At 39.1% G+C, this 72,089-nt stretch overlaps 4 protein-coding genes across 4 annotated transcripts in view; 2 read left to right on the top strand and 2 right to left on the bottom strand.

Annotated features, from left to right (window-relative positions):
• Positions 1–9,904, top strand: part of camkk1b (calcium/calmodulin-dependent protein kinase kinase 1, alpha b) — a gene marked incomplete at both ends in the record, with an annotated part of 15,947 nt that extends 6,043 nt beyond the window's left edge. The window contains 3 exons of the mRNA XM_083887288.1: positions 6,158–6,261; positions 8,419–8,469; positions 9,823–9,904. Coding sequence (XP_083743414.1) covers positions 6,158–6,261; positions 8,419–8,469; positions 9,823–9,904 — 237 coding nt within the window. The remainder of the gene's footprint in view (positions 1–6,157; positions 6,262–8,418; positions 8,470–9,822) is intronic.
• An 11,165-nt stretch (positions 9,905–21,069) lies between these two features.
• ywhag2 (3-monooxygenase/tryptophan 5-monooxygenase activation protein, gamma polypeptide 2) lies at positions 21,070–28,122 on the bottom strand. Its single transcript, XM_083886600.1, has 2 exons — positions 27,823–28,122; positions 21,070–24,585 (listed from the first exon to the last, which is right to left on the bottom strand). The coding sequence occupies exons 1-2, from the start codon at positions 27,907–27,909 to the stop codon at positions 23,929–23,931; spliced, it is 744 nt and encodes a 247-aa protein (XP_083742726.1). The 5' UTR covers positions 27,910–28,122; the 3' UTR covers positions 21,070–23,928.
• A 16,014-nt stretch (positions 28,123–44,136) lies between these two features.
• On the bottom strand, positions 44,137–50,026 carry ca4b (carbonic anhydrase IV b; the record flags this gene model as incomplete). Its single annotated transcript, XM_083887043.1, has 8 exons — positions 44,137–44,307; positions 45,648–45,811; positions 46,025–46,091; positions 46,354–46,446; positions 46,587–46,732; positions 47,416–47,580; positions 49,565–49,624; positions 49,960–50,026. The coding sequence occupies 8 exons, from the start codon at positions 50,024–50,026 to the stop codon at positions 44,137–44,139; spliced, it is 933 nt and encodes a 310-aa protein (XP_083743169.1).
• Positions 50,027–57,876: 7,850 nt separating this feature from the next.
• On the top strand, positions 57,877–65,704 carry LOC310924313 (extracellular calcium-sensing receptor-like; the record flags this gene model as incomplete). Its single annotated transcript, XM_083886013.1, has 6 exons — positions 57,877–58,109; positions 58,204–58,501; positions 58,593–59,405; positions 59,806–60,033; positions 60,120–60,243; positions 64,791–65,704. The coding sequence occupies 6 exons, from the start codon at positions 57,877–57,879 to the stop codon at positions 65,702–65,704; spliced, it is 2,610 nt and encodes an 869-aa protein (XP_083742139.1).
• Positions 65,705–72,089: the final 6,385 nt, after the last annotated feature.

The following is a 72,089-nucleotide window of genomic DNA, read 5'->3' as shown; positions in this document are numbered from 1 at the left end:
TCAGGGCAAATGGATCATTTCCAGAATTTCAAAAATTTATTAAAATTATTCCTTAAGAGGTTTGCAAATATTTTCAACGGATCCCTGGTCAGGGCGATGCCGACTATTATGATGGTAAATTTCAAGTCATTCCGAGATACTTTTTATTTTTGAGAAGAAAGTCAGCTCACTGTCAAAGTGCATCAGGGCAAATGGATCATTTCCTGAATTTCAAAAATTCATTAAAATTATTCCTTAAGAGCTTTGCAAATATTTTCAACGGATCCTTGTTCGGGGCCATGCTGACTATTATGATGGTAAATTTCAAGTCTTTCTGAGATACTTTAAGTTTTTTTGAATTTCAAAAATTCATTTAAATTATTTCTTAAGAGGTTTGCAAATATTTTCAACAGATCCTTGTTCAGGGCGATGCCGACTATTATGATGGTAAATTTCAAGTCATTCCGAGATACTTTTTGTTTTTGAGAAGAAAGTCAGCTCACTGTCAAGATGCATCAGGGCAAATGGATGATTTCCTGAATTTCAAAAAATCATTAAAATTATTCCTTTAGAGGTTTGCAAATATTTTCAATGGATTCTTGTTCGGGGCGATGCCGACTATTATGATGGTAAATTTCAAGTCATTCCGAGATACTTTTTATTTTTGAGAAGAAAGTCAGCTCACTGTCAAAGTGCATCAGGGCAAATGGATCATTTCCAGAATTTCAAAAATTTATTAAAATTATTCCTTAAGAGGTTTGCAAATATTTTCAACAGATCCTTGTTCAGGGCCATGTCGACTATTATGATGGTAAATTTCAAGTCATTCCGAGCTACTTTTTACTTTTGAGAAGAAAGTCAGCTCACTGTCAAAGTGCATCAGGGCAAATGGATAATTTCCTGAATTTCAAAAATTCATTAAAATTATTCCTTAAGAGGTTTGCAATTATTTTCAACGGATTCTTGTTCGGGGCCATGCTGACTATTATGATGGTAAATTTCAAGTCTTTCCGAGATACTTTTAGTTTTTTTGAATTTCAAAAATTCATTAAAATTATTCCTTAAGAGGTTTGGAAATATTTTCAACAGATCCTTGTTCAGGGCCATGTGGACTATTATGATGGTAAATTTCAAATCTTTCTGAGATACTTTTAGTTTTTTTGAATTTCAAAAATTCATTAAAATTATTCCTTAAGAGCTTTGCAAATATTTTCAATGGATCCTTGTTCGGGGCCATGCTGACTATTATGATGGTAAATTTCAAGTCTTTCTGAGATACTTTTAGTTTTTTTGAATTTCAAAAATTCATTAAAATTATTCCTTAAGAGGTTTGGAAATATTTTCAACAGATCCTTGTTCAGGGCCATGTCGACTATTATGATGGTAAATTTCAAATCTTTCTGAGATACTTTTAGTTTTTTTGAATTTCAAAAATTCATTAAAATTATTCCTTAAGAGGTTTGCAAATATTTTCAACAGATCCTTGTTCAGGGCGATGCCGACTATTATGATGGTAAATTTCAAGTCATTCCGAGATACTTTTTATTTTTGAGAAGAAAGTCAGCTCACTGTCAAGATGCATCAGGGCAAATGGATGATTTCCTGAATTTAAAAAATTCATTAAAATTATTCCTTTAGAGGTTTGCAAATATTTTCAATGGATTCTTGTTCGGGGCGATGCCGACTATTATGATGGTAAATTTCAAGTCATTCCGAGATACTTTTTATTTTTGAGAAGAAAGTCAGCTCACTGTCAAAGTGCATCAGGGCAAATGGATCATTTCCAGAATTTCAAAAATTTATTAAAATTATTTCTTAAGAGGTTTGCAAATATTTTCAACAGATCCTTGTTCAGGGCGATGCCGACTATTATGATGGTAAATTTCAAGTCATTCCGAGATACTTTTTGTTTTTGAGAAGAAAGTCAGCTCACTGTCAAGATGCATCAGGGCAAATGGATGATTTCCTGAATTTCAAAAAATCATTAAAATTATTCCTTTAGAGGTTTGCAAATATTTTCAATGGATTCTTGTTCGGGGCGATGCCGACTATTATGATGGTAAATTTCAAGTCATTCCGAGATACTTTTTATTTTTGAGAAGAAAGTCAGCTCACTGTCAAAGTGCATCAGGGCAAATGGATCATTTCCAGAATTTCAAAAATTTATTAAAATTATTCCTTAAGAGGTTTGCAAATATTTTCAACAGATCCTTGTTCAGGGCCATGTCGACTATTATGATGGTAAATTTCAAGTCATTCCGAGCTACTTTTTACTTTTGAGAAGAAAGTCAGCTCACTGTCAAAGTGCATCAGGGCAAATGGATAATTTCCTGAATTTCAAAAATTCATTAAAATTATTCCTTAAGAGGTTTGCAAATATTTTCAACGGATTCTTGTTCGGGGCCATGCTGACTATTATGATGGTAAATTTCAAGTCTTTCCGAGATACTTTTAGTTTTTTTGAATTTCAAAAATTCATTAAAATTATTCCTTAAGAGGTTTGGAAATATTTTCAACAGATCCTTGTTCAGGGCCATGTGGACTATTATGATGGTAAATTTCAAATCTTTCTGAGATACTTTTAGTTTTTTTGAATTTCAAAAATTCATTAAAATTATTCCTTAAGAGCTTTGCAAATATTTTCAATGGATCCTTGTTCGGGGCCATGCTGACTATTATGATGGTAAATTTCAAGTCTTTCTGAGATACTTTTAGTTTTTTTGAATTTCAAAAATTCATTAAAATTATTCCTTAAGAGGTTTGGAAATATTTTCAACAGATCCTTGTTCAGGGCCATGTCGACTATTATGATGGTAAATTTCAAATCTTTCTGAGATACTTTTAGTTTTTTTGAATTTCAAAAATTCATTAAAATTATTCCTTAAGAGGTTTGCAAATATTTTCAACAGATCCTTGTTCAGGGCGATGCCGACTATTATGATGGTAAATTTCAAGTCATTCCGAGATACTTTTTATTTTTGAGAAGAAAGTCAGCTCACTGTCAAGATGCATCAGGGCAAATGGATGATTTCCTGAATTTAAAAAATTCATTAAAATTATTCCTTTAGAGGTTTGCAAATATTTTCAATGGATTCTTGTTCGGGGCGATGCCGACTATTATGATGGTAAATTTCAAGTCATTCCGAGATACTTTTTATTTTTGAGAAGAAAGTCAGCTCACTGTCAAAGTGCATCAGGGCAAATGGATCATTTCCAGAATTTCAAAAATTTATTAAAATTATTCCTTAAGAGGTTTGCAAATATTTTCAACGGATCCTTGTTCAGGGCGATGCCGACTATTGTGATGGTAAATTTCAAGTCATTCTGAGATACTTTTTATTTTTGAGAAGAAAGTCAGCTCACTGTCAAAGTGCATCAGGGCAAATGGATCATTTCCTGAATTTCAAAAATTCATTAAAATTATTCCTTAAGAGGTTTTCAAATATTTTCAACAGATCCTTGTTCAGGGCCATGTCGACTATTATGATGGTAAATTTCAAGTAATTCCGAGCTACTTTTTACTTTTGAGAAGAAAGTCAGCTCACTGTCAAAGTGCATCAGGGCAAATGGATCATTTCCTGAATTTCAAAAATTCATTAAAATTATTCCTTAAGAGCTTTGCAAATATTTTCAACGGATCCTTGTTCGGGGCCATGCTGACTATTATGATGGTAAATTTCAAGTCTTTCTGAGATACTTTTAGTTTTTTTGAATTTCAAAAATTCATTTAAATTATTTCTTAAGAGGTTTGCAAATATTTTCAACAGATCCTTGTTCAGGGCGATGCCGACTATTATGATGGTAAATTTCAAGTCATTCCGAGATACTTTTTATTTTTGAGAAGAAAGTCAGCTCACTGTCAAGATGCATCAGGGCAAATGGATGATTTCCTGAATTTAAAAAATTCATTAAAATTATTCCTTTAGAGGTTTGCAAATATTTTCAATGGATTCTTGTTCGGGGCGATGCCGACTATTATGATGGTAAATTTCAAGTCATTCCGAGATACTTTTTATTTTTGAGAAGAAAGTCAGCTCACTGTCAAGATGCATCAGGGCAAATGGATGATTTCCTGAATTTCAAAAATTTATTAAAATTATTCCTTAAGAGGTTTGCAAATATTTTCAACGGATCCTTGTTCAGGGCGATGCCGACTATTGTGATGGTAAATTTCAAGTCATTCTGAGATACTTTTTATTTTTTTGAAGAAAGTCAGCTCACTGTCAGAGTGCATCAGGGCAAATGGATCATTTCCTGAATTTCAAAAATTCATTAAAATTATTCCTTAAGAGGTTTTCAAATATTTTCAACAGATCCTTGTTCAGGGCCATGTCGACTATTATGATGGTAAATTTCAAGTCATTCTGAGCTACTTTTTACTTTTGAGAAGAAAGTCAGCTCACTGTCAAAGTGCATCAGGGCAAATGGATCATTTCCTGAATTTCAAAAATTCATTAAAATTATTCCTTAAGAGGTTTGCAAATATTTTCAACGGATTCTTGTTCGGGGCCATGCTGACTATTATGATGGTAAATTTCAAGTCTTTCCGAGATACTTTTAGTTTTTTTTAATTTCAAAAATTAATTAAAATTATTCCTTAAGAGGTTTGGAAATATTTTCAACAGATCCTTGTTCAGGGCCATGTCGACTATTATGATGGTAAATTTCAGGTAATTCCGAGATACTTTTTGTTTTTGAGAAGCAAGTCAGCTCAGTGTCAAAGTGCATCAGGGCAAATGGATCATTTCCTGAATTTCAAAAATTCATTAAAATTATTCCTTAAGAGGTTTTCAAATATTTTCAACGGATCCTTGTTCGGGGCCATGCTGACTATTATGATGGTAAATTTCAAATATTTCTGAGATACTTTTAGTTTTTTTGAATTTCAAAAATTCATTAAAATTATTCGTTAAGAGCTTTGCAAATATTTTCAACAGATCCTTGTTCAGGGCGATGCTGACTATTATGATAGTAAATTTCAAATATTTCTGAGATACTTTTAGTTTTTTTGAATTTCAAAAATTGATTAAAATTATTCTTTAAGAGCTTTGCAAATATTTTCAACGGATCCTTGTTCGGGGCCATGCTGACTATTATGATGGTAAATTTCAAATATTTCTGAGATACTTTTAGTTTTTTTGAATTTCAAAAATTCATTAAAATTATTCGTTAAGAGCTTTGCAAATATTTTCAACAGATCCTTGTTCAGGGCGATGCTGACTATTATGATAGTAAATTTCAAATATTTCTGAGATACTTTTAGTTTTTTTGAATTTCAAAAATTGATTAAAATTATTCTTTAAGAGCTTTGCAAATATTTTCAACGGATCCTTGTTCGGGGCCATGCTGACTATTATGATGGTAAATTTCAAGTCTTTCTGAGATACTTTTAGTTTTTTTGAATTTCAAAAATTCATTAAAATTATTCCTTAAGAGGTTTGCAAATATTTTCAACAGATCCTTGTTCAGGGCGATGCCGACTATTATGATGGTAAATTTCAAGTTATTCCGAGATACTTTTTATTTTTGAGAAGAAAGTCAGCTCACTGTCAAAGTGCATCAGGGCAAATGGATGATTTCCTGAATTTCAAAAATTCATTAAAATTATTCCTTTAGAGGTTTGCAAATATTTTCAATGGATTCTTGTTCGGGGCGATGCCGACTATTATGATGGTAAATTTCAAGTCATTCCGAGATACTTTTTATTTTTTAGAAGAAAGTCAGCTCACTGTCAAAGTGCATCAGGGCAAATGGATCATTTCCAGAATTTCAAAAATGTATTAAAATTATTCCTTAAGATGTTTGCAAATATTTTCAACGGATCCTTGTTCAGGGCGATGCCGACTATTATGATGGTAAATTTCAAGTCATTCCGAGATACTTTTTATTTTATAGAAGAAAGTCAGCTCACTGTCAAAATGCATCAGGGCAAATGGATCATTTCCAGAATTTCAAAAATTTATTAAAATTATTCCTTAAGATGTTTGCAAATATTTTCAACGGATCCTTGTTCAGGGCGATGCCGACTATTATGATGGTAAATTTCAAGTCATTCCGAGATACTTTTTATTTTATAGAAGAAAGTCAGCTCACTGTCAAAATGCATCAGGGCAAATGGATGGATTTCTTTAACAAAATTTTACAAAAAATGTTCTTTCTTTCTCCTGTCTCACTCCAGATTCTGGTGAAGTCCATGCTGAGGAAGCGCTCTTTCAGTAATCCCTTTGAGTGTCATGGTAGACGAGCAGAGAGGTCCATGTCTGCCCCCGGTGGTCTCCTTACGTAAGTAGACCTCTCGACGCGAAATCCCGCCCACTCCGCGCTCCCTGCCAAACTGCCAGCTCTGAGATTGTAGGGCCTCGAACTAATGCTATTGTTCACACCAGACGAGTCTATCGCGAGTTTCCACAAAAAAGCCACACACAGAAATAATATGTTTCCCTGACATGTATGTGACATCATTTGGAGATTCTCAATTTTTTAGATTTTTTTCTGCAAAAGTTGAAATATTTCAACTTGAGTGTCAGATGTAACATAATCTGATTGCGTCCGGTGTGAATACAGCCTAATCTGTGTATCATTCGTTCATTAGTTTTTCAAAATCAAATAATGACTAGTTTTTTTTTCCAATTTTCCGATAGTGTGCTCAATTGAAAAATGAAAAACAAAATGGATAACAAGCATTTCCTGTTTGTTCTTCCATCTAACGCAAGTTACATGACCCGACAGTTGCGAGTTCAGTAAAGCTCGAAAGATAATTCACAGATTTCAAACTTCGATCAATAATATTTAAACGAAACACGCGAGAATTATAGCAACGTAGGCGACAAGCTACAGCATCGTTTTCAATATCAATAAGAGCTGGAAAACCTACGTCGATTTCTACGTGCAGTCATCACTGAGACCGGAGGGACCGTCTATGAAGTGCGACACTACTACAGTAGTGACACTACACAAAAAAATAAAATAAAATAAAATTTTACATTATGTTGAAGTAATTGACAATTTTTTACTTGTACACATTTTTTAAACTGAGTGGCGTAGCACATCCTGCAGGAGACATTTTAAGTTTACAGAGTTTGATGACACTACACTCTTTCTGGTAAAGTTACTTAAAATGATTACTAATAAAGATTCACATTTGACAAAAGCATTTTATTTTTTTTTCAAACTGAGTGGTGTATTATCATGTACAGTACAGCAGTTGACACCACACTCTATTATGGTGTAGTTATTCAATATTATTAATATCATTTTGGGGTGTTGCACTTTGTGGATGTTCCCTGTGCTCCATGGTCATGTCTTGTGGTTTCACAGTTACTCGCTTACTTCCAGCAATGTGCATAAAAATGTAATTTTTTTGTTGATTTGCAGAGAGCTTTATGATCATTGTTCTGTATTAATTTAATATTGAAAAACGAATGATACACATATTTTAACTAAACAAAGCAGCGAGCACATGCTTGTCAGTCAGTAGTAAAACTTTACATATTAACCAATCATATCTAGAACAGTAATCTCTGAATTCAGTTAATCATTAACAAAATCATCATTTGTTCCAGCTGGCTTTGAGAAGAAGATCAGATTTTCTTTTAAATCTGATCTTCTTGGAGGGATGATGGTACACTGCAAAAACAGCCCCAATGCAAATGTTGCTGAAAACTTCTCAGTTTACAGACTGTAATGTGCTTTACAAAAAAAAACTGACCAAAAACTATGAATGATTTTTTCATTCATATTTAATGAAAGTTTTTAATCTTTAAATTGCCAGGTTTTTGTCACGTTGCATCAAATATAGTGATTTGCATGGGTTTCAATGAGGACATTTTTGTAGAATAAAAATAAATACAAATGAAAACATTTGAAAACACTCAAAAATGCATAAACTGGCATATATTTTCAACAATATGCATGAAAAAAGGATAAAATATTCTCTAAATTAAAAGCCAAAAACACAAAAATGTGTCTATGTGTGTTTAAGGGTTAAGCTGATTTTACCTTAACACACAAACCTGTGATGCATTTAACTTCAGTATCTAACATAATATTAAAATGACTAATATTTCATACACAACACTATTTTTTTACGCTTAGTTTTTAGTGCAGTTACAGTGATATGAATATTTTACACTTAAGATTAGATTTTATAATCAAATGTGATTTCGACATAGCCATTATGAGACTATATATTCAATAAAAAACATAGATATATTTTAAACTCACAGTATACTGACAAAACCCTACATGTGCTGGTTCCACACAAACAATGAGGCTCTCTCCACCTGTTTACAGCTGAGTCATGATAGCTTAAGACTGACGATAAAACCTTTATTTTCCTTCTTCTAACTGCACAGATATCAAATAACTTCAAACTGCCACAGTCCAGCTGTAATCAAATCTGTGTTTCTGTAATTCTGGCCTCTTACGTCCTTCTTGCAGAGGTTCTTGGGGTTTATTGGGTTCTTCACCTCTGCTTCATCCTTCCTTGAGGTAATCATTTTTTTTGAAAGCATAATAGCATGTTGAGCTCATGTGCTCCACAGCCAGAACAGCTCATCTGTCGTTAAGAGGATTTAAGAGAGACAAGACAAACGCAAAGCCTCCAACAAACGAGCTGTACTTAAAATAACTGGACACACACACACACACACACACACACTCCCCCACACACACACACGCACACACACACAGGCTCGATGATGTTGTTGTTGTTGTTGTTGTTGTTGTTGTTGTTGTTGTTGTTGTTGTTGTTGTTGTTGTTGATGATGATGATGATGAGTGAGTGCAGAGCAGTACCATTTAGGGCTCCTGTCACCACAGAGGGGGCCCCCAATTTACTCTTGTCTCTCAAAACAGAATTTAAAAAATAAACAACAACATTATGTCAGCATTTGATGCTGCAACCAATTTTGGCAGTAGTTTAGTAGGAGGTTTGGTGGTAATTTAGCAGTAGTAGGCTTTTAGTAGTTGTTTAACTGGTAGTTTCGTAGTTTTGGTAGTATTTTCTTTTAGTAGTTTGGTCATTTTGGTAGTGGTTTTAGTAGTAGTTTTAATAGTAGGTGTTGTTTTACTGGTAGTTTAGTAGTTTTAGTAGTCATTTTTTTAGTAGTTTGATGGTAGTTTTGGTATTTGTTTTAGTAGTAGTTTGGTGGTTTTGGCATTTGTTTTAGTAGTAGTTTTGATAGTAGGTTTTAGTAGTTGTTTTACTGGTAGTTTAGTAATTTTAGTAGTACTTTTTTTAGTAGTTTAATGGTAGTTTTGGAAATTGTTTTAGTAGTAGTTTGGTCATTTTGGTAGTTGTTTTAGTAGTAGTTTTGATAGTAGGTGTTGTTTTACTGGTAGTTTAGTAGTTTTAGTAGTCATTTTTTTAGTTTAATGGAAGTTTTGGTAGTTTTTTTAGTAGTAGTTTGGTGGTTTTGGCATTTGTTTTAGTAGTAGTTTGGTGGTTTTGGCATTGTTTTAGTAGTAGTTTTGATAGTAGGTTTTAGTTGTTGTTTTACTGGTAGATTAGTAATTTTAGTAGTATTTTTTTTAGTAGTTTAATGGTAGTTTTGGTAATTGTTTTAGTAGTAGTTTGGTAATTATGGTAGTTGTTTTAGTGGTAATATAGTAGTAGTTTTGATAGTAGGTTTTTAGCGGCTCTGTGCAGGCTCTGGTTGTCTGCTTCCTGTTTCCTCTTGATGAGGTTGATGTGACGCGATGAGCTGTTCTGTTGAGGACACGCCCCCTGTGACAGTTCTAGTGTAGTGTCCCCGCCCTGCTCCACCCCCCACCTCCTCCTCCTCCTCCTCCTCCTCCTCCTCTTTTACCTCCAATAACACAACAGAGCGTCTGTGTCCACAGGAAAGTCAGCAACGACGGCAGCAGAGACGGAGAGCTGGAGGACTTGTATGAAGTTGACACATTTACAGAGTGCACAGACTGAAATTCACACTTTTATTTTGGGCTTTGGCATCTTTCTGACTGTGCTCACATGATTGTGTTAATGCACAAAACCATCATGTCACATTCTGAATACAAATGAGATAGATTGTGAATTAAATACATAAAACAACAGCAAGTACAAAATAGACTTAAATTACACGTTCATGAATCTACAGCAATTATTTACTTTGTGTTGTTCATAAATATATAAATAAGATAAATAAATGAGATATTTTACTTTTTACATATGACATCTTAAATCCTGTGTAAACTCACACATTATTAATTCTATAAGCTAATTTGCCACAGCAACAACCTCATGTTTCTGTACACAAAAGGTAATAAACCTAAAGTCCAACAGTCTTTATGTATGTACCTTGCACTTTACACCACTAGAGGGCAGCATTGTGCTGCAAGAAGGCTGATGATGAAAAACCAAGAGGCCCCTTAAATAGACAGAGGAAAGCCCTTAATAATTGCAAAAACACAAATTTTCCTTTACAACTGTAGAAAACAGTTGTATTTTCAACATCAGAACTTTGGCACATTATGACCATTCACCACAAGACAGGAAGTGCCCTATAACTTTGTGACACAAGAGACTGACCCCGTATCGTAATCGGCCATTTTGAATTTTATTTTCTGTTACATTGCAGGAGGTTTATCTTTATGATGAAACTGCAAATGTGAAATGTGTTGCATTTATAGAATTAAACAGTTATTTCAAAGAATGTACAAGGTGCTATGTGTAGGCTGCTATAATTATCACTGCAGGGTGGGACTCATTTTTACTCTTTTATGTACTGCAGGTTGTTTAAGCTAATAATACATCGTAATGATGAGCGTGTTCTGTGTACTTGTACCTACAGCTGTCAGATACATTTTTAAACAAGCCTCAGTTTGTGCCTCTGAATTGTAGTGGGATACAAGAATAAAAGACCATAACTTGTTCAAAGTAAGCTGCTGGATGTTTGATTGAAATGCAAATTGTTGCCCATTTCTCCTTTTGATTGTGCTGCAAAAATAGATGTATCAGCTCGGCTAGGACGGGGAGGAGGCATGATGCTGCAGAAAGTAGAAATGCCTGAGTGAGAAGAGAAGAGCGCCGCTGCCATTCACTATCACAGCAAAGGCTGTTAGTGAAGTGTCTTCATCAGCACAAATGTTCAGGTTCATCTGGCCGAGCTGTGGCGGATGCACCGCTGGTTTCAGAGAGGCAGGATTCACTGAGGCAGATTTGAGCCTACGTCTCTCTGGAGGTGAGTGTAGTAGGAGGAACGGGATCTCGGAGGATGTGAGACTGAAACTGTGCAGAGTGGGAAACAAGAAAGAAACCAACAGCACAGTGATAATAACATGCTGCTGCTGCTGCTGCTGCTCAAGAAAAAACAGCCACACATGGAGGTGTGGAAAATATGTTGGTGTAACTAGTGCTGTTAACAAGACCACACTAACCATGACTAAGTCAAGACCAAGACCGAGTCTATCTAGACCACATCAGGACCTTTGAGGTTAAAACACTATGTCAAGACCAAGAAAAGACATTTTAGGGACCAACACCAAATGACCAATCAAGCCCAGGACCACAGTGAACCGAGACTAAGACAAGGAGTCTTTTCGGGCCAACACTTGGTCAAGACCAGAGTGGACCAAGACCAAGACCAGACCTTTCAGCGACCAACACTTAGTCAAGAAGACCCAAGACCACGGCAGGGTAAGACCAAGACCAGACCAGAGTGAACAAGACTATAGGACAAGACCTTTTAGGGACCAGCACATAGTCAAGACCAAGATCAGTGTGAACCAAGACAATACCTTTTAGGGACCAACACTTAGTCAAGAAGACCCAAGACCACGGCAGGGTAAGACCAAGTCAAGACCCAGACCAGACCAGAGTGAACAAGACTACAAGAAGAGACCTTTTTGGGACCAACACATAGTCAAGACCAAGATCAGAGTGAACCAAGACCAAGACAAGACCTTTTAGGGACCAACACTAAGTCAAGAGGACCAAGACCAGTGCAGGGTAAGACCAAGTCAAGACCAAGACCAGAGCTTTTAGAGACCAACACCTAGTCAAGACCAAGACCAGACCTTTCAGCGACCTACACAGTCAAGAAGACCCTAGACCACGGTAGGGTAAGACCAAGTCAAGACCAAGACCAGACCAGAGTGAACAAGACTATAAGACAAGACATTTTAGGGACCAGCACATAGTCAAGACCAAGATCAGTGTGAACCAAGACATTACCTTTTAGGGACCAACACTTAGTCAAGAAGACCCAAGACCATGGCAGGGTAAGACCAAGTCAAGACCCAGACCAGACCAGAATGAACAAGACTATAAGATGAGACCTTTTAGAGACCAACACAAAGTCAAGAAGACCAAGACCAGTGCAGTGTAAGACCAAGTCAAGACCAAAACCAGAGTAAACCTGCTTTTTTGTATTTCCTCTAAGCTAACTTAAGCTAAGTCAAAACGATTTGTCTCCATAGTCCCCCGAAGACACCGAGTACTGTCTGTACAATGAACAGGAATCGGTAACTTTGCTTTATAGTGTTGATTTTAAAATGAGGACATACTCCTGCTAATGCTAGCTAGCTAAACTCTATCCTTGTAGGTTCCTTAAATGTAATGTGCGCTAGCTAGCTCAGAAATAGCATACAAGATCTGCATGTTTTCCAGAGCTGTGACATTCACGAACGAGTCGAATCTTTTAAATGAACGATGAGAAACGAGTCACAGTTGGGAATCATTCGTTCACCGTCAAACCATGTTGATACGGCGCCAAGTATATATTGGTGGGATGTTAAGTTTGAATCATTAAGATCCAAATCTTACCTTATAATTACAACCAGTTATTATTTTCTTGATAAAAATTATTTGTTTTTACCGCTGTTTGGCTTCTAAAAAATAATGAAACGTAAGAACGGGTCGAGTCTTTTGATCGGCTCTTTGAAAGGAACGGCTCAAGGTCCGGCTCCCTAAAAAGACCAATAAATCCCAGCTCTAGTGTTTTGTGTTTCACTTCAATTTGTTTCAGTGAAACTAAAACCTTTGTTTATGAAGGTTAATTGTTTAGACGGAGTAAGAGCCTGCTATTGTTCTCATCATTTTCCATCACAAATGAACAACCCTCACCCTGAGATTGGTTTTGTCCGGCAAAAACAGCACAAAAAGAAAAAAAATGATTATGAAACAAATAAACTGAAATAAAATTCAAATTTAGCTGAAACGGTTCAAGAGACCATTTGTATTCCTGCACTCAGCCCATTTCTTTCCCTCTGCTCGTTGCAGTTATGCGAAGACCAAAGAGTGTTTCTGAGCAAAGATTTCTGTGGAAACTGTTGCCATGCAACAGCACAATACTGCGCTCATACAGAGTAGTAACTTAACTGTATGACTGCTCCCCCCCCCCCGCCCCCCCGCCCCTCCCTCGCCTCTCACTGCCCAAATTCTATTCTATTCTCTTCGACTGTAATGAATAGTATGGTCTTTCTGTCCGGGCTGTGACTGTGGTGTCGTTGTTTGGTGGATGTGCAGAGGAAACTTTGCCTCAGCGTCTGCTGGTTCCACACCCAGACTCTCTTTGTTTCCGCGTCCACATCCAGCTCCACACTGACCCTGTAGATCTCACTGTTAACCCTGCGTCTCTTCCAGCATACCACGTTTTACAGCTTTAACCTCAGCCGGCTCCACGTCACTGTCCATCCCACACCACACCCCCCCCCCCCCCCCACTGCACTCTTCTCTGGGCCTGTTATTCCCCACAACTGACCCTCACTGGCCCCATGTCAGCTGTAATGTACACCTCCTTCCACAGGCTTCACAGTGTACAAAGGTTTTTTCCTCATTCTTATTCTTATTCTTCCCAAGGAAATCCCCCCTTTGCCCACACACATAATGAGTCACACTTCACACCGACAGACCCGACGAACGCCGGAAAAATATAATTTGTCGACCGGTTCCCACCTGCAGAGTTTATTATAACACAAATCATGATGGGTTACACACACACACACACACACACACACACACACACACACACACACAAAGGTTAAGGTTAAATAATACAATGAGAAGCAGAAATACAGACGGGGCTGCTTTAAAAGTGACAAAATATTATTATGAAAACTAAAAAGCAGGAAAGACATTCATTCACCTTGTGATACAGATGCAGCTAAATTTAGCACATTAGCTGTTTCACTGTGTGAGGCCTTCGTGCTGTAGCCACCCACCGCCCGCACTCCCCCCCCCCGGTCAGTGCTGTCAGAGGGGGTCACACAGATAGGTCACGCTCTCTGACAGTGAGCTGACTATGGAGGATCCTCTGATTGGACACATACACTTAAAGACTGTTTCCACTCTACTCGGTTTGGTATCGTCATTTTTTTCCCCCCATTACTGCATGACCTGGTAGCACCTCCTCAATGTGGGGGTGGAGTCATCGTAGCACAAACGGTGCGAAACTTCCGTGATGTGGTTGTTGTACGCGATAGGAGTTGATACGCGTAGCTCATGTTAGTTCGCAACTTTTGGAAATCTTGTGAGTTTTTGGGTCTGGCAAGGCTTAATGTTGGGACAGGGCTGGGCGATATGGCCTCAAATCAATATCACGATATATTGAGCAGCTCACCTCGATAGCGATAAATGAACGATAGGTTCGAAGTTGCTAAATGACGCATCGCCTAATTTGCATAATTGACCGTTAGCCTGATATAAGTGTCTGAGTGTCTTAAAGGGACATGAACATACAGGTACCTTGCCTACCTACACACACAGCCAAAAACAAGTTTTACTTCTTTTTTTTTTGAATTATCAAATGTATCGATGACGGCAAAATTACGTCGATTATCCTCGTAAATTTCGATACCGATAAATTTTCGATACATCGCCCAGCCCTATGTTGGGATTAACGTAATGATTTCAGGATTTTTAAGTCTTTTTAACTGATCGACCTCTGTATTCTGCATTATCTGCTCAGTTTGATTCTTATGTTGGACGCGACATGACTCGTCCAATGATGACACTCTCTGACCAATCAGTGGAATTTGGAATTATAAGTAGATTTTGAAACTATAAGTAGATTTTGGAGCTATAAGTATACATCACATGTCACATTTAAGTGAGGACTTAATATTCGCTCACAGGTATGTCAAAAATAACTGAAAGAATCAAAGGCGGTGTTTGTGAGCTTTAGCCTGAAGGAGAGACTTTTACGTCAGATTCTACATATCCTGCGATTGTTTTGGGACAGTTTCTCCCTTAAAAATAGTCCTTTAAAACCTTCAGCTCAACACTGTGGCACTTTTACATAAATAATAGAAAAGTTTAAATGTTAGTGTGAATAATTCATTTTGCAGCAGTCATGAAGAACAGCTGTCTTTGAGGCCGGAAAGAGTCCGCGATGCCTTTATAGATATATATATATATCATGATTTAAAGCCGTAGTATGTAACATTTATGCACTAAAATAGCTATATAAAAAAAATATTACACGATTAGCATGTATGATGTATTTTTGCTAGGTCATGCACTTGCATTAGCCAGAACATTTATGTACAATACGCTTCTGATCCATAAAAATCTATATTTTTATGCAAGGCAGCACAATGGACAACAGTAGCTCTTTCAAATGAAAGGTTGTGGGGTCATAACACCTGCACTGCTACTTAAACCATTGTATTGACTTAGTATTGATTTTTTTTAATTTTATTGTTCGTTTTTGTCACTAAAGAATCTCGACAACTCACTGGTGTTTGTTGCTCGTTCTGCCACCAAAGCTAACGCAAGTCAATGGTACAAGTTAGCATGGCATTAGAAACACTCATACCGACTCCACAGTGCACCCGAGGCAAATCAATTAAAACACTAGACTATTGATGTACATATCTGTGTTGATAGAATAATATTTGAAACAAAACTAACCTCGCATCGCATGAATCATCCATTTTTGAGGGACTACTTTCTCAGCAGCAGCGGAATCAGTCCGCCGCTGCCATAGCCTAACAGGAAGTATGACGCGCTGCTGCTGCTGCTGAGACATAAATCCTTCAAATTGCAAGGTTGGTTTTATTTCAAACATTCTATCAACACAGATATGTACATCAATAGTCTGCCGTTACAATCGATTTGCCTCTAGTGCACTGTGGAGTCGGTATGAGTGTTTCTAATGTCATGCTAACTTGTACCATTGACTTGCGCTAGCCATAGCACCAGCGAACTCGGCAACTAGAAGAACTGAATGAAATTTCTTGAAAACGTCGCCAGACGTCTCCATCACACGGGCTGAGTTGGAAAATAGGTCTTAAATCCAACATTCCAAACTATCCCTTTAACAGAAGAAGAAATCAGATCCAGACTCACAGATTTGCGGAGATCTGCCTAGACAGGTTGGGGTGAAAGGTGAGGTATAACAAGGTAACAACTGTATCAAGTTCTAAGTTTAGACAGGACGGTTCTGAGTCAGTGATGACATGTTTATACAATGTCATTTATATAAGCAGCAGCAGAGATTGACTTTAATTATAGCATAATAAAAATGGTAGTAGCCTCAAAACTAGATCTGGATCCTGCAACCTGCAAGATTAGTACACAGAGAGAGAGAGAGAGAGGGCAAGAAGGAAAGACACAAACTAGGGAGAGAAAGAAGGTTAATGACATTAAATTATAATAAAAAGTCATGTTCATACCCTGAGTGTGAGATTACTGCTCTGCTTGGTGGAAATGAGTCCTCACGGTTATTACTGCTTTAAAGCTTTGATGGGAAAAAAAAAAAAAAAAAAAACTACCTGAATGAGTGTAAATCACAGTGAATCATTCGTGTTACCTGTGTAATTCCATGTCATGTCATGTGTTTGCTCAGCTGGGGGTAAAAACTGACGAATCACACTCTGTGATGTGAAGATATGAAGTGAGGACGTCCACACACACACACACACACACACAGAGAGAGGGTCTGTCACATTGATGTCTCTGGTTTACTCACTGTCTACTCACAGGCTGCAGGGAGAGAAGCCTATTTATAGATCTGTCTCCACATCGGTTCCCACTTTCTCTCCATCCCTTTCTTCCTCACTCCTTCCCTCCATCCATCCATCCATCCATCCCTCTAATGGGTTGATATTTCTGGAGCTGTGAAGCTATTATCTTCTGAGCATCTTTGAGGTGCCGATGACGTTAAGTTTGAATTCAAACTTTGCAAAAAAGGCCGACACGTCTGTGTCTCTAACAGCGTCTGTGCTGAAATATCATCTCAGCTTTGAAGAATCTCTGTTGAATTATGCTTTAATCTGAGTTTTTTTTTTCTTTCTGATGGGGTCAGACTCCAGACTTACAGACTCCATCGATCTTCATGCGTCCCGTCTTGAAATCAGAAAACCTCAGGCTCTTTGTTCTCTCGTTGCCGTCATCCAGCTGCCATTTTGTGATCCATCCATCCATTTTCTCACACTTTGTCCTCCACATGAGGTTCACTACTGGAAGCTGGAGACAATCCCAGCTGACATCAGGTGATAGGACAGATCTCCAGTCCATCACAGAGAGAATTCACTGTCACATTAACACCAAAATCCAACAATGATGCATGTTTTTGGAAGGTGGGAGGAAACTGGAGAACCTGGAGAAAATCCACACACACACACACATGAACAGTGTGAGAGAAAATTGGAACATTAGACCTGGTTTTCAATATTAACAGTCATAACTTACGATAAGAGACAAAATATTGGCGCCTCCCAAGATATTAAGAATCTGCGATGATGTCTCACTGTTCAGATGTCAGTCATCGTCTCAGTTCTCCTCAGATCTGAGCTGAGTGAGAACAAAGTAGCCACGGCAGCCTTCAGGTTTGGTTAATGAAGCCAGATTTCTGCACATGAGCCACAGGATTTGAGAGATTAATCTTTTATTTTGGTTACCACATGGCGAAAATATCAATATCGTTTTTTGGGCTTTGATGGCAGCTCCACATCCCCCAGAAACACCAACAAGTTTGGCTCAGAGAGCACAAACCTCCACCGAGGCTCAAGCCTGCATCGGCAGACGACGCTTTTGCGCAAGTGCACTTTGCGTCGCCGTAACTATGCGAAGGTTTGTGCTATCGGAAATATTGCAACGGTTTCTGAAAGCTGAGAAGTTGCACATCAAAGCCAGCATGTGGTTATTACAGTGATTTCACTCGCACTGCTGCAGGAAGCCCGAGAATCAACGTCTTTGTCAGCAGAGAGGAGAGAGTTGGACTGTAAAACAACTGTACATACTGTAGTTTGCTTTTTGTGGCCTGTTTTTAGACAACATGTTACTTTAGACATGTTTTATACTCTTCAAATTTCAAATTTAACACACAAAATCTGGTGTTCATGTACAATTACATTTTAAAATGTTAATACACTTTTTTGACTCACAGTGAATTGTAAATAAATGCCAGATATTGAAAGTTATTCTGGTTATAGCTGTCACCATCTTCCAAAAACGTGACAGAGTCCATCCTGATCTGTTAAGATGTCCTGACTGAACCATGTTACATTCACACCGCCGCCATATTCGTAATAGGTAATCTACAGTTAGGCCTATTATAAGAAATCACAAATACTTGGGTATTGACGATTGTGTCAAAAACTGTAAACAGGAAGTTCCTGAGATATAGGAAAACAGATTACCTCCCTGATGGGGGAAATCTGGAGATAATCTGATTTGTTGAGATGTCGCTGATATACAGTACACACATGTTAAATGGAACTGAACCGTGTTCCATTTAAGCTGCTGCCAAATTCTTAATCCGTGATCTGTTATAAGACTTAGGGATTTCTTGAAAATGCGATCGTTTGTGACGCCATCGGTGAGAAGATTCTTCAAATTAGTGGAGACATAATTGTGTGATCATGTGTTAACATGTTAGAGGTTAGAAAGTTTAGCCAATAATCTGAAAACGTACATGCAGTATTTCACAAATATCTCATAACACTCTCCTTTACATTATTTCTCCCCCCTTCAGTGAACTGGTTATCCTTAACCTGAGAGAGGAGTTTGAAGAGCTCGTGGAAATTCTGGCTCCCACTGTCCATTTGTGATCATCTCTTCGTTGGAGAAAGCGTCGCCATGGCGACCGGACGAGGAAATCGATGCGGCGATGTGGAGGGCGTTCACCTGCGGGTGACATGACGACGGCTCGGCGATCACTTGTGCCTCATCATCACAGGTAGGGGGTGGAGGGGGGGGGGGGGGGGTAAATGTGATGAAAGTGATTAAACACAGCAGTGACGTGTGTGAACACGTGAACGTTTCAATCTCGTTTAATTTGACGCTGAATTGAGTTTGTAGCTATACTGCGGATACAGTTACATCTAATGTCCATTAGCGTGCGCCAGAGAGCGTAATATCACCAACATTTACCAATAAATATGCACAAATGTGGCTAAAAATGTAGCAATGCATTAAAACACCAAAGCAGGGAGGGAAGGCAGATTGGTGCTGAATCCCCATATATGTACATATATATAGATTGATATATGGGATGCAATAGGTGTGTGAGCAGTGCAGTGAGGAGCTGGGCTAATGGTGGATACTTATTATAGCCCTAGCAACAGGGAGGGGATTGGCGGATGGGGAGCGAGTGCCTGCCTGTGATTGGCTGGCAGGGACGAGCGTTTCAAAGCACAGAATTTCATCTCATGAAAGGTTCAGTGCAGCAGTGAGGAGCTGCAGTCTGAGGGCGGATGATCCAGCAGCTCTGGTGCCTTCAGCTTATCAATCAGTCTGAACCAGGGCTCCGTTCACGCTCATCTGGGCCTCACGTACATCTCATCTGCGCCTTGTTTACGCCCCTGTTTTCTTTTTTAACGCAAACTCTTTTTTAACGCCACCATTTTTGGCTGCATAATACGTAACGTTTGAAACGACAACACCTGAGCTCCTTGTCCCGGGTTATATTGTTTTATGGCAGCTTGTTTTTGTGCATGTCGTAAAAATCTGTTGTCTCACGTCCTCTCGTCTGTGCTCTAATTTAATTAATGATTAGCAACGCGGCCTTTAGAACGGGCCGACTGGGGTCGTGTGAGCTGTCACTGTGTCTCTGCACTGCAGCTGTAACCCACACACACACACACACACACACACACACACACACACACAGCCTCCATCTCATACGTTCACCCACAGACACACACACATGCAGTAGTTGCAGGCTTTTACTGTACAGCACACACATTCCCAACCTGATATGGATGTGAACAGTCACGCATACAACACACACACACACACACACACACACACACACACACACACACACACACATTCTTGTACTTGCTGCATACTGAGGACCAGCATTTCCACTTTATAAATCAACACAAATACAAATATCTACTTCATGAATGACATCTATATAGAACTACTGGTTGCAGTACCATAAAATGTCTGCAGGTGGAGCCCCAGAGCAAAAAGGGCAGGAAAACTTTTACGAATTTTTTTTTTTCGTCCAAAATTTTTTAAAAAATTTGCATGTTATAGCAACCTGAGGAAGTGATTTCAATGAAAACAAAGTGAGGACCGGCCAAAATGTCCTCACTCCGTGAAAATGACCTCACTTTGTTGGTTAAAAACCCTCACTGGTCCTCAGTATGCCGCGAATACAAGAACACACACACACACACGTTTGTGCAGCTATTCCTCTGAGGACACTGCATTCACATCCAGTCATTTGGACTAACTAAACTTAAATGAGCTCCTCAGAGATGAGGTTCTGCCTCATTAGGACCAGGTTTAAGTCTCCACAAGTTCAGTGTTTAACGAAAAAGTCAACAAAAGAGGTAACAAATACAAGAACACTAATATTGATTTAATGCTTTTACGCTGACTTTAACCATCATAACTCAATGTCTAATCCTAACCTAGACCTAATTCTAAGGCTGTAGTGTCCTCAAGTTCACTAACTGTTCTCCCTTCTTGGGGCTTTTAAGTCGCCCGGTGCTCACAAACGCGTACGTACAAACACTCGCTCGCTCACACAGCAGTTATGTGACCCATAAAGGGTTAGATAAGGTCATGTTGACTCCCTCTGTCAACGCGGAGGCTGTAAAACTCCACGCAGCCATTAACTTAACTTAAGAGTGAGCCGCAGTGTTTCTGCTCCGACGTTACGGAAGTGAAAAAACAAAATATAGAATTACTACAGATCAACAAATAACCTTTAATTAGCAACAAAACAAACAAACAAACAAAAAAAAAAGGTCATTTTCATACGCTAAATTTCCAGCAATTCCTGAATGTAATCTAACCCTCTGCTCCTCAGTGCTTTTACTGGAAATGAAATAATGAAAAAGAATAAAAAACAAACCACAGAGCACAAAATTATAATAATAATAATAATAATAATTAAATACTAAAAAATAAAACAAACACAATGCGTGAAAGTCTCCTGATGTGGTTTTTGCAATTGAAAACAAACAAATAATAATAATAATTTTTAAAAAAAAGAAATCAAATGAGAGAAATATTCATTTTTTAAAAACACACGTCACTTAATAACATTGACATTTACTCGCTGTGTTTGTGCAGTTTGGCGGTTTTTTTTCCACGCTTTCATGCAGTTTCATCTCCGGACTACGTTCAAAATAAATCAAAGCAGCCGCGACTTAGATGTGAGCTCATGGACGCTGAGTCATGATGGTGACATAATATATGTGTGTGTGTGTGTGTGTGTGTGTGTGTGTGTGTGTGTGTGAGACGTTAAAGGTGCCATATGTAAGACTGTGGCCAAAAAACTACTGTTACTACATTCAAATTAAAAATACCGAGGTCTTTTTTCGTTTTCTGACGTAACTGGCAACCCGTGGTTGCTCAGCAGCTGAGACTCTACTGACTGCAATGATTGGTAGACGGCGGTAGGTGGCGCCACATGACGCCAAAACATGATTTCAAAACATAAACATGATTTGCAGTCTGCAAAATATTTATTTTTAATGCAAATATTTAGTCTGTACTGTTGTTGTTGGTGAGTTCAGTTTGTTATATGAACATTATTCCTGAGTCTCTGTGACATATTAGGAGGATTTGATCATTTATTACATAATGCACCTTTAAATCTTTCGGTTGTCTTTTAGGAAAAATAAACAGCATGAATATATTTATACGTTATAATCATAATACTCTTAAACGTAGCAGCGTTGTGGAGATAAATGCCTCCTCAATAATCATTTCCTAGTGAATTCTAGTGTTTTAGTGTTTAATATTCATATATTATCTACAGTTTGTGCTGCACAGAGAGCAGACACTTCACTTAACTTAAAAAATACTGGCAGAATGATCTAAATAATGATACAGGCACAAAGATAAATAAAGCACATAACTGTGAATTAAGGGCATTTCCCCCCCCCCACCCTTTAAAAAAACAAATATTGATTTATGGATGACGATACAACAATACACTAGACCACCACGGAAACGGCGCATGAATAATTTAGTCATATTCTTTTTTATTATCATAGCTATTAATTCGGTTTCTTGTGCAACTGCTACATTATGACTCACATTCAAGATATTCTTTTTTTTTTGTCACTCAGGAACAGCTAAAAGGTATAAAAACAAACAACAACAAACAAACAAAAGAGAAAAAAAAGAAAAATGTCGAACTATGGTCCATGTTTGTGAATCATAACAGCGGGAAAAAACGTCACGTCATTGTTGAAACTGGATTAGCATGACAAAAAAAAGAAGAAGATATAGCATCATCATCATCATCATCACCACCAGATGTAAGATTAAGTGGGTTTTTATTTTCCTTTTTTTTTTCTTTCATTAACAAATTAAATACACATATTTGCATGTCACTATAGCAACGCCCATTACAGCTCAATGTTTTACGATCACCATTTTGGTATAGCAAATCCAAAAAATAAAAAAAAAAAATAAAAAAAATAAGAGAAACCCCATAACAAAATGAAATAAATTAGAGATTACAAATCAGAAAACGTCAGACAAAGCCTGTTTTTCTCAATCATATGAATACTTAACACCCACAGTATAAGTTAATAAAGTCAAGCTACTGTATATAAATACATCACCAGCATGCACAATATTGAATCATCGATATTATTATTGTTGTCATCATCTTACACTGAAGAAACAGTATAGTAGGCAAGTGCATTGAATAAAACAAACACAGAAGTAAAACCACAAACTCTGAAGCTGCTTTTATTTTTATTTTCTCTTTTTTTTGTCTTTTTTTTTTTTTTCTGTCGTCGTTTTTGTTTTATATATCGTTAAGTCTCTCTCTGCCGTTAATAATCATCACCTCCAAAAGAATCTATGGTTCCAGTGACAAAACAAGTCTAATCTGTGAGAAGCCAAATACACTTTAGACACAAACGAAGGGAATATGGGTGGGGGGAGGGGTCATTTTTGTCAATTTTTTTTATTTATTTTTTGTCTCCTATGAAATTTATCCTTTAAATTTGTTTTTCTTTTCAGTTTTTTTTGTTGTTGTTGTCATTTTTGGGGTTTAAGGATTGAAACATCCGTCATTCTTTCTCGTGCTGTATATATTCGTCTACGGCTGGAACCAATGCAAACTAGTTTGGTGAGGCATTCCCATTCAAGCATTTCCTCTCTCTCTCTCTCTCTCTCACTATCGAGCGACTTCAAATGCATCTCTATCACGCAAAAAAACCTAACTAAGCAGCTTATCTTGACAGAACAAGACCAGTTCCTATGCCAGTGCGAGGCCGCCTGCCGTTTCAATCCAACAACAACCACTTCAGGCTCGATTGACTGACATTTCAGTGGTTTTTTGGCAAATGTCAAAGAGAAAATCAAGAAGACGGAGGCCCCTTTCAACTCTATATATATTTCTATATATATATTTAAACTAAGATTTAACCTCCACTCTCTCCTCTCTTTTGATTCTTTTCTTTTAACACATGGAAAAATAAAGAACTGCTGCTTGCGGTAGTATCGTCGGCAAAAGCGGCTGCCAAAGTCCACCGGCCCCTTCTCATATTTTTTTTTCTTGGCGAGGCGTGGTTTTCTCTTTAATTGTTGCCCTCCCCTCCCTCGTCATCCTGCTGGTCACTTGTCCACAGTGTCAAGTTGTCTCGGAGCAGCTGCATGATGAGAGTGGAGTCTTTGTAGGAGTCCTCGTTCAGGGTGTCCAGCTCGGCGATGGCGTCGTCGAAGGCGGTCTTGGCCAGGTGACAGGCCTGCTCCGGCGCGTTCTGGATCTCGTAGTAAAACACCGAGTAGTTGAGAGCCAGGCCCAGGCGGATGGGGTGGGTGGGCTGCATGTGCTCCTTGCTGATCTCGTGGGCCTCGTTGTAGGCCTTCTCCGACGACTCCACCACCGCGGTTCTCTTCTCGCCCGTGGCCACCTCGGCCAGGTACCGGTAGTAGTCGCCCTTCATCTTCAGGTAGAAGACCTTGCTCTCGTGCTGCGTCTCGCTGCAGTTCTTGATCAGGAAGTTGTCCAGGAGGTTGAGCACGTCCTGGCACACGGCCTCCAGCTCCTTCTCGATCTTCTCCCGGTAGGCCCTGACCATCTCAATCTTCTTCTCGTTGCCGTCGGTCGAGGTCTTCTGCTCGATGCTGGAGATCACCCTCCAGGAGGAGCGGCGGGCGCCCACCACGTTCTTGTACGCCACGGACAGGAGGTTCCTCTCCTCGTTGGACAGAGCCTCGTTCAGCTCTGTTACCTGGAGGAGGAAGAACAGGGGAAATGGAAGAAAGAAGAAATCACAAATCAAGCTCAAAAGCCGAGGGTGAAGGCACCGGAAATGGGAGAAGATCTCCGTTACGAGACTTTGAAAAAAGCAACCAAGCGATTCTTTTATATCTCCAAGTGCAAGCTGGTCGTGACGTCGCCAATAAGAATCTGAGCTCCTGTTACAAAGTACAATTTCTCCTGGAATAACACCAGCTGTCAATCACACTCATATCATCCATTTTCCCCCAAATGGGAACAGAATTTCCAAAACCGACAAAGTAAAAGTAGCGATTGAGACCATGAACTCTTCAGGATAATGTTTTACTGTCGAATTCAGAAGTAGAAGCTCATCTTCTGCAGTCGCCCCCTAGTGGTTATACAATATGGTCTTACTTCCTGGTGGGCCTCATCTGGAGAACCAGAAAAATGGAAGACAATATCCATATTTTACACACAGTCCATGGTGTTTACAGACAGACTGAATCTTTAAACCGCTGGAAAGCACAGGAGGCCACCGTGTGATAACGAATAATCAATCAAGGAAATGATGCAAATGAGGACGATCATTAGCTGCAGTTTCCTTTCTTCTTGCATGAAAGAACCTGGAGTAACAAACGGCAACAACCGACCGTCCACGGCGACGGGAGGAGAAGAGCAATATTTCCACTTGTCATGTAGAAAGAAATTCTCAGTTTCCATGGCAATCCGTTCATTTAGTGCACCAGTGGCTGCGGCGGTCACGTGGTCGGCTAATGCTAGTTAGTGAGAAATGATATTCAAGATAGTCAGCGGCAGCAGCAGCAGCAGCAGCAGCAGCAGCAGCAGCAGCAGCAGCAGCAGCAGCAGCAGCAGCAGCAGCAGCAGCAGCAGCAGCAGCAGAGGAGGAGGGAGGGAGGGAGTTAAAGGAGTGTTGGAGATGGCTAAAATGTTCCCACATGCACTCGGGGGGGGGGGGGGGGGCAGCTGCACTGTAAATGAAAACCATCACTGCACACACAGGCGGTTCGCGTGTCCCCGTGACCTTCTCTCCGGCTGAAGCTGACCTTTTTACCTGTCTAATAAATGCACCACACCATGACATCATCACCCCGGGTAGGATTGTTAAATTTAGACCCTTCGGGCGGATTAGCGCGACGATTCCTCCGTTAAAGGAACAACGGCACGGGAACGATATGAAACTTAAATGTATGCGGCGTCACAGTCTCGCGCGAGTCTTTTTGACATTCCCCCCGTGGATCGCAAAGATGGCCGACGAGGTCGCGCGGGTGAGCGGAAGCAGAGAGCGGCTGTCTTTCAAACACAGTGACATTTACCTTTTTCAAGGTGTCAGTACATATATATATATATATATATATATATATATATATATATATATATAAAGAACAGGTCTTTTGCGCCTGGCACTAACTAAAAAACGATCTTAAATCGAAATGTAGAGCTGGGAAAAAAATGTATTTTGTTGGTGTTGGTTCTTCAGCCCCAAACAGAGCTGCATATAAATTCAGAAAAGTGAAACTAATTCATAAATATGTATAGATTTTATGAGACGGCGGTGGACGCCTGTTTGTCATTGCTGGCTGAAATGAGGAAGGGAATCCCTCTGATAGGAAAGTACAGTCAGAGTACACACACACCCCTGCAAAAAGAAATGGGGAAGAAAAGGGGGAGCATTTTGGACCGCAGTGACATGGCAGATTGTTTAAAGGGAAAGGAATCCCTCTCCACACACACACACACACACACACACACACACACACACACACACACACACACACACACCTCCTGCAACCAGAAACCCCGCATGACAAACGACCCGGAGTGACTCGCTCCTTCTCTCCTGAGGAACATTCACTAAAATAAAACTAAATGTCATTCATGTAAAGCCATGATTTTCCTCATCTCGACGACGTGTGTGAGCTCACACAGGCCCGAGCACGGACTCCCAGGATGCCATTGGTTCCAGTGTGAGCCGATGTGACACAGCACTTTTTTTTTTTTCTAAACCCACTGGTGAATCCACTTCCCAGAATTTCTTAAGACGAGGAGGGAGGGAGGGAGGGAGGGGTAAAAAAAAAAAAAAAAAAAAGCAGACAAAGGCTTCAAAAGTGACCAATAAGAGCTGGGAAATCTCCCGTGTCGCCCTGTTTGCATCATGCACTACACAACTTAATCAGACTGGAGCACAAAAGACTACACATCCATGGTTTTACGTACAGTAAAAACCTGATTTGGGGGAAACAGGATCCTCCTCCTGCCTGCGTTCAAACACAGACTCACTGCAATATGACAAAGAATATTCTAGACTGTGGAGAGAGAGAGGGAGAGATTCTACTGCCTCCTATGTGTCTTTGGAGGAAGGAGCAGTTTTGTTTTTGCAATTAGTATTTTTTTTATTTTTAACCGTTTTAAAGTGGGTGATTGTGCATCAAAAAAAAAATGTCTGGCATGTACTGCAGGAGGGGAGGAGAAGTAGGCAGATTGTTTGATAGATTTGAATTAATGTGACAAAGAGAGGAGGAGATGGAGGAGGAGGAGGAGGAGGAGGAGGAAGAGGAAGAGGAAGAGCAGCAGCAGCAGATAGGCTGTTTTTTCTCCCCTGATCAGCCCACCTCACATGGCACATCCCAGCAGCACAAGCTCTTAGAAATAAAGGGAGGGAATGAAGGGAGGTGGCACCATGAGGAAAGAGGAGAAGATGGAGGAGATGGAGGAGAGGGTGGACCGCGGGTTGTGGGAAGGGATGGGGTGGAGTGGGGTGGAGTGGGGTGGGGTTGGAGCGAGCAAATACAATAGAAGCAGAGCCGTTACATGATAAGAGCCTCCTGATGAAAAGTGAGGAATCGAACTCGGGCCTGTGCGCGCAGGACGGAAAAGGCACCGCCCAAAGCAGCAGCAGCAGCAACGGACACAACGGACACAACATAACCCGAGAAATAAAGAAATAAATACAAGAAAATGAAGCCGGAAATAATTACAAACACACGGATACGTTAAGATTTCACAGCGATGCTTCGCTCCAGTGCGGCACTAATACGCAGCGCCACCTCCCACATTTAGTAGTAAAGGAGAATTACGCGCGGTGCGTTTTTACGCACGGGTGGTGGTGGTGGTGGGAAGGTACGGGTTAGAGAGAACAGCGACAATGAAAGACGCAGCACACACACACACACACACACACACACGCACACGCACACACACACACTCTCATATACATACTCCAACTTACCGACTTCATAGCTGCGGCCATGTCGTCGTACCTCTCCGCCTGCTCAGCCAGCCTGGCTTTCTGCACCAGCTGCTCGCGGTCGACCATGATTTTTGGATGAAGAGGAGCTGTTTTTTTTGGGGTGGGGGGTGGGGGGTGCTTTTTTCTTCACCTCTCCCGAGCTGATTCTACTAAAAAAAAAAACGTTTTTTTTTTTTTTTAGTGGATGAAATAATTGATATGATTCAATCGCAATGCAGTGAAATGCTATAACGCGAGCCTCACACTGCAGCTGTTCCCTGATGTCTGTCTGTGCTCTGTGTAGACGGGACACCCTCTCTCTCTCTCTCTCTCTCTCTCGCTCTCTCTCTCTCTCTCCTCCTCCTCCTCCTCCTCCTCACACTCTCTCCCTCTCTCTCTTTCTCGGCTGCGTCATCTCTCACAAAGGTGGGAGTATGTGTCAGTGATGTAACTCTCCATACATGGGAAGCACAGAGGGCCAGGCTGAGGCTACAGGGCTGAGGCTACAGGGCCGGATAAACGGCCACAGTCAGGCCCACCACCGCCACCAAAGGTCTTCTGGGAAATGTAGTCCCATTCTTAAGGAAACAATGGTGTGCGTTCCAGTTGTAGTCGGAAGTCGGAATTTCCAAATTCAGAAAATCACTGCAATCTCAAGCAAAAAGAAAATCATTTTTGGGGTCTGTTTTTACGATAACATTGTTATATATTTATATATTTATATATATATATATATATTTATATATATGTATATAAGCATTTGTGTATATATAAATATATATAAATACATACATATATAAATATATATGTATGTATATATATATATATATATATATATATACATATATATACGTATTTCCTCCTGTACTTTTATGTCTGCTTGTGTGTTGTGAGTCTATAATGTAACAGCGCAGGCTACTTTGAATACATGCTTAGTGATACCAGGTAGAAACAGATGATCACAGCGACCTCCGCTGGACACAAGTGGAAGTGAACGCATGTGAGGATGAGACGTTTTATTGTGACTGTGATGTCGTGGAAAAGTCCTCAGGCATTTATGAAGACCCAGATCTTATCTTAACTATTAATAATCAGGATTATTTCATTTAATTATTATTTAATTAAATATAACAGTGAGCTCGTATTTGTTCTGTTTGCTAAGTAACTAAACTCTAAACCTTTTCCTTTTTGATGGCCTGTTTTCCCTGAAATGAATATGAAGATTATACATTGTTTTTATATAAACACATTGAACACAGAACATTGTTCTACACATTATGGATTTTATTTGACCAATTATTTGCATCATTTGTTATTGTTCAAAATTGAGCTAAAAACATCCACCCGACCTCACAAAGACATCAATACAAGAACACACACACACACACACACACACACACACACACACACACACACACACACACACACACACAGATTAGTTAAACCGTCCTCTTCCTCCTCAGCAGCAGATTATCTCCTGATGACCTTATGACCTGCTCAAGGGTCAAGACAGGAGGTGTCGTCTTCCAGTGACGCGTAACTGGGTCAAGTCAGTCGAGTCAAAGTTCAGTAGATTAATATAATACTGCTGGTTTAATCAATGTTTACAGTCGTGCATGTGTGTGTGTGTGTTGTAGGAAAACAGAGTTAAATAGTATATTAGTATGACTCATTTTAAAAACGTGCAAACTACGTTAAAGTAAAAAAAGTAGCTTGTTTACAATGTACTCAGAGTAAAAGTTACTGAGTTACTTTTTAAACTTTTTTTGTGCAAAAAGGACAAGAGGACACACATCGCACATGAGTTGTTTTGAATTAAAGGTGAAGTAAGTAGTTTATAGTGCCATCTAGAGGAGAGGCTGAAATGTACAACAAAGAACTGCTCCTCTGCTCACCCCCTCCCTTCCCTGAGCGCTACGGTGTCCTCAGAGGGTCAAATGTCGTCCTCGTCGTCTTTCTCCGTGTCAGCAGATGAGGTTCGTGAGGCGAGGGAGAGGGCGGAGCTACCGTGGCCGTAGCTGACGAAGCGGAGAGAGTGGAGGCGGGACTTCTTCTACAAGTAAAGAGACGCTTGATTTGTTCTCTCACGTTTGTCCTTACAGGCTCCAGTAGAAACATGGCGTCTCTCTGCTAACAGTGGCTATGCAACCGCGGCCTGCGACCATGTTATTTTACATGACTTTTTGAAACACTACGAAAATGAAACAAAAACTATTATACAGCGACTAGACAATGCAGGAGCACATAATATGTATAAAAAAGTGGATTTTGGGTCAAATAAACCCATAAATACTACACAGTGTCCCTTTAAAGGCAAAACCTTTACAAGTTAAAGCGCTGACAAAATAAAACATGTAAAGACGTAATGTATCAGTCAACATGGGTCAAAGGTCACGTTCACCTGCCCTCATTAGCATTGCCACTCGGCAAACTGAGAAGTTACTCATGCTGTTGCAGGGAGTCGACGAATCTTTGTCACCAGAGCGTTGAACAAACGCCTAAACATAAGTTTCCATTTTTTGTCCTTTTTAATGAACATTGAGACAACAACTCAATCATGTTATTTTAAATATGTTTTATACTGTTCACATTTCAAATTTAAAGGTGCCATATGTAAGAATGTGGCCAAAAACAGTTACTACATTCAAATTCAAAATACTGAGGTCTTTTAGGTTTCGTTTTCTGACACAACTGGCAACCCGTGGTTGCTCGGCAGCCGAGACTCTACTGACTGCAATGATCGGTAGACGGCGGTAGGTGACGCCACATGACGCCAAAACATGATTTCAAAACACAAACATGATTTGCAGTCTGCAAAATATTTTTTTGGATGCAAATATTTTGTCTGTACTGTTGTTGTTGGTGAGTTCAGTTTGTTATATGAACATTATTCCTGAGTCTCTGTGACATATTAGGAGGATTTTATGATTTATTACATAATGCACCTTTAACACAAAATCTGTTGTTAATGTACAACTACAGTGGTTTTAAAGAAATAAAAAAATCTTTACATGCAGTAAATTGTAAATAACTGCCAGATATTTAAAGTTATTCTGGAAAAATGGCCAAAACGCACTTAGTCACGGGACATTTTCTGGTCCTTTTATGGTTAAAAAGTCTAGACGGACATTTTGATGCTTAGGTGCTAAAGGTTTAAGACTAACCTGATAATGTTATAGCTTCCCAATGTATATAGATCATAACAATGCCAGGAAATGATTACATTACCAGGTTCTACATGGCCGATGACTCAGCATGTCTTTGTTTTCCCTGGCGTCTCTAAACATGTTGTACCTGTGAGTTTGCATGTAGAGGTTCTCAGTGCCTCATGCTGAGCTGAACCAATCAACTCATCCACTTCCTTCAAAGAGGATTACTGCTCCTCCCTCTGCTGAGCTTAGTTACCTGAAATTAGGATCAGGGTAAGGAAACGTCCTGCCTGAGTCTGCAGCAGACGCTCACTCTGCTGTAAATGGAGCTGGATGTGTTGATTTACCCAGACGAGCTGAGGCTCGTTTCTCCAGAGGATCTGAGGGAGTGGGAGCTGGAGACAGCGAGTCAGGTGTCTATTCCCTGCTCACTGAGACTCTTTGTGGCTCTTTACCCGTACAACCCTGCAGCCATGTCCCCTAACCCTGAGACGGCTGCGGAGGAGCTTCCCTTTGTACCAGGACAGATTATCAAGGTAAGATCCATGTGATTGAGTACTGAATTATATATTCTACTCAAGTAAAAGTACCACTATTTTTATACATTTTTCCTTAAGTACAAGTAAATGTACTGGCCTAAAAATGTACTCAAGTTAAAGTAAAAATCTACTGTGAACGTATAATGTATTTGTCAGCATGGGTCAAAGGTCACATTCAGCATTCATTCACCTGTCCTCATCATTCACCTGTCCTCATCATTCACCTGTCCTCATCATCATTCACCTGTCCTCATCATTCACCTGTCCTCATCATTCACCTGTCCTCATCATCATTCACCTGTCCTCATCATTATTCACCTGTCCTCATCATTCACCTGTCCTCATCATCATTCACCTGTCCTCATCATTATTCACCTGTCCTCCTGTCCTCATCATTCCTTCACCTGTCCTCATCATTATTCACCTGTCCTCCTGTCCTCATCATTCCTTCACCTGTCCTCATCATTCACCTGTCCTCCTCATCATTCATTCACCTGTCCTCCTCATCATTCATTCACCTGTCCTCATCATTATTCACCTGTCCTCCTGTCCTCATCATTCATTCACCTGTCCTCCTCATCATTCATTCACCTGTCCTCATCATTATTCACCTGTCCTCCTGTCCTCATCATTCATTCACCTGTCCTCATCATTCACCTGTCCTCATCATCATTCACCTGTCCTCATCATTATTCACCTGTCCTCATCATTCACCTGTCCTCCTGTCCTCATCATCATTCACCTGTCCTCATCATTATTCACCTGCCCTCCTGTCCTCATCATCATTCACCTGTCCTCCTGTCCTCATCATTCATTCACCTGTCCTCATCATTATTCACCTGTCCTCCTGTCCTCATCATTCCTTCACCTGTCCTCCTCATCATTCATTCACCTGTCCTCCTCATCATTCATTCACCTGTCCTCCTCATCATTCATTCACCTGTCCTCATCATTATTCACCTGTCCTCCTGTCCTCATCATTCATTCACCTGTCCTCATCATTCACCTGTCCTCATCATCATTCACCTGTCCTCATCATTCATTCACCTGTCCTCATCATTATTCACCTGTCCTCCTGTCCTCATCATTCATTCACCTGTCCTCCTGTCCTCATCATTCATTCACCTGTCCTCATCATTAATTCACCTGTCCTCATCATCATTCACCTGTCCTCCTGTCCTCATCATTCATTCACCTGTCCTCCTGTCCTCATCATTCCTTCACCTGTCCTCCTCATCATTCATTCACCTGTCCTCCTCATCATTCATTCACCTGTCCTCCTCATCATTCATTCACCTGTCCTCATCATTATTCACCTGTCCTCCTGTCCTCATCATTCATTCACCTGTCCTCATCATTCACCTGTCCTCATCATCATTCACCTTTCCTCATCATTCACCTGTCCTCATCATTATTCACCTGTCCTCCTGTCCTCATCATTCATTCACCTGTCCTCCTGTCCTCATCATCATTCACCTCCCCTCCTCATCATTCATTTCACCTGTCCTCATCATTCACCTTTCCTCATCATTCACCTTTCCTCATCATTCACCTGTCCTCATCATTAATTCACTGGTTAATTCTGGTGCGTGATTTTTTAAAAATGTATTTTTATTTTATTTTATTTAGGCCAACATTTTGTTTTACTCACTAACTGATGTGATTTTACTAGTGAAGTACAGTACTTCTAATATAATATACTTAAATAAAAGTAAAACTACAAACTGCCGTGACGTTGTTTTATACGCGACACAAACTAGTGAAGGTCAAAGCAGTTGTTTTCGGTGATTTTATGGCTGAAGAATTGTCAAAAAGTTTCTTCCTGCAGCTTTTTAAGGCCTCGTCAGACCATTGTGTACATCATTGTGTACATCATTGTGTACATCAGGGAGCTTGTTTGTGTAAAACTGTCTCAATGGTAGATATTTTGTGCAAATACCACATTTTTCCACACTTTTCAGGTGTTTGGAGACAAAGATTCCGACGGTTTCTATCACGGCGAGTCCGGTGGCCTCTCTGGTTACGTGCCAAGCAACATGGTCACCGAGATCCCGGTGGACGATGAGCATGTGAAGCGTCTACTCATGCAGCAGGGATTCCTCCCTGTGGACAACACAGGTATGACAGCTCCTGTAACACACTGATAGAGCAACAGCTCTTATTCTCTTTTTGAAAAAATATTGTAAAAATGTTGGTGTTTTTCCCCTCTACTTGCCTTCTTTAGGTCCTTTAATATTTATATATTATATGTATATATATATACATATTATACAGAGTTTTTGTGCCCTGAAAAGTTAAATTCTACATTGTCCACTGACCCGATTTGTGTGTTTCTGCTGCAGGTTTTTCTTTCTCTCCAGATCTCAGCGATGTGTCCAGCATCTCTGACGATCTGGTTGTTCAACGAATGATCGCATTATTTGATTATGATCCGTGGGAAAGTTCACCCAACGTGGACAGTGACGTAAGCACTGAAATCATACATGACCCAGTATTAGCTGTTTCTACCGATTCGGTTTTATAGACCCTCAGATTTGCCCAAAAAATTTAAGCGATAAAAATTGGATAAGTAATTATTATCAGACAAGATAAATGATCAGTCCTCATCAGTCATATCAAACATTAATTCATTATTTGTCACAATGAATCAAAAATAGTGATTTGAATGGATTTCAATGAGGACATTTTTGTCGATAGGTGTGTAAGTGTGAGTATTTTTGTTAATGTTTTTTTTGTTTGTTGTTAAATTGAGAACACAAAATTAATGTTTTAACAATATGCATGAAAAAGGGATAAAACATTATAGAAATTAAAAGCCAAAGATGTGTCCAGGTGTGTTTAAAGGTGACTTTGACGTTTCCTCTGCACAGGCTGAGCTCGGCTTTCGTTCAGGAGACATCATTTATGTGCTGGGTGACATGGATGAAGATGGATTTTACCATGTGAGTCGCATCATTTTACAGTTACAATAAAGTCATTGGTGAAGTTTTGTGCACATCAGCTTTACTTTCATGTACATTTCAGGGGGATGTGCACGGACGACGAGGCTTGGTTCCTTCAAATTTCCTGCAGCTGCTGCCGTGGGATTAAAACACCAGGTTCTACAAAAAAGCCAAGTCCCCCCCACACACACACACAGAAATCAGGTCATGATTTATTTTATTTTTTATTTTTTAAATGGCAGAATTATTTATTTATCATGATAACATGCTATGACTTTGTTACATTACACATGTAGTCCAATTCATCAACAAGATATTCTTGCAATCTTTGTATAATTTATGTATTGCAATGTTTTTGAGAATATTTAATTTTTATTTAAGTGGGATAATGATTTTCTTTTAATGATCTGTTATCCAAATCTAATTATTGTATAAAAAAAAAAAAGATTATAGTCTGTTTTATATCACAGCAGTCAATATTATAGATTTCATTTATTTAAACATTATTATAGCTAAAAATCGAGCTGATGACGATCAAATGTCAGTCATACACACATACAGTATCATACAATCCTCGTCTGATTCCTCTATTGTGATGTACAAATCATTTAGTAAGAAAATCTTAAATAATTGTTAAATTTACGTGATCGTAACAATTATCAGTAACATGATATTATTCCGTAAAATAGACAATATAGTCAAACAATCCTTTTATAATTGATTTATTGCAATTTTTTGTCTTTAATCTGTTTCAATTACAAAAGATAAAAACCATTTAGAATTAAATTAACCCAAAACTATGACAATTTAGTTAAAATTGCCTTTAAGTAAAAGCTCACAATGACCCAACAACTGGAATTTAATTTTTATATACGATGTATATAACAGTTTTGTACAAAATGCTATAACTGAACCCAATTATCAGTAATAGAGCTGATCATTTATTATTGATAATATAAAATTGTGTGCCACAAAGTGAAAACACACAAAAAAGTCATGCAAACCCTCATATAATTCATTTATTGATTGTTGTTTGTTTGTTTATTACAAAAATTACAACTTATCGAGAGAGAAAATCAAGAAAATGACCAGTGTTTTAAAAACATATCCCTCAAATTCACCATTGACAGTACAAATATTACTCTTATACACATAAACATACATATTTCTAAAATGAAATATAACTACAATTCACCACAGACTTATTTGTTTGCATGGATACAAAAATATCCAACATCTCAAATTGCAAAAATCCTAATTTTATACACACTTTATATCTTTAATGTTTATATGTATATCAATCATCACCTGATGGAGAGTATTTTAGCCTTAATGATATACTGTATACATATAGTATGTCCCTGTTTGCCTTACACCCTCTGTATATATGTTCTATAATCTGCAGTTGGCGGGAAATATTTTTGAGTTTTGATGAAATTTTAGGTAAAAAAAAAAAAAAAGGTATGATGTAAAAACATGTAAAGCAGAACTTGAAAATACAGCTTACCTGTGAATTTAATGTAAATAGATATTTTTATAATAATAATAATAATCATTACACAGAGAGAAATAAATGCAGCAGTTGATAAAAGTCGTTGGTCGTCGGTCTCTTCTTTGACTCTCCCTCTGCAGCCAACAGTACACTCATCCATAAAGTAGGAAACACTACACTGTGTACTGACGTTTAGTAGTGCTTTCTACTTTATGGGTGACAATACTGTACATCAGGAGTTCTCGGTCGCTCCACTGCAAACGCCGAAGTCGCGCTGGTTCCAAAAACGTCACAGTTAAATACCAAAAAATGAACAAATCAACTTACTCACATTAACACATTTTTATCAAGTCAAACAGGAAACAGTCGACAATCAGTTATGAGGACATTTTAGGGTAAAATTTACATTTAACTGCATTTTAAAGTGCATTTTACAGTGGATAAAATACAGTTTATTATTATTATTATTATTATTAATATTATTATTGTTGCTGTTATTTTAAAAGCAGAGGTTGTCAGATTTGACGGTCGTCTTACCAGCGTCTTCGAGTCCACATGAGAAAGAGAACCCAGAAGTGAACGTGATCTTTTTATTCACCCCCCATCTGAGCCACGTGGTTTACACAGGAAACACACACACACACACACACACACACACACACACACACACACACACACACACACACACACACACACACACACACACACACACGTAAGGAAGTGAACACATGCACGTGTCGGATTTTTTTTTTTTTTAAAACAAGATTGTCTATTGGAAAATTATTATTTTTCGTGAACTTGTAATGTTCATACACAAGTGATTTACAGATATCTAAAATAATATCACAGAAATAATTAATATAATAGAAACGTTTTTTTTTAAGTATAATTAATAACAAACAATAAAAGCTGAGCAGACAAAAACAGTATCTGCTGCAGGTGGTTCATTCTCCGTCTGTGTTTTATCAATAGTGAAAAACCACAACACCCTAAAATGACTTGTTCACTCATGTGTATAAAACAAATAAAACTAAGTAAAGTGTTATTCCCCTTTTTTTTTACCAACACCTGAATGTTTTTACTCTATACAAAGATACATTACACTGCATTAGTAAATAAAATAAGCCTAATTAATATTGGCAATGAAAAAAAAAATTCAAAAATATATTTAAAATGATCACTAACTTTGTCATTATAAGATATTACAGCTTTTACTTTATGCTTTAATTACCAGTAGCCTGATAGAACAGTGTGTTTACTACGATAGTGTGTATTAAATGTGTGAAATACAGACGTTAGAATCCACTGTCACAGACTGGTGTGTGTGTGTGTGTGCAAATATAAGAAATTCTGTATTATAACACCTTAAAGTTGGCTCATGAACTAGCGGAAGAATGAGTTTAAGTAAACATTTCTTAATAGCGGGATTTATTTGCTTGTTTTAAGTAAAAATGTCATATATTTTGGTCAATTGTGTCTATTTTTTTGTGTATTTCTAGTCATGTTTGAAAATGGCTGCAGATTAGCAAACTAAATTGGCAGATTATCTTTCTTAAAAAAAAAAGGAAACTTAAATCAGTTGGGTTATTTGTAGCTGAGCTGTTTTTTTTTGCAGTGAATTAGGACAATAATCAAGGACAATAGACCAAGTGAATGACGTAGCTTAGCTCCCACCATAGCATGACTTCGAAAATGTCCTCATAATGTAATAATGTCCTCATAATGTCAAATGTCCTCATAATGTCAAATGTCCTCATAATGGTGGTTTGGAACCACATTTTTGTCCTCCCTGCAAAATAAATACATGCACACACACACACACACACACACACACACACACACACACACACACACACACACACACACACACACACACACACACACACACACACACACACACACATTCTCATGCAGCATTCATACTAAGGACATAATATAGACATAATGCATTCTCTATAGCCCCTATAAACCCTAACCCATAAAATATACTTTTTGTGTTATTTGATCGTCAGACAGAGGATCTGAGAGACATGTTTCATTCCCACAACAACAGAGGAAGTTGGGATTTGAATAAATATAAAATAAAACTGACAAAAAGTTGACATCTAAATGTCAAAAGCCCTAGACTGCACTTCACTGTCTTTCTACCAATTACAACGTAAAATATCTGAAAAAACAAAACCCTGGTCAAATTTAACTCTGTAATAGAAAGTGTTTTAACTTTACTCTTTATTTGAGCAAGTGGACAAAATTCTTATCTTATCTTAAGCTCAAAACCAGGACTTAACCCCCTTAAAAACAAAAAAAACTTTAAAGTTGTGAGGACCAGACAAATTGTCATCACTCCCTATAGTTTAAACGTGTTTTTGTCCTCCGCTGCACTGTTGATGCCGAGCATGAGCTCATACCTTTTAAGGTCATACAGTCAAGTTGTGAAGAGGAAACGCCTGCTTTTACAACGTCAAACAATACTGATCGACAACAATCATTTGTTAAAAATTTAAAATGTGAATCAACAAAATACACTGACGTTGCAACTTAAAGATTAAAGTGTAACGTAAAAGACTGAGGTAGAGGAGCTTCACGTGTTCTCATTCAAGAGTCAATAATCCGCAGTATTATACAGACAGGAAGTGCATATTCATATCATATTTGTATTTCTGAGAACTCGCTCACGCCTGCACATCTCTGCAGAGGTGTGTGGGGGGGGGGGGGGGGGGTGTGTGAGGCCTCGTCTTCTCTTCTCCTGTAGTGAAGCAAAGTGTGCAACGAGCTTGCAACAACAGAAACTTTGCAAATAGAGAAAGAAGAGGGGGGGGGGGGGGGGGTTGTGTCTGCTGTTGTCACGACAACGTAAACCTCAGAGTCACACCAAGAAGACAGAAGAGGAAGTGGGGGATGGGACCGGCACACACACACACACTGAGAAGAGATGTCCTGAATAAGAAGACACAGTAATGACATTCATTATTGTGTAAATAAAGGAATTTGAACATTAACATTTAGGGTGAATTCCAATTCCTTGCTTAATCCTCAATCTTAACCCTCAATCTCAAAAATGTTCTCCCTCTAGTCCAAGTTCTGTCCGGATTCTCAGAAAAATTAAGTTGAGGGTCAAGTTTAAGGGCTTTATCGCCCTCAATATTGAGGTTTTCCGAGACCACCCTTGGGAGCAAGGGCTACCCAGAATGCTTTGCGTGTTTTGACATAACAAAGATGGCGCCAAAAGCAGCGAAACGAGTACGCTACAAATGAAGTATTTTCTTTGTTAAAGCGGAACTAGACCGGAAGTTCCAATTAACGCTGTTTTTTAGTGTGTATCTGCGTCATTACCTTGTTTATGAAGCCCTGAAGGTTCTAAACAAACAGTTCAGTCACTGCTGAGAACGCTTTGTTTATTGTAATCTCGGGGCTCAACGAGATCTCTGAAAATCCCGTAATAGTTACGTAAACAGCGTTTCTCCTGAACAGCAGATCCTCCTGCTCCGGGCACTAGTCCGGGCACATCCGGTTGCGTACATTGAACCGCAGAAGAAGAATAACGTCCGTTGTGGAGGTGTTTCACGAGCGACAGTGTCTTCTGACTCTGGGTCTGACTCCGGGTCAAAGGTCGTCAAAGGGACTGAGGCGGGGAGTCGTGAAGAAGCTATTTTTAAACACTGTTAAAACAATGTTTTGATAATGAGGAGCAGTGCATCCACCGTTCCAGAGGGGGGCGCTGTGCTTCTGAGAACGGATGTGCTGGATAGTACTGGCCAATCACAAGACTCTGTCTTCTGGGGGTGAAAGTTCACTCTGAAATCTCGCTGCAGAAAAACAGCGTCAGAAAAGAGGATTTCTATCGGCTCGTTTACAGCAACTAGGAGGTTTTTGACCATAAAAACAAGTTAATGTATGTAAGTAGACCTCCATAACTAACATATATGTGCAACAGGACCACTCTATGTGACCTTTAATAGAGATATAAAAATGATGAAAACCATTGTATTATCTTAGTTTAGGCCCATATTATGGATTACTGACGTCATTGTTGCGTAACATTTATTTTTATTTGACCATCTTTTGTCAATAGTCGGCCGGTGTGGTTTACTTTTCAATAAGTCGTGGTGTGTGGTAACTGTCAGCTGAATATTTGTATGAGTATCATCTTATAACTAACTGACAACCTAATAACTTGACTGACAAACGGATCAGAATAAATAATCCTGACGTAAATGTGTTCTTCTTCTTCTTCTTCTTTTTTGAAGTTGACAGACTGGACGCAGCTATCGCGTTATTCTGCCCCCTACAGTCTGAAGACGTATCTGCATTTAAAGGGTGTCCCATTTCTAAGTGACAAAATAACCCTCAACACTTGGTTTTGAGGGTTAGTTAAGATTAAGGGTTAAGATTGAGGGTTAAGATAGGAATTGGAATTGGCCCTAAGTCTTGATAAAAGGGTCAGACACCGCTGACAAATCTCTCTGCAATATCTTGGGGGTTTTCTTCTGTTTTTCAAAAATGTTTGTAGAACGTACAAGCGCGTACAATTCTCTGACTACATCACCTTCTTCGTTGCTCTGATTGTAGCGCTATGCTATCGCGTGCAGAGGGTATTTGAAAGTCAACTGTTTGTTTGAGCGCTGCCAAGTGCTTGTGCCCAGACCAAACATCTTGATGTAGGTTTGTCTGGTTTGAAACGCGAGCCTGACTGAGGGCTTTACTGTAGCAAACGGAACTGTAGCATGATGGAAACGATGCTAATGAGAAGCCAGCATGATACTGTAATGGACGTAGCCACATGAGCTTGGGAGAACTTTTGAAAATGTCACTGAGATTTTGTGTTTCCATTAGGAATAGTACCAAAATAACCAGCCACAACCATTCCATTCTTTCGCACCCTTCCCTTGTGGCTACCAGTGTTAAACGGTACGGTACGGTCAGGGTGATTTTGTGCGTTGTCGTGCTACGTGGCCATCGGGCACGAACCACACCCTGCCCACCAAGAAAAGGCACTGTTCCCAGTGGAAACTCAAGCCTGAGCCTGAGCTTTACCATTCCATTCCAAACCGAACCGTATCTTGATGGAAGTCCGCCAATAGCCCAAAACTTGAGAGGAGACCGTGTGACCGTTTCACGAGTTCTCTGAGCCTGAACTTATCTGAGTTGTAACGAAACAGAGCGGAAATGTGGTCTGTGGTCGGACGAGTCCAAGTGTCACTGGTTTGGGGGGAAAATGGACACCAGAGACTCTACGTGACAATCCAGCATAGAAATATATGGAACATCGTGAAGAGGAGAATCAGGAAACATCAACGATTCCCAAATATTGAAAAAGAGTAATGGAAAGACACAGGGTTGTCACTGCTGTGTGTCCCAACTTTTTTGAGTTAATGTTTAACAAACAAAATTTAATTTTTTTACATCTATATTTGTCCAGAGCTGGTGGATCAGTGGCAGTGTAAGTCGTCTTTCAACTGGAGGGTTGTGGCTTTGATTCCTGGCTCCACAAGTCTTCATGTCAACGAAGACGCCATGTTGCTCCTGACAGCTGTGGTGGTGGAGCTCGTGAACAGGTACGAAAGGAGAATGTTCTGCTCTTATTATTCCTGAGTCATTGGCAAAAACTGAAGTTAAATACGGGTTTAAGTGAATTGGAAGCTGAGTGCGTACATGTGAGTGAAGCTCTGCAGTGTGACAGCACATCCTGCAGATTATCTCAGCACCGATGCTGGACCTGCATCTATTCCTGGGCAACATGGGATTAAATCCAAAGTGTTCTTAAAGTGACATAGATGGCGCTGCTGTTGTGCCATAAACAAGAGCGGCGACTAATGACACGAGTAGGTTTTAGCCTCTCAAGTCACTGCTTAGGACTGACTCAAATAGGTTTTACCCACTGAAAGAGAAGAATATGCAGCTGAGAATTCAAATATATATATATTTTCAAATAAATAATTAAATTTAACTTTAATTTATTGGTTTTTAAAGCTTTTTTTCTCCACTTTAAATTTTGTTTTCACCAATGTTGTACCACAACCCCCCTAATTCCTTTATTTATTATTTATGTGTCTCCCTGTATATTCAGTATAAGCTGAATTTTGATTCATATTAATTATAGATAAATTAATATAAGGGCTTTCCTTCATTTATTTTTTTAATGTTTTTCTATTCTTAATAATCTATTCTGGTTGTTGTTTGCGTGACGTTTTATGCGTTTGTTGCATGTATTAATATGTGCCTTTAAGTGTCGTACAAATACATGTTGACTGATTGATTTCCTTCAGGTTAATCACATTAGTTTTTTCTACCAAGCACAGAATATTATTCAGTTTTCTCTTTTCCGCAGACATTTATTTGTTTCAGTAGTATCATGCCCATTTGTGTCTTTGAGGTGAGCCACACAGGAAGAGAGGAAACTTCCCCCCGTGACTCAAATACATATCGAAATTTAAAAAAAGTCTCAGGACATCATACTTTTTTCATGAGACGTGGGAGAACAATGTTCAACTGCTGCCTTATTCAGTTCTGCTAAGTGCTGCCACACGGTGGATTTTTGTAGGTATGACTCACAAAAATCCAGGTATAATGGGGTTTTTTTTAGGGAAAAAATTCACAAAAAACTAACAGTTTTACATTTTAAAGTTGAATGTTTGATTTTATTAGAATCCTAGTATTTACATATGTACACAAACAGCTCTCCAAATGATCATTACAGTTAAAAAAAAAAAAAAAAAAGGGTGCAAGACAAAAGAGGAAACACTTTAGAACCACATGCAAATGTAACCTGATAACATATCAAAGTAAGTCACAGTACAAAGATAAGAGCCATCGCCTACTGTAAATTATACTGGCTCATCCACTTTTATAACCGGAAATAAAAGTGATTGTGCAGAAAGTAAAATGTCTAAGATCATTAGGGTTAAGGTTAGTACATATCTACATTTGAAATATACACTTTCATTTTTGATACACCATAAAAAACAAAATCAGGCTGACATTTTGCCTTCAATAGTCACAAACTCATCACAAATTAATATTTTATTGATCATTTCTATTTCTTACTAAAACTGTATGTTTCTACAAACTGTGATTCAACCTCTTTTAAAGAAACAAACCCTTTATTCAAATGTCCTTAATAATAATCAAGTTGATTAAAAAGGTGGTTTCTACTCAACTTCCATCCTTTGAGTGTCATAATAATCTCTTATTACATTTTATAACAGACCCCACAGGTAATGATGTGTCACCTGCAACCCAGATGACCTGTGGTGCACCACAAGGGTCAATTTTAGGACCAGTTTTATTTTCATTTGCATTAAAAGTCTTGAAACTTTACACGGAGGTTAGGTCTGACGAAAACGCAATATTGGCATAGTGCCCAAAAACGTATGTTGCTCAAGGGCTCTGAAGCGCCCTCTAAGGTGAAAACAGAGGCAAATTTGAGTTCCACCGAATTTACCGAAACTTGGTGGAAAGATGTAATAGCCCAAGACAAACAAAAAAGTCGATCACAACCATGGCCTCAACCCAACAGGAAGTCGGCAATTTAGGTAATTATATATATAAATAGAATAGAATAGAATGCCTTTATTGTCATTATACAAGTTGTACAATGAGATTTACTTGACTTCACCTTGAAAGTGCATACAGCTAACAACGAAAAACAATAACAACAACAACAACAACAACCAGAGTATGGGTCAAAAGGACATTAAAAAGAAAAAGAAAAAGTGACCCTAGTTAACGTGAGGTGGGTTTTCAGTTTCAGCGTATTTCAGCAAAATATCTATAGTTATAAAAATAGTTATAAAAAACAATTTTTACTAGAAACATCAAAGGCAAAACGTTGTCAATAGGTTTTGCGGTTTCAAAAGGGCATGGCCACGGCAACCATTTGCGTTTTGGTGACTTTCGACCATTCGAAACAGGAAGTTCCACATAACTTTGGCCGATTGCCTCGAAACTTTAGTCGTGACACAAGAGTCCAACCCTGGACACATCTAGGAATTTTACCCAATAATGAATAAAAGTGAAGATTGTTGAGTAAGGGAGACAGTGAGGTCAGGGAACTGCTACACTCCCCGACTTGCGTTGGGGACTCGAGGGCCCTTTCATAACTGTGCACAGTCCTAGTTTGTTATTGTTATTCTTGTTCTCATTACAACAGTGTCTATAGGCATACAATAATTGACTTTTAAATACACAGTTTGTTACATCAGTGTGCCGGACACGAGCACAGCCAAGAAGAGTAACACGGCGCTAACTGGAGCAACATGGCCACTGGAGTAAAACACCTGCCTGCCATTCAACGGCTGCACTGGTCTGAAGGTGTCGACCATTTGCTTTCCGTCGGAAAACTCAAGCTGGGAAAATGCAGCGAGCTGAAACAAAGATGAAATGAAAAGTGTCATGTCAAGTTATGATTTTTTGATAATTTTGTAAATGTTGTGACGCAGTGATGAGAGCAGTGACCGTATTTTAAACAGAAGTCACGTAGCATTTATTTTCACCATCAACCAAAGTATTGTTGCACAAAAACAATACGTTTCCCACAGTGGAGTCTGGACGCTGGCAAATACATGACGTCATTCGGACAATCTCAACACTGACGCAAATATCACATCTGTGCATTGACGTTGTATGTTGTTGTGGAAATTTCTCTGCTGCTCGTGAAGAATGAAATAGAGAAATTCTGCTGGCCGACAAGGTTTTATTTTTGTTGCAAGGAAAAGGTCAATCTTCACAGGAATGATCCTTGCTGGAGAAAAGACCCAGAGCAAAGTGAACACTCCACATTTATGCCTGAGCAGCTCCCACTTCGCATTCCTCCAATAGACAAAGACTCTAGCTTCAGACGGTGCTTTCACAACTCTTTGTCTACTGTAGGCATCGGGGAGCTGGCCCCCTGCTGGTGTTGCGGGATACACAATATACAATACACTATACACAACGGACCTGGTATTCTGTACTGGGTGGGTATCGGTGTTGGGCAAATGTAGCTCTGAGACAGAGAAGTTTAATTTTACCATTACAATGTAAAGTTATAAAGAGCGGTGTGAGGACAGCTCTAAGAGGGAAGTGTGTGTAACTGAGAGGACGCGACAGTATATTTAAAGAGTTAAGCCCAATTTATACTTCTGCGTAAAGTGCTCTGCGTCGACGCAGACGACGCAGAGCCTGTCGAAGAGTCTCTGCGTCGTCTCTGACTGCATGAAATATTTTTTGAGTGTCCGTCACTCTGTCAAGGGACAACGGAGACGGCAAGAGCTGTGATTGGTCCTCAGGACAGGCCGAGATAACGCTGCTCTGTGCCGGCTCACAGTGAGCACCGAGCGTCCACAGAGGCGGAGCTGATCACCGCCGATATGTCGCTGCCAAACTATAAATACGTCATATCTTAACACACACAGCACATGTTTAGACTCTAAATGGACAATTTCTCGCCTCAAATTATCTTAAAACTGCGTTCCGTGACACAGAAAAGTGAGAAACGGCCACTGTTTCAACAACAACAGTCTTTCTCTCTCTTTCTCTCTTGGACACCATTGTTCACTGTAGCCAGAAGCACAACAACCTTGCGCAGCGACCCCTACTGATCGGGCGGGAAATTGCACCGCGTATCCGTCACCACGACGCAGAAGTATAAAGGCTCGAGGCGTCTCCGTGGTGACGCAGACGGATAACGCATTACGCAGTCGGAGAAGTATAATGTGGCCTTTACCTGGTTCCTGCTGAGAGGAATTGTGTTTTCAAAGACACTCCAGACAACAGCCTCATCACAGTTTGGCGTAGTGAGTGAACCGTCGTAGCGGAAGTACTTAGTCATGTTTTCAGGCGGAGGAATGAACATGTTGAGAGAAATGCCCCTCACTGTGGTGCTGTTGGCTGTTTTCATGAAACATTAACAAGACACACAAATAACATAGGGTTAAGTTGACATCCTCATTGTTCTGATTGAATTATTGCCGGGATCTTAGCAAAAGTGTTTTATGACACAATGTTATCTGTAAAACTATTGCACTTTAGTCGAACGCAGGAACAACCTGTTCCGATCACATCAAAGCTGGAATAACAATGAAACAATGTTGTTTGACTTACTGGGTTGTACGGTGAAGTTCAGGGCGTTTATGATGGGATCAAATTTCTTATTTGAGGATCCTGACTCCTGAAAGGAAACAGTTTGTTACCATTTGTAAATAAATAAATGTCCTGATTGTTGATAATTTTTTTTTAATACCAACTATGTATGCTATATTATTATTGTTTGTTATTATTACTAGTTTTTAAGAACTTGCTTTTACACAAACATCAGATTTTTAAGTGGTCACACACATTTACACACCGATGTTTCCACATTGAATCCTTATCATTTACAATTATTTATTGATTTTGTCATATTTGTTGCAAGATAATAAAAAAATTGTCACCTGAAAGAAAAATCCAAGAACAGCCACACCTGCACGATCTTTCACAGCCTGAGATAATGAGCTGAGTTCTTCTTTTATGTGAACAATGTGCATCTGTTAAGTGGCAAAAATCATGTTAATGCACATTTCTGAGGATCATAAGCACTTCATGATTGATTTAATAAGTTGATGTTAGGGTAACGACATATAACCACAAACACTATATAATATATTTTTATTCCCATAGTTCACACCTCCATTGGGAATTGCTCTCCATCAATCAAATGTTCAGAACCTGAACCTCCGTCTTTGCCCCAGTGCAGGTGAAGTTGAACTGCCTTGTATGTTGTAGCCAAATGTCCACCACTGATCTTTAGACTGGAGGGTAAATCCAGCTGAACTAAAAGCAAACAAAACAATATTAAACCATAGATACACCTTCAAAAAAAAGTTCTGTTAACGCACCGGGAGCACCAAAATGTATTCATAACAATAACATTTTTACACATTTTGTATTTAACTTTATTTTATTTTAAATAAAAAAATCAGAATTCGAAAGCTTTTAACCCTCAAATTGTCCCTCAAAAGTTTTTGTCATGATAAATATGGATTTATTTTTTTTTTTTTTCGTAGGCGTGTTTAAAATAGACTAAAAATACATGAAAATAATTGAGAACACTGAAAAATGCACAACCTGGAATAGATTTTTAACAATATGCATGGAACAAATGATAAAATATTGTATTACAAAAATTGAAATGGACGAACCTTGGCAGAGATTTGCTGTCTGAGTGCTTTTTAAAAAAAAATGTTTGGGTAATTTTGGAGACTTTTTATCGCCTTTTGGTTCATTTTTCCATTATTGTGAGTTTCTTCTGGAAAATCATGATACTTTAATCCTCCCAACATCTGTCTGATCTTCCTAAATTCTTTATTCTACAGATGTTCAAACATTATTTCTCCCCCCTCCCCCTAAGTGTCTTCACACCCAAATTCACCTTTGGCAATTTAGAAGCACAATGATTTATTGTTTTTTTTATCCAATTTTATCCTTTTGTTATCTCAACTATAATAGAGCCATACCACTGTGACCGTTGTTAATGAGGAGGCCGTTAAAAGCCGTTTGATATCCGGTGAGTTGAACGGGACTGAGGCGTTCGTCCAGCAGAAGCTTCCTCGTAACGATGTTAATGGGAGACTGAGCTCCACCGTTGCATTGTTGAGAAACCACTCCCCACATGACCGGACCTTTGAAGGCAGGAGAGAATGTTGGAGAACAGTTAGTCTGCTTCTGCATAAACTGTTTTCTTGTTTTTCTTTAAATGCTCAGTGACTTGTCTCGATGGTTTTTACCTGTGCAGGTTTGGTTACATGTAAATTGAGACTGGTAGCACCAATCTAGGACAAACAGATGCAGATATTTAAAAAATAATAATAATTTAACATTTTAACAGACAAGATTGGACATTCTTTTTTTTTTTTTTTTTTTTAATTTAAAGCTCCAGTGTGTAACTACTGTCACCAACATCAGGATATATATGGTGGAAGGCTAAAAAATAAATCCAATTTTTAACAATACTAATTAATTTCAATTTCTTGGAGAACGTACCTGCCCCAGAGGCGATTTTCACGGAAGACGCCACCAAAAACAAAACAGTTGCAAGCTGCATTTTTAAATGTTCTTCACTTGTCCAAATGTCTCTGCACTGAGTCGACTATAGGATGATGGAAAACCGTGTTTAAGCGTCAGGGTTATAAGAACAGCTCCGCCCACAAAGCATGCTTCAGTGTTTTTTACGACTTATGATTAGTTTGACTACTGAAACATTGACAAACACTGATAACTGCACACTGATATTCTCATTGTCGCTTAAAGGGTTTGGCTTCACATAGTAGTAAAAGTAGTTTACATAAAATAATCATATAAATATGACAGGTGATGATAATCCATCTGGAGCTTCTGTTGGTGGTAACACAGAACAGAACTTACTTTACTTTAATATTCTGATTTTATACAAATTATTAGACTAAATTATAGACTTAAAAAAAAAAATCCACACTATATCTTTCACCACTTTTTGTAACTTGTAAATACAGTTACTTTCATTGAACAGTGCTTATAACCTCAATTGTTACTAACTCATTAAAAAGTACTTTTTTAGCGCTTACACTATAAAACCTGGTGAGTTAGTTCAACTCCATCTGTTTGAGGAAACCACTTTAACCTTTATTGTTTATTAATTAACTCAAACAGTTTAAGGTAAGTTAAAAAGTTACCTGAAACTCATTAACCAAATGTCTAACTTGCCCGTTATGGCTGTTTTGTTTTGTTTTAGTTAACTAACTTCATTCATTCATATTCATTTGGGACCATCAACCTGCTCATGGGACAAAAGCTGAACAATTAGTCTTAGGATATAAACTTAAATATTCCAGCTGTGTTTAACGTCTTCTCACTGTTCATTCTCTGTGTTGATTTAAATGTGTTTTTTTAAAAGTAAATGAAACTATTAACTGTTTTTGTAGTTTGTATTTTTCCTGTGTTCTGTAAATATTTTTTCAGTTTTTTATCCTTAGGAAGAAATAAGTAAGAATGCTGTTAGTAAGTAAGTATTTATCCTCATGTATTAAGTGCTGAAATGATTGATCACGTATCACCTTTCACCCTTTTACCTTTGACGCAAATTTGTTGTCATGACACATTCTGCATTTGACTGGTTTATGATGACTAATTACATCTAGTAGCAATATATTATTATTATAATAATAATAACATATTGAAATATTAGAAAAGCAAAATATAAATATTTTAAATCAGTGGTTCTTAAACGTTTTATATGAAGTACCAGCTGAGAAAATATTGATCTCTCTCAGTCACAACATTATCACAACACTTTCTAGAGCTGCTATCAGATAAATAGGCGCTATATATCTAGCTAGCTTTGTAGTTAGCTAGCAGTCAGACAGACAGACAGACATGAGAAAGATAGATATATATTAGTAGTTGATAATTGTGATTTTTAGGACCATCATTATATCAAAGTTGAATTTTATTTAATTCATTTCACAATGATACATATGCAAATCAGTGTTTTTGATGAGTTAATCTAAAGTGGTTAAAGTTTGACAGATTAAAGACTTCCCTTCGTGACAAAACAAGCACTTGTTCACGTTTGTAATCACTGACAGTAAAACGTGATTATTTCTGTATGAGCGTGTTTGTTTGACAGACCTTTTCTAATGAGACTTTGTCCATTTCCATGTTTGCTGATGAAGATTACGGGCAGATTACCTGCAGTAAAACAGGGGGCGTGTTTGGATCAAGGTTCTCAAGTATTTCAGGTGATTCTGTTTGGAAAGTCGTGGCCAACAGCATTTTTTACAGTTTTTTCCTGGCTATAATAAACATCACATTATCAGAACATGGCTGCAGTAATGAATAACTAAAATCTACTTAGAATTCAAAAATCTATTCATAGTTTCAAAATCTACTTATAGTTCCAAATTTGACTTATAGTTCCAAAAGCTACTTATAGTTCCAAATTTCATTTATGGTTCCAAAAAATACTTATGGTTCCAAATCTTACTTATCCTTCCTATAGAATTATAGGAACCCTGACCAATCACCATCAGAGACGGAGCGTGTGCCACCTTTGATTACTCCACCTACAGGTCCATTCTGGTGCAGCAGCATTGACATAAACTACCACTTATGTAAGGAAACCTCAAATTAAATTGGACTTAAATTGATTTCACTATAGTTAAAAAATAATAATAATAATAATAATTTAAAAACATGAATTTGAAATTTAGAAATGTTGAATTTGAAATAAAATAAAGGTGATATCAGACATGATGAAAATCAAAATATGTAATATTTGATGGACTGTTTTTAGATATTTTGTTGAACTGCACTGGTTACATTTCCACACTGTTTGATTATTCAGTTTCCACTAGAGGTCACTACAGGCACATTTTTCCAGGGAAGATCTCATGGTTCACACAGTGATGGAGCAAGCACATAAATAAAGAGGTACATGGGGGAAGTGTGCAGGCATTAGCCACTGTGATCAAGTCAAGTCAACTTTATTGCTATAGCACATTTAAAATCAAGTGTTTTGCAGAGTTAAAGGCACAACAACAAGGTAAAATGTAAAATCAATAGAAATAATATAAAAAAGTTAAATAGCAAAATAATATAAAAGGTAAAAAAATAAAATAAATAGGTAGAGTGTCTCAGTTGACTATTCTTATCCTGAATTGATCCAATCCAATAATTTCCAGATAAGGCGCCTATACCTTTAAGAAGAGAAGTATGTTACTTATTATTAAAAGTCTGAAAGTATATGACATTTACTGTACTAAAGTATCAAAAGTAATTTTCTGATATAAAATGTTCTCAAGTTTTAGAAGAAAAAGTAAAAGTATTAAAAAGGGGGTCAGGCTTGAGCCGTGGTGGCTCAGTGGTAGGGTGAGTTGTGGGTTCAATTCCTGGCTCTTCTAGTTCATATGTGTCCTTGAGCAAGACACTTGTTGCAGTGTGTGAATGGGTATGAAAGATGTGTTAATGGGTGAAAACCGTAGCTCATCAAGACTAGAACAGCTCTGTATAAAGACAGACCATAATACCAACTCTTCTGATTGTATTTGATAGTAACGAGTAACAAAGATAGTTAGAGGAAATAATTATGAAATAAACGTTATCATTATATGTCTATAATGAGTCATTTGGGTCTTAAGGATATCATCACAAGGACAAACCCTGCAGGTATGAAGTGAAGGGACTATTACATGAACCATGTTGTGCTGCCTCAGGCAAATAGCTTTCTTTATTGAGTTAATGTGTCTCAGTGTGATGCTCAGGAGACGTCACAAAACTCAATGCACTTGTTGAAATACTTGGAAATTAAACATTTTAGACCTAGATTGTTATCGGAGGATACAACAAAACTTTTTTTTACAAGTAAAAGTACTCGTCTAAAAATGTACTCAAGTTAAGGGTTAGGGTTAGGCTTAGGTAAAACATTAGCTTGTCTAAAATGTGCCCAGAGTACATTTTACTTAGTTACTTCATTAACAAGGTTCATAAATCACAAACAATGAGACACAAATTAATTAAAGGCAAAACTTTACAAATGAATGTGACAAAATAAAATATGTGATCAGTCAACACGGGTCAAAGGTCACAAATGTCACTCACTCAGGGACCTTTATTAACGCCAATTCACGAGTCATCATCATTCACCTGTCCTCATCATCATTCACCTGTCCCCATCATTCACCTGTCCCCATTATTCACCTGTCCTCATCATCATTCACCTGTCCCCATCATTCATTAACCTGTCCTCATCATTCACCTGTCCCCATCATTCACCTGTACTCATCATCATTCACCTGTTCCCATCATCATTCACCTGTCCTCATCATTCATTCACCTGTCCTCATCATTCATTCACCTGTGCTCATCATCATTCACCTGTCCCCATCATCATTCACCTGTCCTCATCATCATTCACCTGTCCTCATCATCATTAACCTGTCCCCATCATTCACCTGTCCTCATCATCATTCACCTGTCCTCATCATCATTAACCTGTCCCCATCATTCACCTGTCCTCATCATTCACCTGTCCCCATCATTCACCTGTCCTCATCATCATTCACCTGTCCTCATCATCATTCACCTGTTCCCATCATCATTCACCTGTCCTCATCATTCATTCACCTGTCCTCATCATTCATTCACCTGTACTCATCATCATTCACCTGTCCTCATCATCATTCACCTGTCCCCATCATTCACCTGTCCTCATCATCATTCACCTGTCCCCATCATTCACCTGTCCTCATCATCATTCACCTGTCCTCATCATCATTCACCTGTCCCCATCATTCACCTGTACACATTATCATTCACCTGTCCTCATCATTCACTTGCCCTCATCATCATTCACCTGTCCTCATCATTCACCTGTCCTCATCATCATTCACCTGTCCCCATCATTCACCTGTCCCATCATCATTAACCTGTCCTCATCATTAACCTGTCCTCATCATCATTTACCTGTCCTCATCATTCACCTGTCCCCATCATCATTCACCTGTCCCCATCATCATTAACCTGTCCTCATCATTCACCTGTCCCCATCATCATTCACCTGTCCTCATCATTCATTCACCTGTACTCATCATCATTCACCTGTCCTCATCATCATTCACCTGTCCTCATCATTCATTCACCTGTACTCATCATCATTCACCTGTCCTCATCATTCATTCACCTGTACTCATCATCATTCACCTGTCCTCATCATCATTCACCTGTCCTCATCATTCACCTGTCCCCATCATCATTCACCTGTCCCATCATCATTCACCTGTCCCCATCATCATTTACCTGTACTCATCATCATTCACCTGTCCCCATCATCATTCACCTGTCCTCATCATCATTCACCTGTCCCCATCATCATTTTCCTGTACTCATCATCATTCACCTGTCCTCATCCTTCACCTGTCCTCATCATTTACCTGTACTCATCATTCACCTGTCCCATCATCATTCACCTGTCCCATCATCATTCACCTGTCCCCATCATCATTTACCTGTACTCATCATCATTCACCTGTCCTCATCCTTCACCTGTCCTCATCATTTACCTGTACTCATCATTCACCTGTCCCATCATCATTCACCTGTCCCCATCATCATTTACCTGTACTCATCATCATTCACCTGTCCCCATCATCATTCACCTGTCCTCATCGTTCACCTGTCCCCATCATCGTTCACCTGTCCTCATCGTTCACCTGTCCCCATCATCATTCACCTGTCCTCATCATTCACCTGTCCCCATCATCATTTACCTGTACTCATCATCATTCACCTGTCATCATCATTCACCTGTCCTCATCATTCACCTGTCCCCATCATCATTTACCTGTACTCATCATTTACCTGTACTCATCATCATTCACCTGTCATCATCATTCACCTGTCCTCATCATCATTCACCTGTCCCCATCATCATTTACCTGTACTCATCATCATTCACCTGTCCCCATCATCATTAATCCGTCCTCATCATTCACCTGTCCTCAACAGTCATTCACATGTTCCCATCATTCACTTGTCCCCATCGTTCACCTGTCCCCATCGTTCACGTGTCCCCATCATTCACCTGTCCTCATTGGTAGCTCAGTGTTAGAGCGAACACAGGGAATATCTAAACAACAATACCAACGTCGACTCCTCCATGACTTCACTCATACCCGTCTTTTCTTCTTTGATTTATCTTTGAACCACTTGTCCTCCATGTTTGTTTCCCCTTCACACCGTCGCTCTCGTAGACTCTCACGATACGTTCAGTTCAGCTGTTTGACAAATGTCACCAATTCACAATTAGAGCACAGGCATCATCATGTTTACATTTTTTGAGATTAGCTTTTATGTTTTTTAATGCCAGTTCGTAGTCATTTTATTGTACAAGGCACTTGCACAGGTCTTGAGATGTTGTTTTCCAAATCTTGGAAAATTGGGAATTTTGTGTGAAAGTCCTGAAAAAACAAAGACACAAAGACGAGTTAAAAAATAATAAGATAAAGATAAGTAATGTTAAGGATGGGAGGAAAGAATTGCATATACATTCATCCAGTATTTTTTCATTCATACTTTTATAGTTCAGACCGTGCTCTTGGTGAAACATGTTTGTGCAAAACGTATGTGATTTTCACCAGAAAAACACAATTTACTGTCAATTCTGCATTTATTAATACATGCTTTGTATTAAAATTAACTTTTCTACTAAACCCAAAAAGGTTAAATCTCAACAAGAAAGTAAGCATGCAAGTATAAAACCAGTTTTTAATTGGGAAAAGGTCATACACTCAGCTGTGGGAGTGACATAAGATTAATATTAATATAATGTTAATTGAGGATATGAAAGAAAAATATGAAATTTAAACAGTTACTGAAATGTCCCTTTTTATCTGTAAAATAAATAAATATAACATCATAATACATCATAGTTCGAGAGTAAATGTTATAGAAAATGTTATGAACATTACTTTAACCTTGCAGATGTTGTTGTTTTGGTTTGTTTTTTAACAACATATAGTGAGGTGCATCACACTTGTTATTGTTTAAGTGTCATCACATCACCTTCTCAAACCTGCCAATTAACATGTTTTTCCCAGGAGGCCGAGGGTGAAACAAAGTGCCGATCTGGGACAAGAAAAAACAAGCAAGTGTTTCCGATACGACTGACGACATCCGCGCCTCAGGCTGTGAAACAGAAGCTCAGCAGCTGTTCTGCTGGAAAACAATTAAATCTGAGATTTAATTAGAGGTGACCACAAACTCTTTCAAAACAAGTGACTCACAAACAATGAGCTGCAGAATCAATATTCACCACCAAGCACACTTTAATGTTTATTATTGGAGATAATCGAATCTAAAAGTCCGGCAGCTCTGGTCCATCGACATCTGTTTGACAGAAGTTTAAAAATGCTTTAATCTCACCCCTTCTCCTTGAATTAATCAATCAACCCGGCTTCATGTTGACACAAAGCTCGACACAAAAGGAAGACACATTTATTTCGGGTATAATAAAAAAACGTATGCTTTGGCCTTGTCTTTACCGTACTTAGCACATGACTGGAAGCTGCCAGTGGATTTTGGCCAACAGCTGGTGTTTCCTCCAGAGGTCGCCACCACCACCTGAAGACGATCTGGTGCTCTGTGGTCTCCTTCTCTAAAGGAGGTCTAAATCATCGAGCTCACAGAACCCTGGGAGGATTCCGTGGACGAGGCATACGAGCGAAAACACCTGTTCTATGCTGAGTTAGCTGCTGAAGCACAAGATCTCAGCTGGAACACGGAAGTTCACCCAGTGGAGGCAAAGGGTTTGTGGAAACATCTACGATCAAACAGCTGAGAGAGTAGCGGTAGCAGTGACCAACCCAGGAGGTATGCAGCTCTACTCGAGGAACATCACAACCCTCCGATGTGATGTACGCCACTTGACAACAAGGTGACTCTCAAGAACAACTGGGCATGGGACGCAGGCTCAGGACCGATCAACCTGTTGCTGGTGAAAGGCTGAAACACGCTAAGATCTAGAGAAGCACTACTGATGATACGTCCCGAAATTACAACCTAAACCCTAAAGGTTCTTCTGCCAGTCAACCATTCACCAATGAACTTAAAGGATATCCTCCTGCTCTATTTCAGCAGTTTTTACCTCATCTCCCCCATTCTGTCCATCACCTCTCCTCTGTCCCCCATTGTTCCTTTCACCCCAACCGGTCGAGGCAGATGGCTGCACATCTTCTGATGGGAGGGTTTTTTTTCTCATTGTGTGAATTGTTGGGTTTCTCTGCTCTGCATGATGTTGTGTTTGTACAGTGCCTTGAGATAATGTATGTTATGATTCGGCACAATACAAATAAAAATGAATTTAATTTAATAGAATATCAACACCTTATCCTGTGTTTTGAAATCTGGCTTCTCGAGCTTTATTAAGGATGAAGATAACTCTGTGTTGGTCAGGAAGTTCTAATGGCTCAGTTATCTCACTGCAAAAACACATTTCAAAGATTTATGTTTTCCATCCAGATTCTGCAGAATGCTCTCAGTGTCCACTGGAGTACGGGTCAAATGAAGAAAAGAGCCAGTTTGTTCAAATTCCAAATATGATCAAGTTCCTGTCTGCCCGAGAAACCATGGGTACCCTCCTCACTTCCTTCTCATTGTTTGGGCGTCTGGAGATTTTCAGCAAATCTGAGCAGAGTTTCTTGCTGCTCTTCTCCTCGACAATTGGTTTCCTATGTTCTCTGACCTTGATAGGCCAGCCCACTGAGCGGCGCTTTTGGCATCACCTTTGCGCAACAGGCTCGTGCGAAGGCACTGTGCGGAAGTAAACCAGGGCCTTTAGTTCCGGATCATCTTCAAGCTTCTCCTCCTCTGCTACAAGTCTCTTCATTCACTTGCTCCACATTGTCTTTCTGACCTCCTTCATGTGCAAACATCCCTCCCTGAGACCTGAGGTCTGTCTGCTGACCTCTGTCTCCTCTCCATCCCCCACACCTGTCGGCAAAACTTCAGCAACAGAGCTTTCAGTGTCGCTTCACCAACCCCCTGTAGCCAATTTTGGGTTTCTTGAAAGGGGCTTTAATTATCAAAATTGGAGACATTCGGTGGAGAAAATCTACTTATTGGCCATGTACGCCTGACTCCACCTCCGTAGGTGGCACTGTGTCATGTTCTGTAAGCTAGTGCGTATTGTATCAGTTTCCTGTTAAAAATAAACGGCGAGATACAAGTTAGATCGAGCTGCCACTGCAGTTTACACATCATCTCCTGAAAACTTCAACTGAGCTTTGGTGCGTGTGCAGAACGCCAAGTCTGACTCCAGTCTGACTAAGCGTATACATGTGGGGTTATTTGGGATATGAATCGCATTATCCAGGTACACTACCGTTCAAAAGTTTGGTGTTTTCCATTAAAATTCACACTTTTATTCATTCAAGAGTGGCAAAATAGAAAGTAGAAAATATAGTCAAGACAGGGCCCACAGTTGGTGTAGTGGTAAGCAGTCTTGCCTTTGCAGCAAGAAGACCCGGGTTCCTGCGTTCGAGCCCCGTTTGGAACAACTTCGGAACAAGGGCCTTTCTGCAAGGAGTTTGCATGTTCTCCCGTGTGTGTGTGGGTTTTCTCTGGGTTCACTGGCTTCCTCCCACAGTCCAAAAACATGTGATATGGAGATTATGTGAATTGGTCACTCAATTGGTAAATTGACCGTAGGTGTGAGAGTGTGAGTGAATGGTTGTTTGTCTCTATATGTGACCCTGTGATGGACTAGGGTGTACCCCGCCTATCGCCCAATGTCTGCTGAGATAGGCACAGCGACCCTCTGGTGGAGGATAAAGCGGTAGATAATGGATGGATGGATGGATAGTCAAGACATTGACAAGATTAGAAATAATGATTTGTATTCAAAATTATAATTTTTGTGAAACTTTGCTGTCGTCAAAGAACCAGCAGAACTGTTTTCAGCTGTGCTAACATCATTGCACAAGGGTTTTCTAATCATCCAATAGTCTTCTAACGTGATTAGCAAACACAATGTTCCATTAGAACACTGTAAATGTGCCTCTATACACCTATGTACATATTCTATTAAAAACCAGACGTTTGCAGCTAGAATATTCGTTTACATTAACAATGTATAGAGTTTATAGGAAATTTCTGTGACCCCAAACTTTTGAACGGTAGTGTATGTTAGTCCGACTAAGACTAGCTCGATGTTGGTCGGACTAACGTGTTTACATGACAAAATCGGACTTTTAACACGCATGTAAACACACTTTCCTATTGTTTAAGATGTTTTTGTTCCAAACTACATGAGACAAACACCTCCCTCCTCTCGTCCCAGAGAGACGAAAAAATTAATTTGGAAGCTGCAGAAATGTATAAATGCCAGCGTAGACTCAGATTTACACTGAGGTTCATGTGACGCCTGCTTGTGGTTTCATTGCGACACCATGACGTCCATGCAGAGGTGGCCAGAACAAGGCTGTGCACTCTTACAGCTGCTGTTGGTGGCGTCTTTCTCTGCGGCTGAGGAGCTGCTGTGCAGACAGAGAGGAGATCCTGAGAACCCTCAGCTGTTGAAGGACGGGGACATCATGCTGGGAGGACTCTTCTCTTTCCACAGCAGCTGGAAAAACAGTCGGGAAGACTTCACCCACGAGCCGTCGCCACTGGAATGTACCAGGTAAATTATACTGTGGAAATCTGTGTTAATGTCACATTTGATCCACGAACGACTGGACTGTTGTCAACTGCTACTCGTACACGTTTGCCTTCAGTTTGAATTTCAGGGGGTTCCAGTTTGCTCAGGCGATGCGTTTTGCCATCGAGGAGATTAATAACTCCACAGACTTACTGCCTTCCATCTCTCTGGGCTATAAGCTGTTTGACACCTGCAGCTCCGTTGCCAGAGGTGTGAGAGCTGCGCTGGCACTGGCGAACGGTAACGAAGTCATATCTGCTCCCTCCAGCACACCGTGCATGAGACCTGCACAGGTGCTCGCCATCATGGGAGAAACATCCTCTTCACTCAGTATGCCCATAGCTACTGTCATCGGGCCATTTCATATACCAATGGTGGGTTTAAATTCATCTTTAAATTAGATTCCTAAAAAAATGATAATTTCAGCGACTTCTCTTTTTATTTTTTCCCTACATCTTCTTTCAGATCAGCCACTTTGCCACCTGTGCTTGTCTCAGTGACAAAACCAAGTACCCGTCCTTCCTCAGAACGATACCCAGCGACTACTACCAGAGCAGAGCTTTGGCCCAGTTGGTCAAGCACTTTGGTTGGACCTGGGTGGGAGCGATCAGAACCAACGATGATTACGGTAATAACGGCATGGCAATATTCACAGAGACGGCACAGCAGCTGGGCATCTGTCTGGAGTACTCGGTGTCTGTTTTTAGAACAGACCCAGCAGACAAAATACAAAAGATAATTGACACCATTAAAGCGTCCACCTCTCGGGTAATCGTCGCTTTCCTCCACCACCTTGATATGGACGTGCTCATACACGAGTTGACCCAGCATAACTTGACCGGGTATCAGTGGGTCGGCAGCGAGAGCTGGATCTTTGATTCACAGATTGCAAAACTGGACGGGAATCACATTCTGGACGGCGCCATAGGCCTGTCCATCCCCAAAGCGCACGTCAGCGGCATGAGAGAGTTCATGCTGGACGTGAAGCCGCTCAATTCAACAAGTACTGACATTTTCACCAAGTTCTGGGAGACGATGTTCAGCTGCAAGTTCAAGCAATCGAAACTGTCGTCGTCGTCGTCGTCGTCACTGGGGAGTCGGAGAGAATGTACCGGCCACGAGGTCGTGACCGGAGCCATGAACAGCTTCACCGACATGTCACTCATGCCTATATTTAACAACGTCTACAAAGGCGTGTACGCTGTGGCCCACGCTCTCCACCGCGTCCTCGGCTGCAACCAAACATGTGACACCAAGCTGCAGCCGGATCCATACACCGTGAGTTTGAAACCTGAACGTGTTTTTATTTAATTTGAACAATAGCAACAAAAACATACAAAAGTGAGATAACGATAATCAGAATCTGAATATTTTAATGATGAATTGTTTTTGTTCCAGATGCTCCGTGCAAAGTAAGAAGAAATACAGCATGAGGAAACAAGAACTAGATATACAGATGTAAATAAAATAAAATAGTAAAATAGGCAATAAGCTAAATGAAATAAAATAAACAATAAAAAGTACAATACAATAATAAAGTAGACAATATGGAAATATATACAATGTACAGTGAATGTAAGTATAAACAAATGAAAAGATGAGAATGGGTAATTATAGTGTGTTTGTTTGTTTGTTTTTTTGTTTATTTCTAAAGAGATAATGATATGATCACCTTTAGATTTTACAGCACATTAAAAAGACTCACTTCAACACAAAGGAAGGAGACGAGGTTTACTTTAACGAGGACGGAGACCCGGCGGGAAAGTATGAAATTATCAACTGGCAGCCGACGCGACGTGGAGCCGTGGACTTTGTCACTGCTGGTCTGTATGACGCGTCTTTGCCTGCAGACAGACAGCTCAGTCTGCAGAACACAGCTCTGGTTTTTGCTCAGAACTCAACACTGGTGAGCGTCAGCGTGACACTGTATCAGACATGTTTGATTTAAGCACAAGAAGAACATAATTTAAAAAAACATGTTGTTTGGTGCAGGTGCCTGTGTCGGTGTGCAGTGAGTCGTGTCCCCCAGGAACTCGCAAGGTTCTGCTCAAAGGAAAACCTGTGTGCTGCTTTGACTGTATAAGATGTGCAGAGGGAGAAATAAGCAACAGCACAGGTCCAGTACTAATGCACTAATGCATCAAAGGTTTTTGCACTTCACTTTGCTGTGACACCAAAATCTCCACATTCTACACACAAACCTGTCAAAGCGTCATCTACATAAAACACTGTTTTGTCATTTCAAATTCTGTGGTTTATTTCAACATAGTGCCAGTGTTTTTTTTGTTGTTTTCTTTTGTTATGAGGTTTGTAGTTCTTAAATGTCATAAAAACAACAAACTGCAGCTCTTTTATATCTCTATATATGTGAATATATATCTTAATTTAATGGTTCAAATGGGTTTTGTGGCTCAAGATGAATTGTATTCGGGTGGAGAGGCGTCCAAAATGACCCCTGTGCTGGGGAAGTCACGGAGTGATTGCCTATATATATATATATATTTTTTTTATTTTTTTTTAATTTTTTTTATTGTATTTTAAAATACAACTATATGAAAAATATTAGTAAATATAATCAAGAATTGAATCTTTAAATATTATCCACTAGGGGTGGGAGAAACAATGGATTCAGAATCGTGGATGATTAGAATCGCGATTCCTATGTGAATCGATTTTTCATTCATAAACTTTACCATAAATTATTATTTTTTTAAATTTTTTTACTTTTCTATTTTGAAAAACCACACAAAACACCAGTTTGTGTTAATTGTGTACAGTTTATTTTTGTAACTTCTGGGAGAAAAAGGCAGCTAGCCTTAGCTTTTATTCATGCAAGTTATTTTTTTGTACAGTAAGTAAGTTTTTATTTGTTTTGAATGCATAAATGTTAACTTTTGTCTTAATGTTGCCTTTGTGTGATCACATTATCACATTATCTTATACAAACTGGATTGTTTTGATGTCATAATTTGCCTTAACACACTAATCGAGAATCGATTTTGAATCGATTCGTGAGCCACCCTAAGATTCACATCCCTATTATCCACCTTTAAAATGTAAGGTTCAGACGCTAAAACAACAACATCAGATGAATCTGTGTGTGTTAAAGCTGATAGATTAGTGTCAGGGTCACATATAGAATATATATGTGATAAACTATCAGAGCGCTGTAGTTGTAAAACCTGGAAACAAGTTAAGAGACAGTCATGACAGATTTAAGGTGATTTAAGGTGTGAAAATCCTGGCTTGAACAAGGGCCTTTCAGTGTGTGTGTGTGTGTGTGTGTGTGTGTGCGTGTGTGTGTGTGTGTGTGTGTGTGTGTGTGTTCTTGTACTTGTGGCATACTGAGGACCAGTGAGGGTTTTTAACCGACAAAGTGAGTCATTTTTACGGAGTGAGGACATTTTGGCCGGTCCTCACTTTGTTTTCATTGAAATCACTTCCCTAGGTTGCTATAACATGCTATACTCAATTTGTAAAAAAAAAAAATCATATTTTGGACGACATAGTATAGTATGACTTTTTTGTCAAATGTTGGACCAAAATTTATTTGTCAAAGATTTTTTCAAATTTTGGACGACATAGTATAGTATGACGTTTTTGTCAAATTTTGGACCAAAAACTTTGTGTCTAATTTTTTTCTCAAATTTTGGACGACATGGTATATATTATGACGTTTTTGTCAAATTTTGGACCAAAACTTTTAGGTCAAATTTTTTTTCAAATGTTGGACGAAATGGTATAGTATGACGTTTTTGTCAAATTTTGGACCAAAAATTTTGTATCAATTTTTTTTTCAAATTTTGGAAGACAGTATAGTATGACGTTTTTGTCAAATTTTGGACCAAAAATTTTGTGTCAATTTTTTTTTTCAAATTTTGGACGACATAGTATTGTATGACGTTTTTGTCAAATTTCGGACGACATAGTATAGTATGACGTTTTGTCAAATTTTGGACCAAAAATTGTGTCAATTTTTTTTTTCAAATTTTGAACGACATAGTATAGTATGACGTTTTTGTCAAATTTTGGACCAAAAATTTTGTGTCAATTTTTTTTTCAAATTTTGGACGACATTGTATAGTATGACGTTTTTGTCAAATTTTGGACGAAAAATTGTGTCAATTTTTTTTTTCAAATTTTGGACGACAGTATAGTATGACGTTTTTGTCAAATTTTGGGTACATTTTTTTTCTCAAATTTTGGACGACATAGTGTAGTATGAAGTTTTTGTCAAATTTCGGACCAAAAATTTTTCTGTCAAGTTTTGTTTTCAAATTTTGGACGACATAGTATTGTATGACGTTTTTGTCAAATTTTGGACGAAAAATTTTGTGTCATTTTTTTTTTCAAATTTTAGACGACATTGTTTAGTATGACGTTTTTGTCAAATTTTGGGTACATTTTTTTTTCTCAAATTTTGGACGACATAGTGTAGTATGAAGTTTTTGTAAAATTTCGGACCAAAAATTTTCCGTCAATTTTTGTTTTCAAATTTTGGACGACATAGTATTGTATGACGTTTTTGTCAAATTTCGGACCAAAAATTTTCCGTCAATTTTTGTTTTCACATTTTGGACGACATTGTATAGTGTGACGTTTTTATCAAATTTTGGACCAAAAACTTTGTGTCAAATTTTTTTGTCAAATTTTGGACGACATAGTATAGTATGACGTTTTTGTCAAATTTTGGACCAAAATTTTGCGTCAATTTTTTTTTCAAATTTTGGACGACATAGTATTAGTGACGTTTTTGTCAAATTTTGGACCAAAAATTTTGTGTCATTTTTTTTTTCAAATTTTAGACGACATTGTTTAGTATGACGTTTTTGTCAAATTTTGGGTACATTTTTTTTTCTCAAATTTTGGACGACATAGTGTAGTATGAAGTTTTTGTCAAATTTCGGACCAAAAATTTTCCGTCAATTTTTGTTATCAAATTTTGGACGTCATAGTATTGTATGACGTTTTTGTCAAATTTCGGACCAAAAATTTTCCATCAATTTTTGTTTTCACATTTTGGACGACATTGTATAGTATGACGTTTTTGTCAAATTTTGGACCAAAAACTTTGTGTCAAATTTTTTTGTCAAATTTTGGACGACATAGTATAGTATGACGTTTTTGTCAAATTTTGGACGAAAAATTGTGTCAATTTTTTTTTTCAAATTTTGGACGACAGTATAGTATGACGTTTTTGTCAAATTTTGGGTACATTTTTTTTCTCAAATTTTGGACGACATAGTGTAGTATGAAGTTTTTGTCAAATTTCGGACCAAAAATTTTTCTGTCAAGTTTTGTTTTCAAATTTTGGACGACATAGTATTGTATGACGTTTTTGTCAAATTTTGGACGAAAAATTTTGTGTCATTTTTTTTTTCAAATTTTAGACGACATTGTTTAGTATGACGTTTTTGTCAAATTTTGGGTACATTTTTTTTTCTCAAATTTTGGACGACATAGTGTAGTATGAAGTTTTTGTAAAATTTCGGACCAAAAATTTTCCGTCAATTTTTGTTATCAAATTTTGGACGTCATAGTATTGTATGACGTTTTTGTCAAATTTCGGACCAAAAATTTTCCATCAATTTTTGTTTTCACATTTTGGACGACATTGTATAGTATGACGTTTTTGTCAAATTTTGGACCAAAAACTTTGTGTCAAATTTTTTTGTCAAATTTTGGACGACATAGTATAGTATGACGTTTTTGTCAAATTTTGGACCAAAATTTTGTGTCAATTTTTTTTTTCAAATTTTGGACGACATAGTATTAGTGACGTTTTTGTCAAATTTTGGACCAAAACATTTTTGTCAAAGATTTTTTCAAATTCTGGACGACATTGTATAGTATGACGTTTTTGTAAAATTTTGGGTATATTTTTTTTTCTCAAATTTTGGACGACATAGTGTAGTATGAAGTTTTTGTCAAATTTTGGACCAAAAATTTTCCTACAATTTTTTTTTTCAAATTTTGGACGACATAGTATTGTATGACGGTTACTACACTAAAATTCAAAATACCAAGGTCTTTTAGGTTTTGTTTTTTCACCTAACTGGCAACCCGTGGTTGCTCGGCAGCTGAGACTCTACTGACTGCAATGATTGGTAGACGGCAGTAGGTGGCGCCACATGCTAAAAACATGATTTCAAAACTTAAACATGATTTGCAGTCTGCAAAATATTTTTTTTAATGCAAATATTTTGTCTGTACTGTTGTTGTTGGTGAGTTCAGTTTGTTATATGAACATTATTCCTAAGTCTCTGTGACATATTAGGAGGATTTTATGACCAGTTGCACCTTTAATGAATTTATTCAACTTTAATATAACATTAGATGTTACCAGTCTTGTCTAAAGTACTTTAAAGGGAGTAAAAGTATGTGATCAGAAAATGACTTTGGTGGAAGTTGAAGTCACTTTTTTTTATGATATTACTTAAATAAAAGTCTTAAAGTATATGACATTTACTGTACTTAATAGCAAAAATACTTTTCTGATCTGGAAGGTTGTGAGTTCAATTCCTGGCTCTGCTCGTCTATATGTTTCCTTGATCAAAACACCTATTTTGCAGCATGCGAAAAACTGTTGTGTAATGCAGCTCATCAAGACGAGAAAAGATAGATAATTATCAACTTATGTTTCATCATTATTATCACTTTCAGATTCCGTCAGCTGTGTGCACTGTCATCCTGACTTCTGGTCAAACGAGAGAAGGGACGTGTGCGTGAAGAAGGACGTAGAGTTTCTGTCCTATGAAGAAATAATGGGCGCCCTCCTGACCGCGGCGTCCCTCTTCGGGACGTGCATGACCGCGTTGGTGTTGCTGGTTTTCTTCAGACACAGGAAATCTCCCATCGTCAGGGCCAACAACTCTGAGCTGAGCTTCCTGCTGCTCTTCTCGCTCACTCTGTGCTTCCTGTGCTCCCTGAGCTTCATCGGCCGGCCGTCCAAGTGGTCGTGCATGCTGCGGCACACGGCGTTCGGCATCACGTTCGTCCTGTGCATCTCGTGCATCCTGGGGAAGACCATGGTGGTCTTGATGGCCTTCAGGGCCACACTCCCAGGGAGTGACGTGATGAAATGGTTCGGCCCGGCTCAGCAGAGACTCAGCGTTCTGGCTTTCACCCTCGTGCAAGTCGTCATATGTATCGTCTGGTTAACGCGTTCTCCTCCTTTTCCGTTCAAGAACATCCAAGAACTTAAGGGTAAGGTCATCCTGGAGTGTGCTCTGGGCTCAGCTGTGGGTTTCTGGGCTGTACTCGGATATATAGGAGTTCTGGCCGTTCTGTGTTTCGTCCTTGCCTTTCTGGCTCGGACGCTGCCCGATAACTTTAACGAAGCTAAGTTCATCACCTTCAGCATGTTGATATTCTGTGCCGTGTGGATCACCTTCATCCCGGCCTACGTCAGCTCTCCTGGGAAGCTGAGCGTCGCCGTAGAAATATTTGCGATCCTGGCTTCGAGTTTTGGACTCTTGTTTTGCATTTTCATCCCAAAATGCTACATCATCTTAATGAAACCAGAGAAGAACACGAGGAAGAACATGATGGGGAAGACCACGGCAAACTCGCTCTGAACGTAATTGTTGGTTTAGTCCAGTTGTCATGTAAGATTAACTTAAACAAACCTGAGTTTCTATGACTCTTGTATTTTATATTGTATATAATAAAGTATAAATAAGTGCAGAACCCATCATACACAAATACTTTATGAAAGTTTTTAGTGTACTCACACAATAAACAATAAAACCTATAATCACACAGACAAAAACATTTGTGGCTTCACTTTGTTTTCAATCTATATATATATATATACACATATATGTATATTTATATATATATATATATATATATATATATATATATATATTTATATATATATTAATGCTAAAACATAATTATTATTGTTATCCATCCAAAAATGTACTGTTTTACAAAAACAATAGTAAAACATGTGATTACTTCTCGATTAATTATAGTTATTGACTTGCATTCCTGAACAGAAAGATTAGTTTAAGTGGTCGAACGTTATATACGCCATACAAATATTTCCAGCCTCCACTAGAGGTCACTACAGGCACATTATTCCAAATGATTGACGTCGTGGTCATCCACCACAATGTTGTAAAATTGGCTGAACACATCAGCCAAAGTGTTTGGAGTCAAGTGATAAATGTCCAACAGCTCAAGAAAATTAAAATGATATCTTCATAATCCATCATGATGTTGCAATTATAAATATCTGGGATGATATTGCTCACCATTTCAAAATAAAAGTGTTTGTTTTGATGTATAGTTCACAAAAAAAAAAACATTTATGATGCAAAACAATTCTGTAAATGACAAAAACATGTTGAGAATTGTAATTAAACACTAGACAAGCTTCTATATATAGTTAAACTTTAGATTTAATAATGGGATGAATACATACTTATGTATTATTATTATTATAAAATGCTGTTATTCAGTTTTTATTATAATTTTAAAATAAGTGTAGGGCCACAGGACATCATCTGGTTTAGATGCATACTGATTTCCGTGTGTTTTATAATCTCAAACTCAGCTTAATCAAGAAAATGAACTCTTATTCTAAGGTTAACATTTCTTCTGTGACAGGATCAACTTTCCAACATTTTAGCTGAGTTTTACCATTTTGTGGCCTGTTTTTCTCTGGTTTTAGGGCCCAGTATTGTCTGTTCCACTAAAAGAATGGGGTGGAGCTAATTGTGTTTGGCCAGAATACTGTAAATCTCGAGTAGGTCCAGGTTGGTGCTCTGTAAACTGTACATTAATGAGCTGCTTTGCTTCCCATCGCAGAAACAAAGGCTGTTTTCACTCGAAGCAGAGAATTCACTTCCTCATCCGTCAATGTCGCACAAAACAAATAAACCACTGCGAGTTATTTACTCTTTGTCAATAAATTCTTCTTTGCGTCGGCGGTGACTGTAATGGATTATTGGGTTCTTCCTCCAGCAGGAGAACACAGTGTGTGTGTGTGTGTCCTCTCATTATTGTGTCCTTTTCTATAACACACACTCTGTTACACAATGCAATCGTCGGCTATAGACGGTGAGAGTCAAGTCTTAAAGACCTGGTCAATCCTGTGTTTGCTCTAATATTTCATGATTCTATGAATAACCAATATTAATAGTGTAATGTTTTATTTCATGAAATGTATTTTAAATATGTTTATTTTACATCAGATGTGTGTAAATATAGCAGATTTTGGGGATGTTTTGGCTGATTAGATCTTGAATCAACAGTCAGTAGAACTGAAATTCAGGACTTTGAACCGTAGAGGGCAGCGTTTAGCCTCTTGGTGTACAGCCTGATATAATTTAATAGGAGAAGAAGAAGAAGGGTAAACCTTGTAATACAGAATATTTCCCAGAATTAAAAGTTAGCAGAGATGAAAAGTGTATGAAAAGGCCACCAAAATAAAAGTACTCAGTACTTTGAATAGAAATATGGATTTCTACTTATTTACTGTTGGCTTGTGTGAATACCCTACGCAACAAAACACTAATGTGGTCATTTTTACATAATTTAAAGGTGCATTATGTAATAAATCATAAAATCCTCCTAATATGTCACAGAGACTCAGGAATAATGTTCATATAACAAACTGAACTCACCAACAACAACAGTACAGACAAAATATTTGCATTAAAAAAAATATTTTGCAGACTGCAAATCATGTTTATGTTTTGAAATCATGTTTTGGCGTCATGTGGCGCCACCTACCGCCGTCTACCAATCATTACAGTCAGTAGAGTCTCATCTGCCGAGCAACCACGGGTTGCCAGTTACGTCAGAAAACGATACCTAAAAGACATTGGTATTTTGAATTTGAATGTAGTACTCGTTTTTGGCCACATTCTTACATATGGCGCCTTTAAATGTTCTTTCTAGATCTTAAGTCAACAGTCAGGAGAACTGTGATTCTGGACATTGAACCATAGAGGGCAGTGTTTAGCGTAGTGGTGTACAGCCTGACAGAATTTAATAGGAGAAGAAGAAGAAGGAAAAGCCTTGTACAGAATATTTCCCAGAATTAAAACTTAGCAGAGATGAAAAAGTGTATGAAAAGGCCACCAAAATAAAAGTACTAAAGCGAAAATAGTAGTGTTTCAATCCAAGTGCAGATGTAGTTAGAGTACTCTTTTATACAAAAGAAACATGATATCAGAATATGTTCTCAAACGTCATAAATGTGCATATAAAATTTCCCTCCTCTCACTGTGAGAAATGGTTTTTTATCACACATGTAACTGTGTTCCAAGTTCTGCTGTTTCAGCTTCTTATTGTTTCTGAATTCCTCCGAACGTTTGGACGTCTTCCAAAAAATCCTGAGCCGTTGCATGAAAGTCTGTATTGTTCCATCATTCCCACCCGTTCACAGACTAAAGATACAGCACAGTATTTATTCTGATGCCGTGCGATCTTTCCTCAAAATGCCAACGTGCCTTTTTCCTGATTCGACCATCTCGTCTCTTCTCACTCGACCGAATAGATTGTTTTAATGAAAGTGTGAGAATCAGCTGATCCGGGGGATTTTCAGCCCGTAGAGGTGAAAGGATATGTGCAAAACGAGCGTCTAATCTGTGTGGAGAATGTGACCCTGCGTTAATGCGTAACAGGCAGGTGGTAGCTGTAAATTTAAAGCCTGTCGTCCTTCAGAGCAAATGTAAAATGTATGAACCCTATGTAAAAACCCACAGTAGGGGGTTTTTTTTCTTGTTGGCACAGTTTGGAAAAAAATGTAATCAAAAACTGTACAATCAGGATAAGCAGATTATGTTTGCTTATGTATGAGTTTAATAATTCCAGCTGAGACGACAAAGGGAATGTGCACACGGGAGGAAACTCAAAATTCTCAAAATCTTCACATTTTTGGAAAATGCTTTCTTACTATTGGTGAGAGACATTTTTGTTAACTGAAATTAAATTAAGCAAAAAGAGTTTTAAAAGATAACTAACTGAAACTGAATTGTGTGTTTGTAAAACTAGCTAAAATTGTAGCGAAAATGTGCTTTGTTTTTGTCTTTGTAAATTTATGTTGTACATTTTGGGTTCATATGAAGTGTATTTATTTTTTAAAGGGTTGTATTTGAGACAGACTAGATCATCAGATATAGTTTAATTTAGACAAATCTTGCTGTCACTGTGGCCATGCTAAATATGAAGCTACTGCTAACAGTACTGAAAAACTATGCATGCTAGACTTACTGTATCAAAACACTCCCCATTGTGCCTCAACATGTTAGCTTACATGCCAGATATCTTTTTTTTTAAAAATTAGCACTATTGTCATGCTGAATATGAAGCTACCGCTAACATTTAAGCTAGCTTAGCTTAAAGACTGGAAACGGCTACTCTAACACAGTAATTAAAATTCGTACCGTTTTTAGGCCACTGCCATTCGTGGCTTGGGCCCTAACAAGTGTATTTATATATGTAATGGAATGTTGTTTATGGGATAATTATGACCAAATGTCTTATTATTAGTGTTATAAAAAAAACATTGCTAGCAAACGTATATTATATTCTATCACCTCGCTGGCAGCTGTGACTCAGCTACACACCGTCTTTAATAGACGGTGAGGTCGTGGGCCATGTTTTCATTATAACATGATATCAAGTGGGGGGGGGGGGGGCACATGTGGCCCCAGGGCCGCCAGTTTGAGACCCCTGGTCTAACACATTCTGTATCTACCATCATGTCTTGAGCTCATGAACGTACACATCATAGTTGATGTTTAATTAGCACAGTTGACACATGCTAAAGGCTAATACGGTCATGTTCACACCGGAGTCAAATTCAAGACTCTTGTAGTTTTGAATGTGAACCTGCAAATTGTACCTTTATTGAATCGGAACTGAATCAATGTGATGATTTAAACCTGTGATTTTCCTTCGTTATCACCACACACAAACACACACAAACACAAACACTGTGCGATACATTTATAATCACTTGGAATTGTTTTATTAGACATGCAGAATTAAGTGATTCTCACAATACAATCGAAAATCTTAACTGTTTGAGACTGAAATGCTGAACCAAAGACTTTATTTCATTGATTTAAATGTGTAATTTAGGTCATTGAAAGGTAAACCTAAGGAGGTCGCGGAGCTCGCAGCGAGGCTCACTGTTGCCTGAAGGACGTCGCAGATTTCCTCCTCTTCTTCCTGTTAAACTGTGCTTTCGCTCTCTCGATGGAACGCTGAATCGGGCTCATGTCGGGAGACGCTGACGTGGTCCAGCGAGTCGCTTCAAACCTCCGCGGACCGAGCTCTTCGGCGGCGGCGACTTCGGATCGCGCGGTCGTGAACGTCGCCGGCGTGCGTTCAGTTCGGACGGAAGCTCCGTCGTCGAAGGGAGCGGCCGCGGCTGAAGCCGAGGGTTTCTTTTTCCACTCCCTCTGCTGTCCGAACGTGTGCCGGTGACGCGGCGCGTGAACTGTAGGGGCCGCTGTTGTGAAAAGCTTCCATTCACTGTCCGGGAGTCCTCCTGCGGGACGACCGGCGGTTGCGTTGACGTTCGGGCCGCCGCTGGAGTCGGGAGTTGTTTCAATAAACGGCGCGATGTTATCGTAAGACTCTTCTGAAGGAGGCGCGTTTGTTTTCCGCCGTTTGACTCCCGTCTCTTTGGACCTTTTCAAAACACTAAAGGAAGAGTTCAAAGCTGTGGCGTCAACGTCCAGCCGGTGAGAAACCTGCAGCTCTGCGGTGGAGGCCGCTGTAACGTCTGAAGCCCCGTGGAGAGGGATCACTTTCAGATGTTGGGTGGTGCCACCTCTTCTTCTCTTTTTCCTCCCCTCTCTGTCTCCTCTCTCCTTTGACCTGTTCCTTTTGACTTTCGGGATTCCAACGCCGACGGGTCCTTTTTCAAGGCTTTGTTGCTCGGCCTGCGTCGCAGTCGTTATGGTAACGGCGGCGGGGGCAGAAGTGCCGCCTGAGTTGTCTGTTGTGTTCGTCACGAGCCTCTCAGAAGAAAGAAGAGGAACTTTCTCGTGCTTCTTTCTCCTTCCCTTCCTCGGCCCTTTCATTTTTCCTTTCAGGGGAACCGCCGCGGTGTTTGTCGAAGTAGAAGGTTTGGTTCCTTCCGTCGGAGAATCGGCGTCCGTCACTGTCGGCTTCTTCCGGACGATCACGGGCGACGTAGCGGGAACGGTGTCCTTGTCCTCGGCTGGTTCATCTTTCATGACGTCATTGTAGGGCTCATCTTTTCCCCGGAGCTCATATTCGCCGTCAGCGACTCTGTTTTCGTTCCTACTCGACTGGTCGTGTTTGTGCGACTCGTTGATGAAGTTACTCAGAGCGATCACGTCGCCCGTTTTGCCGCCCGGGGGCGAAACCGCGGCGCCCTCCTCGGTTTTAGCGCCCGCCTCGGCTTTCTGCTTCCTCTTCCTCCCTTGTCCTTTTTGCTTCTTGGTTTTCTTCGTCTTCTTCTTCTTCGCCGTGTTCTTCTTCTTTTTCTTCTTCTTCTCGGAGCTCTGCGTCTCGCCTTTGTCGGAGTCGGAGGAGCTTTGGGAGGTGGAGACGGTGGCGAGGACTTTGATGAAGTCCTCCGCGGCCGTGACGACGTTGGTGAGCGAAGGCTCTTCGTGGCCCGACACCGCGGACTGAGTCGCGCTCTCGGGTTTCTCCTCGTCCTCCGCCTCCGCCTCGCTCTTCCTGGTGGGAGGAGCCAACGTCAGCTCATCTATGACACCGATCCCGCCGTAGTCGTAGGGCACCGCCTCTTTCATCACGGCAATGGGGAGCTTCTCGTATCGCTTACACCTACGTAGGAAATGGGGGGAGAGCGAGGGGGGGAAATGACGAACGAGAGGATTTGTGAGGCGCTTTGAACGCAGAGTTATGTCACAAAGCTTCTTAAAAGTTGATCTCGTGGGTGTGCGCGTACTCACAGGCCATACCAGTGCCGCTCCGCACACTGCTCTTCGTAGATTAACT

Source organism: Microchirus variegatus (assembly GCF_963457635.1).
Source record: "Microchirus variegatus genome assembly, chromosome: 3".
In the NCBI taxonomy this organism is placed as follows: domain Eukaryota; kingdom Metazoa; phylum Chordata; class Actinopteri; order Pleuronectiformes; family Soleidae; genus Microchirus; species Microchirus variegatus.
This window is presented reverse-complemented; position numbering and strand designations above follow the sequence as displayed.

What these genes read in the sequence shown, in the direction of transcription:
- ywhag2 (XM_083886600.1), bottom strand. Translation starts at nt 27,909, where the DNA reads ATGGTCGACCGCGAGCAGCTGGTGCAGAAAGCCAGGCTGGCTGAGCAG. An exon ending in TGGCCGCAGCTATGAAGTCG is followed by an intron (nt 24,586 to 27,822) that starts GTAAGTTGGAGT and finishes TTCCTCCTCCAG; the next exon opens with GTAACAGAGCTGAACGAGGC.